This window comes from Cyclopterus lumpus, chromosome 9 (assembly GCF_009769545.1).
Source record: "Cyclopterus lumpus isolate fCycLum1 chromosome 9, fCycLum1.pri, whole genome shotgun sequence".
Classification (NCBI taxonomy): Eukaryota; Metazoa; Chordata; class Actinopteri; order Perciformes; family Cyclopteridae; genus Cyclopterus; species Cyclopterus lumpus.
In genome coordinates, this window is record NC_046974.1 from 1,035,001 (window position 1) to 1,097,500 (window position 62,500).

General features: G+C 46.0%; 3 protein-coding genes across 10 annotated transcripts in view; all 3 read right to left on the reverse strand.

Annotated features, from left to right (window-relative positions):
- LOC117736020 (zinc finger MIZ domain-containing protein 2-like) overlaps positions 1-12,273 on the reverse strand; it is a 17,153-nt gene extending 4,880 nt beyond the window's left edge. The window contains 14 exon segments of the mRNA XM_034541015.1: positions 1,537-1,642; positions 3,641-3,772; positions 3,848-3,926; positions 4,940-5,081; positions 5,174-5,360; positions 5,546-5,638; positions 5,742-5,860; positions 6,227-6,377; positions 6,481-6,795; positions 6,890-7,049; positions 7,308-7,516; positions 7,604-7,718; positions 7,926-8,026; positions 11,861-12,273. Of these exon segments, the coding sequence (XP_034396906.1) occupies positions 1,537-1,642; positions 3,641-3,772; positions 3,848-3,926; positions 4,940-5,081; positions 5,174-5,360; positions 5,546-5,638; positions 5,742-5,860; positions 6,227-6,377; positions 6,481-6,795; positions 6,890-7,049; positions 7,308-7,516; positions 7,604-7,718; positions 7,926-7,975 (1,858 nt within the window). The 5' untranslated portion in view covers positions 7,976-8,026; positions 11,861-12,273.
- A 9,247-nt stretch (positions 12,274-21,520) lies between these two features.
- On the reverse strand, positions 21,521-49,026 carry ogdha (oxoglutarate (alpha-ketoglutarate) dehydrogenase a (lipoamide)). Of its 7 annotated transcripts, XM_034541014.1 has the most exons (24): positions 48,896-49,026; positions 47,285-47,682; positions 40,139-40,315; positions 37,276-37,378; positions 33,091-33,135; positions 30,804-30,919; positions 30,565-30,719; positions 29,545-29,691; positions 29,370-29,460; positions 29,093-29,272; positions 28,899-29,027; positions 28,641-28,820; positions 28,384-28,536; positions 27,784-27,886; positions 26,671-26,799; positions 26,444-26,594; positions 26,236-26,363; positions 25,971-26,149; positions 25,632-25,703; positions 24,816-24,941; positions 24,519-24,591; positions 23,772-23,935; positions 23,533-23,687; positions 21,521-23,457 (listed from the first exon to the last, which is right to left on the reverse strand). In XM_034541014.1, exons 2-24 carry the CDS (start codon positions 47,522-47,524, stop codon positions 23,337-23,339), a joined length of 3,117 nt encoding a protein of 1,038 aa, XP_034396905.1. In that variant the 5' UTR covers positions 47,525-47,682; positions 48,896-49,026; the 3' UTR covers positions 21,521-23,336. The 7 variants fall into 7 exon arrangements, with proteins under 7 accessions (XP_034396905.1, XP_034396899.1, XP_034396900.1 ...); XM_034541008.1 differs by lacking the exon at positions 33,091-33,135; XM_034541009.1 differs by lacking the exons at positions 33,091-33,135; positions 37,276-37,378 and adding an exon at positions 37,709-37,802.
- A 5,193-nt stretch (positions 49,027-54,219) lies between these two features.
- adam9 (ADAM metallopeptidase domain 9) overlaps positions 54,220-62,500 on the reverse strand; it is a 25,440-nt gene continuing 17,159 nt past the window's right edge. Inside the window, exons 13-24 of one of the 2 annotated variants that reach the window (XM_034541022.1) lie at positions 62,154-62,246; positions 61,643-61,747; positions 61,386-61,473; positions 61,194-61,299; positions 60,739-60,922; positions 59,566-59,646; positions 59,382-59,487; positions 58,525-58,672; positions 57,883-57,982; positions 57,658-57,687; positions 56,907-56,965; positions 54,220-56,467 (exon numbers count right to left, since the gene is read on the reverse strand). In XM_034541022.1, coding sequence (XP_034396913.1) covers positions 56,398-56,467; positions 56,907-56,965; positions 57,658-57,687; positions 57,883-57,982; positions 58,525-58,672; positions 59,382-59,487; positions 59,566-59,646; positions 60,739-60,922; positions 61,194-61,299; positions 61,386-61,473; positions 61,643-61,747; positions 62,154-62,246 — 1,170 coding nt within the window. In that variant the 3' untranslated portion in view covers positions 54,220-56,397. The remainder of the gene's footprint in view (positions 56,468-56,906; positions 56,966-57,657; positions 57,688-57,882; positions 57,983-58,524; positions 58,673-59,381; positions 59,488-59,565; positions 59,647-60,738; positions 60,923-61,193; positions 61,300-61,385; positions 61,474-61,642; positions 61,748-62,153; positions 62,247-62,500) is intronic. The other variant, XM_034541023.1, reaches the window with a different exon arrangement.

Genomic DNA, 62,500 nt, shown 5'->3' on the forward strand with positions numbered 1-62,500 from the left:
TGGTATTGATGGTATTGATCGTATCGATGGTATTGATCGTTGTGATGGTATTGATCGTTGTCATGGTATTGATCGTATCGATGGTATTGATCGTTATGATGGTATTGATCGTTATGATGGTATTGATCGTTGTGATGGTATTGATGGTATTGATCGTTATGATGGTATTGATCGTTGTGATGGTATTGATCGTTGTGATGGTATTGATCGTTATGATGGTATTGATCGTTGTGATGGTATTGATCGTTATGATGGTATTGATGGTATTGATCGTTGTGATGGTATTGATCGTTATGATGGTATTGATCGTTGTGATGGTATTGATCGTTGTGATGGTATTGATCGTTGTGATGGTATTGATCGTATCGATGGTATTGATCGTTATGATGGTATTGATCGTTATGATGGTATTGATCGTTGTGATGGTATTGATGGTATTGATCGTTATGATGGTATTGATCGTTATGATGGTATTGATCGTTGTGATGGTATTGATCGTTGTGATGGTATTGATCGTTGTCATGGTATTGATCGTATCGATGGTATTGATCGTATCGATGGTATTGATCGTTGTGATGGTATTGATCGTTGTCATGGTATTGATCGTATCGATGGTATTGATCGTTATGATGGTATTGATGGTATTGATCGTTGTGATGGTATTGATCGTTGTGATGGTATTGATCGTATCGATGGTATTGATCGTTGTGATGGTATTGATCGTTGTCATGGTATTGATCGTATCGATGGTATTGATCGTTATGATGGTATTGATCGTTGTCATGGTATTGATCGTATCGATGGTATTGATCGTTGTGATGGTATTGATCGTTGTGATGGTATTGATCGTTATGATGGTATTGATCGTTATGATGGTATTGATCGTTATGATGGTATTGATCGTTGTGATGGTATTGATCGTTGTGATGGTATGGTATTGATCGTTGTGATGGTATTGATGGTATTGATCGTTATGATGGTATTGATCGTTGTGATGGTATTGATCGTTATGATGGTATTGATCGTTGTGATGGTATTGATCGTTGTGATGGTATTGATCGTATCGATGGTATTGATCGTTGTGATGGTATTGATCGTTGTCATGGTATTGATCGTATCGATGGTATTGATCGTATCGATGGTATTGATCGTTGTGATGGTATTGATCGTTGTCATGGTATTGATCGTATCGATGGTATTGATCGTTATGATGGTATTGATCGTTGTCATGGTATTGATCGTATCGATGGTATTGATCGTTATGATGGTATTGATCGTTATGATGGTATTGATCGTTGTGATGGTATTGATCGTTGTGATGGTATTGATCGTTATGATGGTATTGATCGTTGTCATGGTATTGATCGTATCGATGGTATTGATCGTTATGATGGTATTGATCGTTATGATGGTATTGATCGTTATGATGGTATTGATCGTTGTGATGGTATTGATCGTTGTGATGGTATGGTATTGATCGTTGTGATGGTATTGATCGTTGTCATGGTATTAACGGTATCGATCGGCTCTACTCACTCTTGGTGACGCAGTGCTCGGCCGGCAGCAGCCTCTTCTTCATCAGACCCTGAAGCACCGAGCGGACCGACGGGCGGTGGACCAGCTGGAGGACGAACAGGTGAGACTGTGGAGAGACACACAGGTACGTTAGTGTTAGTGGATGAGTGATGAGTGGATGAGTGATGAGATGTGAGTGGATGAGTGGATGAGTGATGAGTGATGAGATGTGAGTGGATGAGTGATGAGTGGATGAGTGATGAGATGTGAGTGGATGAGTGGATGAGTGATGAGTGATGAGTGATGAGATGTGAGTGGATGAGTGATGAGTGGATGAGTGATGAGATGTGAGTGGATGAGTGGATGAGTGATGAGTGGATGAGTGATGAGATGTGAGTGGATGAGTGATGAGATGTGAGTGGATGAGTGATGAGTGATGAGTGGATGAGTGATGAGATGTGAGTGGATGAGTGATGAGTGATGAGTGGATGAGTGATGAGATGTGAGTGGATGAGTGATGAGTGATGAGTGGATGAGTGATGAGATGTGAGTGGATGAGTGATGAGATGTGAGTGGATGAGTGATGAGTGATGAGATGTGAGTGGATGAGTGATGAGATGTGAGTGGATGAGTGGATGAGTGATGAGTGGATGAGTGATGAGATGTGAGTGGATGAGTGATGAGTGGATGAGTGATGAGTGAATGAGTGATGAGTGGATGAGTGATGAGATGTGAGTGGATGAGTGGATGAGTGATGAGTGATGAGATGTGAGTGGATGAGTGATGAGTGATGAGTGGATGAGATGTGAGTGGATGATTGGATGAGTGATGAGTGATGAGATGTGAGTGGATGAGTGGATGAGTGATGAGTGGATGAGTGATGAGTGGATGAGATGTGAGTGGATGAGTGGATGAGTGATGAGTGATGAGTGGATGAGTGATGAGATGTGAGTGGATGAGTGGATGAGTGGATGAGTGATGAGATGTGAGTGGATGAGTGATGAGTGGATGAGTGATGAGATGTGAGTGGATGAGTGGATGAGTGATGAGTGATGAGATGTGAGTGGATGAGTGATGAGTGGCTGAGTGATGAGTGGATGAATGATGAGTGATGTGTGGATGAGCTGAGTGATGAGTGGATGAGTGGATGATTGATGAGTGGATGAGTGGATGAGTGATGAGTGGATGAATGATGAGTGATGTGTGGATGAGCTGAGTGATGAGTGGATGATTGATGAGTGGATGAGTGATGAGTGGATGAGTGATGAGTGGATGAGTGATGAGTGGATGATTGATGAGAGGTGAGTGGATGAGTGATGAGTGGATGAGATGAGTGGATGAGTGGATGAGTGATGAGTGGATGAGTGATGTGAGTGGATGAGTGGATGAGTGGATGAGTGATGAGTGATGAGCTGAGTGATGAGCTGAGTGATGTGTGGATGAGTGGATGATTGATGAGAGGTGAGTGGATGAGTGGATGAGTGATGAGTGATGAGTGATGAGTGGATGAGTGATGAGATGTGAGTGGATGAGTGGATGAGTGATGAGTGATGAGTGGATGAGTGATGAGATGTGAGTGGATGAGTGATGAGTGGATGAGATGTGAGTGGATGAGTGGATGAGTGATGAGTGGATGAGTGATGAGTGATGAGGGGATGAGTGATGAAATGTGAGTGGATGAGTGGATGAGTGATGAGTGGCTGAGTGATGAGCTGAGTGATGAGTGGATGAATGATGAGAGGTGAGTGGATGAGTGATGAGTGGATGAGATGAGTGGATGATTGATGAGAGGTGAGTGGATGAGTGGATGAGTGATGAGATGAGTGGATGAGTGATGAGTGGATGAGTGATGAGTGGATGATTGATGAGTGGATGATTGATGAGAGGTGAGTGGATGAGTGATGAGTGGATGAGATGAGTGGATGATTGATGAGAGGTGAGTGGATGAGTGGATGAGTGATGAGATGAGTGGATGAGTGATGAGTGGATGAGTGATGAGTGGATGAGTGATGAGTGATGAGTGGATGAGTGATGAGATGAGTGATGAGTGGATGATTGATGAGAGGTGAGTGGATGAGTGGATGAGTGATGAGTGGATGAGTGGATGAGTGGATGAGGTTCTTACGCAGCAGCAGGCGGTGACGGTGATCTGGATGGTGTTCCTGCCCGGCTGGCACACCTGCTTCAGGTACAAGGGCTTGTGGGAAGTCTTGTTGTCGCCTCGTTCGATGGTGAGAGGGGTCGCGTTCACGCTCACCTGAGACAGAGGAGCAGAGGTTTGAGACAAAGGAGACAAAAGGAAAGGAGACAAAGGAGGACATGAAGGTCAGACCTGGACCGAGGCCGGCCAGTTGGTGTTCATCTGCCGATCCTCGTGGTGGTAACACTTAAACTGGAGCTCCAGGTCCGGTCTGAGACACACACACACACACACACACACACACACACACACACACACACACACATTACATTACATGTCATTTAGCTGACGCTTTTATCCAAAGTGACTTACAATCATGTGACATTAACACACCTTAGAACAGCTACAGGGAACAACTCAGGGTTAAGGGTCTTGCTCAAGGACACATCGACTAGGGCGGGGATTGAACCAACAACCCCCTGATTGAAAGACGGACCTGCTAACCACTGACGCATAGTCACCTATTAACTTTGTTAATGTGTGTGTGTGTGAGTGTGTATGTGTGGTGTGTGTGTGTGTATGTGTGGTGTGTGTGTGTGTGTGTGTATGTGTGGTGTGTGTGTGTGTGTGTGTGTGTGTGTGTGTATGTGTGGTGTGTGTGTGTGTGTGTGTGTGTGTGGTGTGTGTGTGTGTGTGGTGTGTGTGTGTGTGTGTGTGTGTATGTGTGGTGTGTGTGTGTGTGTGTGTGTGTATGTATGTGTGTGTGTGTGTGTGTGTGTGTGTGTATGTGTGGTGTGTGTGTGTGTGTGTGTGTATGTGTGGTGTGTGTGTGTGTGTGTATGTGTGGTGTGTGTGTGTGTGTGTGTGTGTATGTATGTGTGTGTGTGTGTGTGTGTGTGTGTGTATGTGTGGTGTGTGTGTGTGTGTGTGTGTATGTGTGGTGTGTGTGTGTGTGTGTATGTGTGGTGTGTGTGTGTGTGTGTGTGTGTGTGTATGTGTGGTGTGTGTGTGTATGTGTGGTGTGTGTGTGTGTGTGTGTGTATGTGTGTGTGTATGTGTGGTGTGTGTGTGTGTGTGTGTGTGTATGTGTGGTGTGTGTGTGTGTGTGTGTGTGTGTGTGTATGTGTGGTGTGTGTGTGTGTGTGTGTGTGTGTGGTGTGTGTGTGTGTATGTGTGGTGTGTGTGTGTGTGTGTGTGTGTATGTGTGTGTGTATGTGTGGTGTGTGTGTGTGTGTGTGTGTGTGTATGTGTGGTGTGTGTGTGTGTGTGTGTGTGTGTGTGTACCTCATGATGAGTGTTTTGTAGACGGAGTCTCTCAGCTGGAAGACGTGGTTGCTGACCGCCAGGTTGTGCTCTAATCTGAAGGGCTCTAGGACCACGCCGTCACGCACCGGGAAGGTCAGCCGCAGGTCGTCACTCGGGTTACCTGTTGACAGGAAGTCAGCACAGGTCAGACACCCGCACACCCACCGTGACGTCACACAGTGTGTGTGTGTGTGTTATCATGAGTGTGTGGACCTGAAGGGGGGGGCGGCAGGCCGGCCATGTTGGGTTTGATGTCAGGCAGGAAGGAAGAGGGCGGCGGCTTCACGTCACTGTTGCCTGGCGACATGTAGGGCGGGGCCATGGAGCTGCTGGGGGTGATGGGGGGGGTCGGGTTACCAGGAACGGGAGAGGAGGGGTAACCTGGCAACCCTCGACCCGGCTGGGGGGGGGGGGGGAATAAACGTCATCTGTTATTATTCATACAGCACCTTAATATGTTTGTTTATTGAATGCAGCAGAACATCAAGATTCCCTGGATGTAAATAACGTTGATGATCAGTATATATATATATATATATATAGGAATAATATTTTAAGTAAAAATGATATCACAGCTCGTCTCACCCCTGACGGCTGGTTGAAGGAGGTGTAGACTCCAGCGGCGCCTCCTGTTGTCATGGCGTTCTGACCTCCCCCCTGACCGTTAAACTGCTCCTGCTGCATTAGCAACAAACAACAACAACAACAACAACACACGTTAATGTTTACCTGCTTTACCTTTTATTACGTGTGGAGACACAACACCCATAAAGCTCCTCACCTTGTAGTACTGCGAGTTGGGGGGTCCTGAGGGGGGGTATTGTGGGAGGGACATCTTATGGGTCTGATAGGAGGGGGAGGAGCCAGAGCGTTGGGGGGCGGGGCCGGGGCCGCTGGGACCTGCAGGTAAACAGACAGGAAAGACCCTCAATAACGGATCATCACACCTGAACCTTCAGGAGATATGCTAACAGTTCACCTTTGCTTCCAGTCTTTGTGCTAAGCTAAGACATAAAACATCTACTTTTGTATATTTTAACTGTTTTTTATCTTTTCACAAATTATTAAGACTCCTGGTTGACCTGCTACCAAAGCCTCTAGTTTTTAATGATTCTTTTTTTATTAACAACTAAACAAACATTCCAACGCGTAAACAATAGAATAACTGTTAAAGTATAAAATATTTAACTTTGGAAAAGAGACCATAAATCTGAACAGATTTAGCTTTAAGCTCATTGTTTCTTTAAGGGTAGAAGGTGATTGTACCTGGATGGTACTGCATGTTGGGGCTGGAGTACGGGCCGTGACCGCCCCCACCTGACCCTGGAATTGAACCGCCGGCACCGCCGGGACCCGACATCACGCTCACGCTGGGCCCGACCTGAACGCTGTACTGCTGCGGCATTCCTGGGAAAGACTGAGGACCACGGAGACGCTAGTTATGTGTGAATAAAGAAGCTTTATGTTCATATCTCATCTGAAATAAAAAGGAACCATTTGAAGCCGGTCCAGACTCTCACCTCAGAGCTGTAGGGCCGTTTCAGGCCCTGCGGGGGCCTCAGGTGGCCCTGCTGAGGTCCGGGGCCATAGTTAGGGTGCTGAGGGTGCTGTGGGTGCTGAGGGTGCTGAGGGTGCTGTTGATGCTGTTGGTGCTGAGGGTGCTGTGGGTGCTGAGGGACCCTCTGGGGCCCCCCCCCAGGTCCATACATTGGGCCCATTGAGGGAGGGCCCCTGGTAGGTCCAGGCCCAGGGCCCATACCTCCGGGGGCCATGCCAGGGGGGCCACGGGAGCCAGAGTGGGCCATGAACTGGTTGTTATAGGCTGGACCTCCCATCTGGCACAACAAACGGATTCCAGATTTAAAAAGAGGTCAAACACCTGAAGTCTCCAGCAGAGGGAGCAGTAACCCAGCGCTCCTCTCTCCTCACCTGTCCATAGTTCATGTCCTGGTTCTGTTTCTCCTGGATGGCGGCGACGGTTGCCGTGGCGGTGGCCGTGGCCGTGGCGGCTGCAGCAGCGACGGCGGCGGCGGCGGCGGCCTGAGAGAAGTCGGCCGAACCTCTGGAGCCGCCAGCGTTCGACGGGTAACTAACAATAACACAAATAAATCAGCCATTAGTTATTAAATACAGTCAAAATAAAATGTTCCTCACAAGTTGTTAGAAAAAGAAAAAAAAAGAAAGTTCCAGAAAACAAGTAATTTTGATCAAATGAGTCTCAAAATATTATTATTTTTTAATTCTCAACTATAATTCACCAGTAAGCAGAAGGACGTGATAATAACTTTCAGAGCGTGTAAAACACATGGTTACTAAACCTGAACCACGCCAGAGGAACCAGACCCACCTGCTCGGGTACCCCCCCGGTCCTCCTCCGTAGCCCCCGCTCGTGCGGCCGTACATGCCCTGGTTCATGTAGCCTTTGCTGGGCTCGCCGTAGCCCTGCTGACCCATGTAGCCTCCGTGCCCGCCGGCCATGCCCGGACCCCCAGGGCCCTGCATCATGGGGCCCCCGCCCGGGTTGGCCCCGGGCCCCATCACCCCTCCACCCATTCCCTGATGGACACACAAACACACACAACAGTTTAACAGAACTTCATGAAGACGTAATCAAGCGCTGCTTCCTGTTTGGTGATGTCATACCTGGCTGGCCGAGGGATTGGTCACCCCCCACACGGTGGTTACCACGGAGAGGGATCCTGTGGGCTGATTGGTGGGCTGCTGCCAGCTGGAGGGGTCGTAGGGGTACGAACCCTCACTGCACACACACACACACACACACACACACACACACACACACACACACACACACACACACACACACGCACGCACACACGCACACACATATGAACGATAAAGACTTCATTAAAAGATCAATTCAATATGGAAGTGTGTGTGTGTGTACCTGTGTGTGTACCTGTGTGTGTGTGTGTGTGTGTACCTGTGTGTGTGTGTGTGTGTGTACCTGTGTGGGTTGTTGCCCAGTCCCGCCTTCATCTGGTTTAGAGGGTTCATGGTGGGGGGGGCTGGTGGCTCGCCGGCGTCCAATCAGACAGAGACAAACTCCTGGAGAGACAGAGGATTAATTGATTATTTCCCATCATGCCTCAAAGTGACGTGTGAGTGACATCATCTGAGAATAATGGTTAATAATTAACTGATGGTTACTTTGATTTTGATCACTGTAAATGTAATAATAATAATTAACTAAATATAGATCTGGTCTCTGCATCTGGAGACTATGTAGTCTTTCTCTACTAACCTTCAAAGCAGAACTGTGGGTTCTTTAACCATTTCACTAGCCACTCAGACTCCTTCACTAGCCACTCGGACTCCTTCACTAGCCACTCGGACTCCTTCACTAGCCACTGACTAGTTGACTCCTTCACTAGCCACTGACTAGTTGACTCCTTCACTAGCCACTCGGACTCCTTCACTAGCCACTGACTAGTTGACTCCTTCACTAGCCACTGACTAGTTGACTCCTTCACTAGCCACTCGGACTCCTTCACTAGCCACTGACTAGTTGACTCCTTCACTAGCCACTGACTAGTTGACTCCTTCACTAGCCACTCGGACTCCTTCACTAGCCACTGACTAGTTGACTCCTTCACTAGCCACTGACTAGTTGACTCCTTCACTAGCCACTGACTAGTTGACTCCTTTACTAGCCACTGACTAGTTGACTCCTTCACTAGCCACTGACTAGTTGACTCCTTTACTAGCCACTGACTAGTTGACTCCTTCACTAGCCACTGACTAGTTGACTCCTTCACTAGCCACTGACTAGTTGACTCCTTTACTAGCCACTGACTAGTTGACTCCTTCACTAGCCACTGACTAGTTGACTCCTTCACTAGCCACTGACTAGTTGACTCCTTCACTAGCCACTGACTAGTTGACTCCTTCACTAGCCACTGACTAGTTGACTCCTTCACTAGCCACTGACTAGTTGACTCCTTCACTAGCCACTGACTAGTTGACTCCTTCACTAGCCACTGACTAGTTGACTCCTTTACTAGCCACTGACTAGTTGACTCCTTCACTAGCCACTGACTAGTTGACTCCTTCACTAGCCACTGACTAGTTGACTCCTTCACTAGCCACTGACTTGTTGACCAACCACAACATGAATAAGTTGCAGCGCATCGAGTCTCGACGACTCCAAACAAACTCAATGAAACGCTTTAGTGTTCGAGTGTGTCGCCCGGACAAGTCACACACACACACACACACACACACACACACACACACACACACACACACACACACACTGAATTGGTCTTTATCGTTCATATGTCACGACACATCAACACTCGTTATTATCTTTATACGCAACTAAATAACAACGTTTTAGTTAACTAAGAATCTGGAATTCACCCCCAATAACTGTTGAACTACCGCTTAGGTATATTGTTCATATATATATATACACATGTACATATATACACACAAACGCCAACGCCAACACAAACACCAACAAACACCATCACCAACAAACACCATCACCAACACAAACACCATCACCAACACCAACAAACACCATCACCAACACAAACACCATCACCAACACCAACACCATCACCATCACAAACGCCAACACCAACACAAACACAAACACCAACACCAACACAAACAAACACCAACACCATCACAAACGCCAACACCAACACAAACACCAACACAAACAAACACCAACACAAACAAACACCATCACCAACACCATCACCAACACCAACGCCAACACAAACACCATCACCATCACAAACGCCAACACCATCACCAACACCAACGCCAACACAAACACCATCACCATCACCAACGCCAACACAAACGCCAACACCATCACCAACACCAACGCCAACACAAACACCATCACCAACACCAACACAAACACAAACACCATCACCATCACAAACGCCATCACCAACACCATCACAAACGCCAACACCAACACAAACACAAACACCAACACAAACAAACACCATCACCAACACCATCACAAACGCCAACACCAACACAAACACAAACACCAACACAAACAAACACCATCACCAACACCATCACCAACACCAACGCCAACACAAACACCATCACCAACACCATCACCATCACAAACGCCAACACCAACACAAACACAAACACCAACGAACACAAACAAACACCAACACCAACACCAACACAAACACAAACGCCAACACCAACACCATCACCAACACCAACACCAACACCAACACAAACACCAACACCAACACAAACGCCATCACCAACACCAACACCAACACCAACACAAACACCAACACCAACACCAACACCAACACCAACACCAACACAAACACCAACACCAACACCAACACCAACACAAACGCCAACACCAACACAAACGCCAACGCCAACGCCAACACCAACACCAACACCAACACAAACGCCATCACCAACACCAACACCAACACCAACACAAACACCAACACCAACACCAACACCAACACCAACACCAACACAAACACCAACACCAACACCAACACCAACACAAACGCCAACACCAACACCATCACCAACACCAACACCAACACCAACACCATCACCAACACCAACACCAACACAAACGCCAACACCAACACCAACACCAACACAAACGCCAACACCAACACCAACACAAACGCCAACACCAACACCAACACAAACGCCAACGCCAACACAAACACTAACACAAACACAAACACCAACACAAACACCAACACCAACGAACACAAACACCAACAAACGCCAACACCAACACAAACACCAACACCAACACCAACACCAACACAAACACAAACACCAACACAAACACCAACACCAACGAACACAAACACCAACAAACGCCAACACCAACACCAACACAAACACCAACGCCAACACAAACACCAACACAAACACAAACACCAACACAAACACCAACACCAACACCAACAAACACCAACAAACACCAACACCAACACAAACACAAACACCAACACCAACACCATCGCCAACGCCAACGCAAACTGCTGATAATAATAATAATAATAATAAAGGTCACATTTAATTACCAGATTTGTGAATGGACTTTGGTCTGAGGGTCAGAGACAGTAAATATTCATGTTTCAGGAACACTTCATTGGTTTGAGCTACAAGCAGCCAGCATACTATTTACTTAGATTAAATAAATATATTTTTATATATATATAGTTATTTATATTACAATACAAATTGTTAAATTAAAATAAATAAAACAACATTATAATAGACGTGTCAAGCTGTTTATTAAGTTAACAAACTAAAATCACTGTCTTCAAACTAAAGACACATTAAAAACATTTATATTTATGTTATAGCTGACGTATACATGATATTAATATAATAATAATAATACAATAATAATATTATAATGAAAATATAATAATAATAATAATAATAATAATGATAATAATAATAATAAGAGCAGCTCGAGTAAGGAGACATTTTGAGATTCCTTCACCAGGTCGAAGCTAATGCTACATGCTAATATGCTAACGAGACGACAACAAGCCGCCGCGTCTAAAAACGTACTAAAACAATAACAATAACAATAATAACACTTTATCTCACGAGGACACGAAGCGAGGACACAACGTCTGATAATACATTTAATATTGATCACGTTTTGTTGATAATATTTGAGTGTTTGACAGCTAGCTAACCGGTTAGCATCGCTAGCTACTGCGGGCTGTGACAATGGAGGCTAACAGTTAGCTTCAGCTAGCTGCTTCCTCTCAGCTCTAAACATGTGGACCCGGACGGGGACCGGTACAGGGACCAGGATCAGGACCGGCACCCGGTCCGGGTTTATGATCGATACATATTAGATGTGGATCTCACGGACCCTTAAAGCAGACCTACCTCCTCTCACTTCCCCGGAGTCCGAGCCCTCCTCCAGGCCTCCGGGCATCAAGGACCCAGAACGGTCCGCTACCAGAACCCAGACCGGTCCGCTACTCAAACCCAGGTTGCTCCACTACCAGAACCCGTTCAAAGATGCCCCACAAGATCCACAAACGTCCCGATTAAATCCTGCACGGAGGCCGAGACTGAGTCGTGTTTTTGAGTCCAGTCTTAATATCCGGGTCCAGATCCAGGAGGAGAACCGGGTCAAGGATCCAGGAAGAAAACTGGGTCCAGGAGCTCCTCTTAAAGTATAAATAAATAGAGTCTCGTGAACGACGGAGCTTCAATGTCTTCTGGACGTTAAACTCCGCGGTGTTTCCTCCGCATCGCTACGGTGGAGAAATCAGACAGACAGGAGGAGGAGGGGGGAGAGAAGGAGGAGGGGGGGGGAGAGAAGGAGGAGGGGGGGGAGGGGGGAGAGGGGAGGAGGGGGGGGGAGAGAAGGAGGAGGGGGGGAGAGGAGGAAAGGGGGGAGAGAAGGAGGAGAGGAGGGGGGGAGGGAGAGAAGGAGGGGGGGAGAGGGAGAGAAGGAGGAGGGGCGGGGGGACAGACAGGAGGAGGGGGGGAGGGGGGGGGAAGAGAAGGAGGAGAGGAGGGGAGGGGGGAGAGAAGGAGGAGGGGGGGGGGAAGAGAAGGAGGAGGGGGGGGGAAGAGAAGGAGGAAGGGAGGGGGGAGAGAAGGAGGAGGGGCGGGGGGGAAAGGAGGAGAAGGAGGGGAGGGGGGAGAAAAGGAGGGGGGCCTCTTATTCTTCAGGATGTTCCTCTTGTTCTTAAAGATGTTCCTCTTGTTCTTCAGGATGTTCCTCTTGTTCTTAAAGATGTTAATCTTGTTCTTCAGGATGTTCCTCTTGTTCTTCAGGATGTTCCCCTTGTTCTTCAGGATGTTCCTCTTGTTCTTCAGGATGTTCCTCTTGTTCTTAAAGATGTTAATCTTGTTCTTCAGGATGTTCCTCTTGTTCTTCAGGATGTTCCCCTTGTTCTTCAGGATGTTCCTCTTGTTCTTCAGGATGTTCCTCTTGTTCTTAAAGATGTTAATCTTGTTCTTCAGGATGTTCCTCTTGTTCTTCAGGATGTTCCCCTTGTTCTTCAGGATGTTCCCCTTGTTCTTCAGGATGTTCCTCTTATTCTTCAGGATGTTCCCCTTGTTCTTCAGGATGTTCCTCTTGTTCTTCAGGATGTTCCTCTTGTTCTTAAAGATGTTAATCTTGTTCTTAAAGATGTTAATCTTGTTCTTCAGGGCGTTCCTCTTGTTCTTCAGGATGTTCCTCTTGTTCTTCAAGATGTTCCCCTTGTTCTTCGGGATGTTCCTCTTGTTCTTCAGGGCGTTCCCCTTGTTCTTCAGGATGTTCCTCTTGTTCTTCAGGGCGTTCCCCTTGTTCTTCAGGATGTTCCTCTTGTTCTTCAGGATGTTCCCCTCGTTCTTCAGGATGTTCCTCTTGTTCTTCAGGATGTTCCTCTTGTTCTTCAGGATGTTCCTCTTGTTCTTCAAGATGTTCCCCTCGTTCTTCGGGATGTTCCTCTTGTTCTTCAGGGCGTTCCCCTTGTTCTTCAGGATGTTCCTCTTGTTCTTCAGGGCGTTCCCCTTGTTCTTCAGGATGTTCCTCTTGTTCTTCAAGATGTTCCCCTTGTTCTTCGGGATGTTCCTCTTGTTTTTCAGGGCGTTCCCCTTGTTCTTCAGGATGTTCCTCTTGTTCTTCAGGGCGTTCCCCTTGTTCTTCAGGATGTTCCTCTTGTTCTTCAAGATGTTCCCCTTGTTCTTCGGGATGTTCCTCTTATTCTTCAGGATGTTCCCCTTGTTCTTCAGGATGTTCCTCTTGTTCTTAAAGATGTTAATCTTGTTCTTAAAGATGTTAATCTTGTTCTTCAGGGCGTTCCTCTTGTTCTTCAGGATGTTCCTCTTGTTCTTCAAGATGTTCCCCTTGTTCTTCGGTATGTTCCTCTTGTTCTTCAGGGCGTGCCCCTTGTTCTTCAGGATGTTCCTCTTGTTCTTCAGGGCGTTCCCCTTGTTCTTCAGGATGTTCCTCTTATTCTTCAGGATGTTCCCCTTGTTCTTCAGGATGTTCCTCTTGTTCTTCAGGATGTTCATCTTGTTCTTCAGGATGTTCCTCTTGTTCTACAGGATGTTCCTCTTATTCTTCAGGATGTTCCTCTTATTCTTCAGGATGTTCCCCTTGTTCTTCAGGATGTTCATCTTGTTCTTCAGGATGTTCCTCTTGTTCTTAAATATGTTCATCTTGTTCTTCAGGATGTTCCTCTTGTTCTTCAGGATGTTCATCTTGTTCTTCAGGATGTTCCTCTTGTTCTTCAGGATGTTCCCCTCGTTCTTCAGGATGTTCCTCTTGTTCTTCAGGATGTTCCTCTTGTTCTTCAGGATGTTCCTCTTGTTCTTCAAGATGTTCCCCTCGTTCTTCGGGATGTTCCTCTTGTTCTTCAGGGCGTTCCCCTTGTTCTTCAGGATGTTCCTCTTGTTCTTCAGGGCGTTCCCCTTGTTCTTCAGGATGTTCCTCTTGTTCTTCAAGATGTTCCCCTTGTTCTTCGGGATGTTCCTCTTGTTTTTCAGGGCGTTCCCCTTGTTCTTCAGGATGTTCCTCTTGTTCTTCAGGGCGTTCCCCTTGTTCTTCAGGATGTTCCTCTTGTTCTTCAAGATGTTCCCCTTGTTCTTCGGGATGTTCCTCTTATTCTTCAGGATGTTCCCCTTGTTCTTCAGGATGTTCCTCTTGTTCTTAAAGATGTTAATCTTGTTCTTAAAGATGTTAATCTTGTTCTTCAGGGCGTTCCTCTTGTTCTTCAGGATGTTCCTCTTGTTCTTCAAGATGTTCCCCTTGTTCTTCGGTATGTTCCTCTTGTTCTTCAGGGCGTGCCCCTTGTTCTTCAGGATGTTCCTCTTGTTCTTCAGGGCGTTCCCCTTGTTCTTCAGGATGTTCCTCTTATTCTTCAGGATGTTCCCCTTGTTCTTCAGGATGTTCCTCTTGTTCTTCAGGATGTTCATCTTGTTCTTCAGGATGTTCCTCTTGTTCTACAGGATGTTCCTCTTATTCTTCAGGATGTTCCTCTTATTCTTCAGGATGTTCCCCTTGTTCTTCAGGATGTTCATCTTGTTCTTCAGGATGTTCCTCTTGTTCTTAAATATGTTCATCTTGTTCTTCAGGATGTTCCTCTTGTTCTTCAGGATGTTCCTCTTATTCTTCAGGATGTTCCCCTTGTTCTTCAGGATGTTCCTCTTGTTCTTCAGGATGTTCCCCTTGTTCTTCAGGATGTTCCTCTTGTTCTTAAAGATGTTAATCTTGTTCTTCAGGATGTTCCTCTTATTCTTCAGGATGTTCCCCTTGTTTTTCAGGATGTTCCTCTTATTCTTCAGGATGTTCCCCTTGTTCTTCAGGATGTTCCTCTTGTTCTTCAGGATGTTCCTCTTGTTCTTAAAGATGTTAATCTTGTTCTTAAAGATGTTAATCTTGTTCTTCAGGGCGTTCCTCTTGTTCTTCAGGAAGTTCCTCTTGTTCTTCAAGATGTTCCCCTTGTTCTTCAGGATGTTCCTCTTGTTCTTCAGGGCGTTCCCCTTGTTCTTCAGGATGTTCCCCTTGTTCTTCAGGATGTTCCTCTTGTTCTTCAGGATGTTCATCTTGTTCTTTAGGATGTTCCTCTTGTTCTACAGGATATTCCTCTTATTCTTCAGGATGTTCCTCTTATTCTTCAGGATGTTCCCCTTGTTCTTCAGGATGTTCATCTTGTTCTTCAGGATGTTCCTCTTGTTCTTAAAGATGTTAATCTTGTTCTTAAAGATGTTAATCTTGTTCTTCAGGGCGTTCCTCTTGTTCTTCAGGATGTTCCTCTTGTTCTTCAAGATGTTCCCCTTGTTCTTCAGGATGTTCCTCTTGTTCTTCAGGGCGTTCCCCTTGTTCTTCAGGATGTTCCTCTTGTTCTTCAGGGCGTTCCCCTTGTTCTTCAGGATTTTCCTCTTGTTCTTCAGGATGTTCCTCTTATTCTTCAGGATGTTCCCCTTGTTCTTCAGGATGTTCATCTTGTTCTACAGGATGTTCCTCTTATTCTTCAGGATGTTCCTCTTATTCTTCAGGATGTTCCCCTTGTTCTTCAGGATGTTCATCTTGTTCTTCAGGATGTTCCTCTTGTTCTTAAAGATGTTCATCTTGTTCTTCAGGATGTTCCTCTTGTTCTTCAGGATGTTCATCTTGTTCTTCAGGATGTTCCTCTTATTCTTCAGGATGTTCCCCTTGTTCTTCAGGATGTTCCTCTTGTTCTTCAGGATGTTCCTCTTGTTCTTAAAGATGTTAATCTTGTTCTTAAAGATGTTAATCTTGTTCTTCAGGGCGTTCCTCTTGTTCTTCAGGATGATCCTCTTGTTCTTCAAGATGTTCCCCTTGTTCTTCAGGATGTTCTTCAGGGCGTTCCCCTTGTTCTTCAGGATGTTCCTCTTATTCTTCAGGATGTTCCCCTTGTTCTTCAGGATGTTCCTCTTATTCTTCAGGATGTTCATCTTGTTCTTCAGGATGTTCCTCTTATTCTTCAGGATTTTCCCCTTGTTCTTCAGGATGTTCCTCTTATTCTTCAGGATGTTCCCCTTGTTCTTCAGGATGTTCTTCTTGTTCTTCAGGATGTTCCTCTTGTTCTTAAAGATGTTAATCTTGTTCTTAAAGATGTTAATCTTGTTCTTCAGGGCGTTCCTCTTGTTCTTCAGGATGTTCCTCTTGTTCTTCAAGATGTTCCCCTTGTTCTTCAGGATGTTCCTCTTATTCTTCAGGATGTTCCCCTTGTTCTTCAGGATGTTCCTTTTGTTCTTCAGGATGTTCCCCTTGTTCTTCAGGATGTTCCTCTTGTTCTTAAATATGTTAATCTTGTTCTTCAGGATGTTCCTCTTATTCTTCAGGATGTTCCCCTTGTTCTTCAGGATGTTCCTCTTATTCTTCAGGATGTTCCTCTTATTCTTCAGGATTTTCCCCTTGTTCTTCAGGATGTTCCTCTTATTCTTCAGGATGTTCCCCTTGTTCTTCAGGATGTTCTTCTTGTTCTTCAGGATGTTCCTCTTGTTCTTAAAGATGTTAATCTTGTTCTTAAAGATGTTAATCTTGTTCTTCAGGGCGTTCCTCTTGTTCTTCAGGATGTTCCTCTTGTTCTTCAAGATGTTCCCCTTGTTCTTCAGGATGTTCCTCTTATTCTTCAGGATGTTCCCCTTGTTCTTCAGGATGTTCCTTTTGTTCTTCAGGATGTTCCCCTTGTTCTTCAGGATGTTCCTCTTGTTCTTAAATATGTTAATCTTGTTCTTCAGGATGTTCCTCTTATTCTTCAGGATGTTCCCCTTGTTCTTCAGGATGTTCCTCTTATTCTTCAGGATGTTCCACTTGTTCTTCAGGATGTTCCTCTTGTTCTTCAGGATGTTCCTCTTGTTCTTAAATATGTTCCTCTTGTTCTTAAATATGTTAATATTGTTCTTAAAGATGTTAATCTTGTTCTTCAGGGCGTTCCTCTTGTTCTTCAGGATGTTCATCTTGTTCTTCAGGATGTTCCTCTTGTTCTACAGGATATTCCTCTTATTCTTCAGGATGTTCCTCTTATTCTTCAGGATGTTCCCCTTGTTCTTCAGGATGTTCATCTTGTTCTTCAGGATGTTCCTCTTGTTCTTAAAGATGTTAATCTTGTTTTTAAAGATGTTAATCTTGTTCTTCAGGGCGTTCCTCTTGTTCTTCAGGATGTTCCTCTTGTTCTTCAAGATGTTCCCCTTGTTCTTCAGGATGTTCCTCTTGTTCTTCAGGGCGTTCCCCTTGTTCTTCAGGATGTTCCTCTTGTTCTTCAGGGCGTTCCCCTTGTTCTTCAGGATTTTCCTCTTGTTCTTCAGGATGTTCCTCTTATTCTTCAGGATGTTCCCCTTGTTCTTCAGGATGTTCATCTTGTTCTACAGGATGTTCCTCTTATTCTTCAGGATGTTCCTCTTATTCTTCAGGATGTTCCCCTTGTTCTTCAGGATGTTCATCTTGTTCTTCAGGATGTTCCTCTTGTTCTTAAAGATGTTCATCTTGTTCTTCAGGATGTTCCTCTTGTTCTTCAGGATGTTCATCTTGTTCTTCAGGATGTTCCTCTTATTCTTCAGGATGTTCCCCTTGTTCTTCAGGATGTTCCTCTTGTTCTTCAGGATGTTCCTCTTGTTCTTAAAGATGTTAATCTTGTTCTTAAAGATGTTAATCTTGTTCTTCAGGGCGTTCCTCTTGTTCTTCAGGATGATCCTCTTGTTCTTCAAGATGTTCCCCTTGTTCTTCAGGATGTTCTTCAGGGCGTTCCCCTTGTTCTTCAGGATGTTCCTCTTATTCTTCAGGATGTTCCCCTTGTTCTTCAGGATGTTCCTCTTATTCTTCAGGATGTTCATCTTGTTCTTCAGGATGTTCCTCTTATTCTTCAGGATGTTCCTCTTGTTCTACAGGATGTTCCACTTGTTCTACAGGATGTTCCTCTTATTCTTCAGGATGTTCCTCTTGTTCTACAGGATGTTCCTCTTATTCTTAAAGATGTTCCCCTTGTTCTTCAGGATGTTCATCTTGTTCTTAAAGATGTTCCTCTTGTTCCTCAGGCTGCTCTACTACTACTGACTCTACTACTACTGACTCTAATACTACTGACTCTACTACTACTGACTCTAATACTACTGACTCTACTACTAACTCTACTGACTCTACTACTATTGACTCTACTACTACTGACTCTACTACTGACTCTAATACTACTGACTCTACTACTATTGACTCTACTACTATTGACTCTAATACTACTGACTCTACTACTACTGACTCTACTACTACTGACTCTACTACTACTGACTCTACTACTATTGACTCTACTACTGACTCTACTACTATTGACTCTACTACTGACTCTAATACTACTGACTCTACTACTACTGACTCTACTACTGTCTCTACTACTATTGACTCTACTACTACTGACTCTACTACTACTGACTCTACTACTGACTCTAATACTACTGACTCTACTACTATTGACTCTACTACTATTGACTCTACTACTACTGACTCTACTACTACTGACTCTACTACTATTGACTCTACTACTGACTCTACTACTACTGACTCTACTACTGACTCTACTACTATTGACTCTACTACTGACTCTACTACTACTGACTCTAATACTATTGACTCTACTACTGACTCTAATACTACTGACTCTACTACTACTGACTCTACTACTGACTCTAATACTATTGACTCTACTACTACTGACTCTAATACTATTGACTCTACTACTGACTCTACTATTGACTCTACTACTACTGACTCTAATACTATTGACTCTAATACTACTGACTCTAATACTACTGACTCTACTACTATTGACTCTACTACTACTGACTCTACTACTACTGACTCTACTACTATTGACTCTAATACTACTGACTCTACTACTACTGACTCTAATACTATTGACTCTACTACTACTGACTCTAATACTATTGACTCTACTACTGACTCTACTATTGACTCTACTACTACTGACTCTAATACTATTGACTCTAATACTACTGACTCTAATACTACTGACTCTACTACTATTGACTCTACTACTACTGACTCTACTACTACTGACTCTACTACTATTGACTCTAATACTACTGACTCTACTACTACTGACTCTACTACTACTGACTCTACTACTGACTCTACTACTACTGACTCTAATACTACTGACTCTAATACTATTGACTCTACTACTGACTCTACTACTACTGACTCTACTACTACTGACTCTAATACTATTGACTCTACTATTGACTCTACTACTACTGACTCTACTACTACTGACTCTACTACTACTGACTCTAATACTATTGACTCTACTACTGACTCTACTACTACTGACTCTACTACTACTGACTCTACTACTATTGACTCTACTACTACTGACTCTACTACTACTGACTCTACTACTGACTCTACTACTACTGACTCTACTACTACTGACTCTAATACTACTGACTCTACTACTGACTCTACTACTACTGACTCTACTGCGGTCTGTGCCCCTGTGTGAACTGGGATGTGATGACTAGAATCTTAGTTTTGGTTTTACTCTGCCACACACAGTGAGGTGGCTACGTGGCTAGTGTAGCAGAGGGGATCCCGAAGGTCATAAAGAAAGGAACACTGAACACGTCAAGTGAAATCAGAGCTATCGGAACACAGCGGCCTTGTCCTGAAACGGGAAGTGAGAGGTGAGGTCCTTCAGAGAGTTCCCCAGGGCCTAGTCACATGTAGGGAGAGGGCTCCTCTGTGTGGTGGCCCAAAAGGAACAAAAGGAACCGCTCATCTCCACACCGCTGGAAGAGAGTTGCAATGGAATCTGAGATTATTACTGCTGGTTTCTAGAGATACTGCAGCTGCCCTCAACAAGTGCACAAGTTATACAAAGACTGAAAACAGTCAGGTCTGGCATTCCAGATGAGCTGGTGAGTGAAAATGGAAGTGCAGAGTTCCAGGAGTGCACATCCAGCCCTCAGCACCCACAGGGCAATGGGCACGGCTCCGATGAGCTATAGGTCCACTCCCTGCTCCACAAGCTTCGGTCCAGCCGAGCTGTCAGAACCACACTCCGACCCAAATGGCCCAGCAGGACAGAGTGACGGGAGGGGAAAGGCTCAACGGGCTCACCACCTCAACCACCGTCATGGAGCCAGGCCCGTACCTGCCCTGCAACCAGGAGATGTTGTGTTCTCCAAGTTGGTCCATAAGTCGTCATCAGCCACCATGGTAGACTGCTCCTGTCAGTCAGAGTGTGGCGACGCCCACAACCCCTCTACCCGGTCAGACTGTGACTGCAGGCAAGGCTTGACCTGTCATTCTCTCTCCTGACCACCAGGGGGCGACTCATATACATATATATATACATACATATATATATATATATACACATATATACATATATATACACATATATACATATATATACACATATATACATACATATACATACACATATATACATATATATATATATACATATATACGTAAATACATACACGTGTATATATATATTTTTATACATACATGTATATACATATATACACATTTTACCACCTTGAACTTTGACCCTTCGTCAGCTGTGCAAAGGATTGTGGGTCAGAATAACGAGAGGTTTCAGAAGGACCAAGAAGTTGCTGTTGATCTGCAGCCCGTTTCCATGGCAACTGAAACCCTCACACACACACAACAAACCTTGTGAGATCCAAGAGGAGACGAAGAAAGGAGGGAGGAAGAGGAGTAAACAAAGGAAAGGAGGGAGGAAGGAGGAGTAAACAAAGGAAAGGAGGGAGGAAGAGGAGTAAACAAAGGAAAGGAGGGAGGAAGGAGGAGTAAACAAAGGAAAGGAGGGAGGAAGAGGAGTAAACAAAGGAAAGGAGGGAGGAAGGAGGAGTAAACAAAGGAAGGAAATATGAGATCATCCTTTATTAGTATGAGAACAAGTACACACCAAATAAGTATGAATCGTAATAAGTATACACCTTAAGTATAACCCCAATGAGGTTATAAATATAACTGTCATTTACATGTTGTGTACATGTTGTTTACATGTTTACATGAAGGAGGCGACGCAGCAGGACTTCTGTAGTTTTCTTTATTGAATGAAGCAAAACAATGAAGAGAAGTTTAATCCTCTTTATGAAAATAAATAAATCATTTTCTTTGTCTCAGAAGAAACAACCTGCAGTTCTTCTTCTGCTGCTTTATTTGTGTTTACAAACAGAGTTCACTTCCTGTTGACAAGAGTTCACTTCCTGTTGACAAAGAGTTCACTTCCTGTTGACAAGAGTTCATTCAGATGAAAACAGAACATGAGACGCTGCGTTGTGGCACGAGATGAACGCTCGCGAGAGAGAAGAGGAGGAGGAGAAGGAGGAGAAGAGGGGGAGGGAGGAGGAGGAGGAGAAGAAGAGGGGGGGAGAGGAGGAGGAGAAGAGGGGGAGGGAGGAGGAGGGAGAGGAGGAGGAGAAGAAGAGGGGGAGGGAGAGGAGGAGAAGGGAAAGGAGGAGGAGGAGAGGAAGGGTGAGGAGAAGAAGAGGAGAGAAAGGGAGAGGAGGAGGAGGAGAAGAGGGGGAGGGAGAGGAGGAGAAGGGAAAGGAGGAGGAGAGGAAGGGAGAGAAGGAGGAGAAGAAGAGGGGGAGGGAGAGGAGGAGAAGGGAAAGGAGGAGGAGGAGAGGAAGGGAGAGGAGGAGAAGAAGAGGGGGAGGGAGAGGAGGAGAAGAGGAGAGAAAGGGAGAGAAGGAGGAGGAGAAGGAGGGAGAGGAAGAGGAGGAGAAGAAGGGGGAGGGAGAGGAGGAGGAGGACGGAGAGAAGGAGGGAGAGGAGGAGGAGAAGAAGAGGGGGAGGGAGAGGAGGAGGAGGACAGAGAGGAAGGGAGAGAAGGAGGAGGGAGAGGAGGAGGAGAAGGAGACAGAAGCCGAGGGGTTAAATCATCACCATGAATGCAGATCGCCATTTTAAATCCCCAAAACGTAAAGAAAAAAATAAAATCTCAATGTGCGAGTTAAGCGTTGCCGTGGTGACTAATTGATTGCAGACCTTTCCGTTAACGAGCCAACACACCTGCTGAAAAACAACAACAACAACCGCCTCCTCCACCTGCTGGTTCCTGCTAGCCGCCCGCCCATTGGTTTACAATGGGCGCGCTAAAGGAAGCTAACAATGCTAACGAGCCTTTATATGAAAAACTAAAAGGGAAAATGTTTCCTGGAACGTTTCAGGTGAAGAAGAGGAGGATGATGAAGATGATGATGCAACACCTCTGGTACACAATACAGCTGGAGTGTGTGTGTGTGTGTGTGTGTGTGTGTGTGTCTCATGTTGCCAGACTCAGCAACCTGGCAACTCGTTGAACAACCTTAAATCCACAAGTTTAAAAACAAGAATATAAAAGAAAAGTATCGGAGTATTTGTAATCTGAGTATCTGAGAGTACTCTGAAAGAATTCTGTGTATTTTACTCCAAGTATCACAGTATTCTAGTAGTATTTATGTATGTACTACTGAACACAGTACACAGTAGTACACAGTGTACTCCAGACTACCAACGCATCTAATACATGAGTATGCATATATTAAGGAGTACACTGATGTACTGGAAGTAGTACTACATACTGATACCATAAAGTACTCAATATTTGGTTTTATTTCAGCAATCTAATCAATAATCAATAATCAGGTGAAAACAGATTTATTGATAGAAACATTTAGATGATTGTATCTAATGAGTTCTGAACAGTACTACAAGTAGTACTACAAGAGCAGTTAGTACTCATGTAGTACTACTTGTAGTTGGGATGAACAGTGTGTACTATGTAGTATTCAGTACTCTGTGTGTAGATGCAGTCTGAAGGGGGGGGGGGAGGGGGTGTTCCAGGTGCTCAGGGGTCAGAGGTCACTGCTGGTCCTTGAACGCGTCCAGGCCAAAGGCGTTGTCAAGGAAACGCTGCAGCTCCATCAGGTGAGCCTTCTTGTTCCCCGTGGCCGGAGCGGCTGCCGGCCCTCGGCCCGCGTACCTGAGACACACAGGGGTCAGAGGTCAGAGGTCACTCAGGGGGAGGGGCAGGGGGAGGAGCAGGGGGAGGAGTTACCAGACGGGCTTGGCCCTCTCGATGGTGGTCCTGATGCGAGGCTTCACGTAGTCATAGTAACCCTGGTTCTTGTGCTCCTCCTGGCACCAGACCAGGTCGGCGTTGGAGAAGCGTTCCGACTCGGCCTTCACCTGGTCGAAGGGGAACGGGGACAGCTGGGGGGAGGGGTCAGAGGTCACACCACGGAGTCAGCGTCCAGACCAGCACTCTGATCAATACCACCATGCGTGTACAAGTACCTGCTCGATGCGGGCGATGGCCACCGTGGCCTCCATGCCCCGGCTCTTCCTCTCCTTGGTCAGCTCGTAGTAGACCTTCCCCGTGCAGAAGACCAGGCGCCTCACCTGCTCAGGGTGCTCCGAGGCCACGCCCCCTTCTGGGATCAGCCTCTGGAAGTGAGTTCCTAGGGTGTACAAGGAATACTGTGTATAATACTACAGTAATACTACTAGAAGTACCAGGTAGCATCTCATCAAAGCTGGATCTATACTAGTACTAATACAAGGAATACTGTGTATAATACTACAGTAATACTACTAGAAGTACCAGGTAACATCTCATCAAAGCTGGATCTATACTAGTACTAATACAAGGAATACTGTGTATAATACTACAGTAATACTACTAGAAGTACCAGGTAGCATCTCATCAAAGCTGGATCTATACTAGTACTAATACAAGGAATACTGTGTATAATACTACAGTAATACTACTAGAAGTACCAGGTAACATCTCATCAAAGCTGGATCTATACTAGTACTAATACAAGGAATACTGTGTATAATACTACAATAATACTACTAGAAGTACCAGGTAGCATCTCATCAAAGCTGGATCTATACTAGTACTAATACAAGGAATACTGTGTATAATACTACAGTAATACTACTAGAAGTACCAGGTAACATCTCATCAAAGCTGGATCTATACTAGTACTAATACAAGGAATACTGTGTATAATACTACAGTAATACTACTAGAAGTACCAGGTAACATCTCATCAAAGCTGGATCTGGCCTCCGGGTGGCGCAGCAGAGATTTGGGAGTGAAGACAATCAGCTGGAGGGACAAACAGGAAGTTCATCATCTCAGGGGTTTCAAAATAAAAGACATTAAACAACAACAACACAAGAATGTTTATCAACAAACTGATCAACATGTGACCTGAGTGTGTGTGTGTGTGTGTGTGTGTGTGTGTGTGTGTGTGTGTGTGTGTGTGTGTGTGTGTGTGTGTGTGTGTGTGTGTGTGTGTGTGTCTGTGTGTGTGTGTGTGTGTGTCTCACAGGCTTCCTGTAGGGCAGCAGGATCTGCCGTCTCAGGACGTGAAAGTAGTTCCCAGGAGACGAGCAGTTGACAACGATCCAGTTGCAGTCGTAGAGCTGCTGCACAGCGAAGTCCTCGGTGAGGCTCTGAGGAGAGGGGAGGAGTCACGGTGACATCACAGAGAGGGGAGGAGTCACGGTGACATCACAGAGAGGGGAGGAGTCACGGTGACATCACAGAGAGGGGAGGAGTCACGGTGACATCACAGAGGGGAGGAGTCACGGTGACATCACAGAGGGGAGGAGTCATGGTGACATCACAGAGAGGGGAGGAGTCACGGTGACATCACAGAGAGGGGAGGAGTCACGGTGACATCACACACACCTCACTGGAGGTCAAAGGTCACCTGGTACACTTACACAGTAAACTCTTTTAATTGATCGACATTTACAGTGAAATTAATCAGAGCATTCATCAGCTCGTTGTCATAGCGACAACTTCCTGTTTCTAGAGTACATACATTCACAAACACAGTATATATAAATACATAATATATATATGGGGAATAAACAATAATTTGGGCAGTTCATTTATTTGTAGTTTCTAAGTTAAGAACTACATCCTCCATCTTTAAACCGTTTCCAGGCCGCGGTTGAAATTCAGCTTTCAACCAGAAATAAAACCTTTTTTATTTTGAAAGACAGACCACAGGAAGTAGCTTCACACTCAGGCCCCGTCAAAATAAAACGAGTCTCTGGCTGTCGTGGCACAAAGTCCAACATCAACCAGCAGGAGACTTTAACTTTGAAAGGTTGGGCGTCAGTTTCCTGTCTTACCGGCATGACGTCGGGGTCGTCGTTGCACATCTGGAGGAACCTCTCTGGACGGGCTGAAGAATGTTCTGGACCCTACACACACACACACACACACACACACACACAAACACACACACACACACACACACACACACACACACACAGTCATCTACCTAATCAATACACTGTAATGATTAGTTATAATGATCAATGTGTACCTAATACAGTGAGCAGAACATACGTTTATTATCATAAGAGCTAATAATAATAATAATGAGGTTAAAGATGAGTGTGTGTATAGATGTGTGTGTGTGTGTGTGTGTGTGTGTGTGTGTGTGTAGGTGCGCTTGTTGTCCTCACCATGCCCTCCATGCCGTGGGGCAGCAGCAGCACGATGCCGTTCTGCCGGACCCACTTGGCCTGCCCGGGGCAGATGAACTGGTCTATGATGCACTGAGCCGTGTTGTGGAAGTCCCCGAACTGAGCTTCCCACAGGATGAGAGCGTTGGGGCTGGCCATGGCGAAGCCCAGCTCGAAGCCTGGGGGTTAGAGGGGTGATATAGAGATTTATATTTATATATATATATATACACATATATATATATATATGAGGGGCTGGACTCACCCAGGACTCCGTACTCGGACAGCGAGCTGTTGCACACGGTGTAGGGCGCCTGGTCTGGGGCGATGTGGTTCATGGGGATGCAGATCCTCTTGTCCACGTTCTGGTCGTGGAGGACGTGGTGACGGTGGCTGCAAGAGGACAATCAGAGCGCCTTTTACTTTCTGCTCCTGAACCAGGACCCGGTCTCAGAAGGAGGTTCCTGGTTTACCTGAAGGTGCCTCGCTCCACGTCCTGCCCCGACAGTCTGATGTGGACCCCCTCCTGCAGCAGCGAGCCGAAGGCCATGTACTCCCCCAAGGCCCAGTCCACGGTGCGCTGACGCACCATCTCGCCTCGGCTCTTCAGGACCCGACTCAGACCTGATGGTCAAACGTGCAAATGAGGCTTCCTTTGAAGCGTGACAGGAGAACTACAGCAGGTCTCTACGTGCCCCACCTCCGTGGATGGTGAAGTCCTCCACGGGGACGGACGAGGCCACGCCTCCGATGTGGTTCAGGTTTTCCTCCGTCAGACCGGTGGAGGGGCAGCTCATGGACTTCGGTTGTCCGTCCAGAGTGAAGAAACCTGCAGAGGACGACAGTTCAACTCGCTGACAGAGAACCAGGACCAGGACCTGAGAACCAGGGTCCTGAGACCAGAGAACCAGGACCAGGACCTGAGAACCAGGGTCCTGAGACCAGAGAACCAGGGTCCTAAGACCAGAAAACCAGGACCAGGACCTGAGAACCAGGGTCCTGAGACCAGAGAACCAGGACCAGGACCTGAGAACCAGGGTCCTGAGACCAGAGAACCAGGGTCCTAAGACCAGAAAACCAGGACCAGGACCTGAGAACCAGGGTCCTGAGACCAGAGAACCAGGACCAGGACCTGAGAACCAGGGTCCTGAGACCAGAGAACCAGGGTCCTAAGACCAGAAAACCAGGACCAGGACCTGAGAACCAGGGTCCTGAGACCAGAGAACCAGGACCAGGACCTGAGAACCAGGGTCCTGAGACCAGAGAACCAGGGTCCTAAGACCAGAAAACCAGGACCAGGACCTGAGAACCAGGGTCCTGAGACCAGAGAACCAGGACCAGGACCTGAGAACCAGGGTCCTGAGACCAGAGAACCAGGGTCCTAAGACCAGAAAACCAGGACCAGGACCTGAGAACCAGGGTCCTGAGACCAGAGAACCAGGACCAGGACCTGAGAACCAGGGTCCTGAGACCAGAGAACCAGGGTCCTAAGACCAGAAAACCAGGACCAGGACCTGAGAACCAGGGTCCTGAGACCAGAGAACCAGGACCAGGACCTGAGAACCAGGGTCCTGAGACCAGAGAACCAGGGTCCTAAGACCAGAAAACCAGGACCAGGACCTGAGAACCAGGGTCCTGAGACCAGAGAACCAGGACCAGGACCTGAGAACCAGGGTCCTGAGACCAGAGCACCAGGTCCTGAGACCAGAGCACCAGGTCCTGAGACCAGAGCACCAGGTCCTGAGACCAGAGCACCAGGTCCTGAGACCAGAGCACCAGGTCCTGAGACTCCAGTACTAGTCTTGAGTCTCACCAGGCCAGGGGGAGTCCAGCCAGTGCTTGATGTGGAGGATCTTCTCGTCTTTGGAGCGGTTGTACGCCTCCTCACAGATCTTATCGTATTTGGCAATTTCCTCCTGAAGAAAGAGACGGAAGATTAATATATTTATTAATGTATAATTATCTAAAAACACTTCACGTATGTGTTTGTGTGTATGTATATATATGTATATATATATATATATATATATATATACACACACACACACACACACACACACACATATATATATTTCACTTCAACAATAATTGATGGTGAACTTCATGAGTTCTCAGTGAATCCAGAACTCTGAAGGTTAAACTGAGAAATTGATCATTTATACAACTTGTTTAATTTATACAAATTATGTAATTTATACAACATATAACTCATATATAACCACAGGTTTGACTAAAAGTCAATCCAGACACCCTAATTGTTAAAAGTTAATAGTTGATTTAATAAAAGAAGTTTGTGTATTGTATAATATCCCCACAAAATATTACAGTTCTCTGATGCATTTCAGTAGTACTAGTACTAGTACTAGTACTACTACTAGTAGTAGTACTAGTACTAGTGAAATACTAGTACTACCTCGTACTCCTGCCGGCTCACGGCTCCCTCTGCGATCAGCTTCTCTGCATATTTCTGCAGAACCGGCTTCTGCTTCTTGATCTGCTTGTACATCAAAGGCTGAGTGAACATCGGCTCGTCCATCTCGTTGTGCCCCATCCGCCTGTAACACACCTGCACACACACACACACACACACACGCACACACACACACACACACACACGGTGAGCTCCCCTCCCACGTGCCCGGGGGCTGAAGGCGCTCGGCGGCCACTGACCAGGTCGACCACCACGTCCTTGTGGAACGTGGCCCTCCACTCGGCCGCCACCTTGCACACGTAGATCACGGCCTCGGGGTCGTCCGCGTTCACGTGGAAGATCGGCGCGTTCACCACGCGCGCCACGTCGGTCGGGTACGGCGAGGAGCGCGCCATGCGGGGGTCTGTGGTGAAGCCGATCTGTGGGGGGAGAGAGAGTCGCCATGGTTACCGCGCCGTCCACCGCCCGCGGCCGGCGCTCGTCGGTGCGTGGGTCACCTGGTTGTTGGCGACGACGTGCACGGTGCCGTGCGTGGTGTAGGACGGCAGGTCGGACAGGTGGAAGGTCTCGTAGACGATCCCCTGACCGGCGAACGCCGCGTCTCCGTGGATCAGGATGGACATCACCTGCAGGCACAGACAGGTGAAGACCTCGTTCAGGTGCGCAGGAGACGAGGACGGGAGACACTCACCCTCTTGCCCTCGTTGTCCCCGCAGTAGAACTGCTCCGCTTTGGTCTTGCCCTGCACCACCGGGTCCACGGCCTCCAGGTGGGACGGGTTGGCCATCAGGGACAACGTGATGTTCCTGTCCGTCACGCGGTTGATGCGACGATGGTACATCCCCAGATGGTACTTCACGTCTCCGGAGCCCTGAGGAGAAACCACACCCTCCAATAACTGTGTGTGCGCGCGTGTGTGTGTGTGTGTGTGTGTGTGTGTGTGTGTGTGTGTACAACAGGTACGTTACCTCATCAGCTGCTTCCAGCTTGGAGTCAAACTGACAGAAGATCTGCTCCAGCTCTTTACGGATCACGTTGGCCAAAACATTCAGACGACCTCTGGAAGAAGAAGGAGGTCAGAGTACAGACAGGAAGCGTGTGTGTGAGTGAGTGTGTGTGTGTACACATACAGGTGTGTGTTACCTGTGAGGCATGCCCATGATGACGTTCTCCACCCCGTTCTCAGAGGATTTATCGATGATGGTTTTCAGAGCCGGAATCAGAGACTCGCAGCCCTCCAGACCGAAGCGCTTCTCTGCAGACCACTTCTTCTGCAGGAACTCCTCAAACCTGCACACAGGTGGAGGTGTGTTTACCTGGTGGAGCGGACCATGTGGGAGGTGTGTTTACCTGGTGGAGCATGTGGGAGGTGTGTTTACCTGGTGGAGCGGACCATGTGGGAGGTGTGTTTACCTGGTGGAGCGGACCATGTGGGAGGTGTGTTTACCTGGTGGAGCGGACCATGTGGGAGGTGTGTTTACCTGGTGGACCATGTGGGAGGTGTGTTTACCTGGTGGACCATGTGGGAGGTGTGTTTACCTGGTGGACCATGTGGGAGGTGTGTTTACCTGGTGGAGCGGACCATGTGGGAGGTGTGTTTACCTGGTGGAGCGGACCATGTGGGAGGTGTGTTTACCTGGTGGACCATGTGGGAGGTGTGTTTACCTGGTGGAGCGGACCATGTGGGCCATGTGGGAGGTGTGTTTACCTGGTGGAGCGGACCATGTGGGAGGTGTGTTTACCTGGTGGAGCGGACCATGTGGGCCATGTGGGAGGTGTGTTTACCTGGTGGACCATGTGGGAGGTGTGTTTACCTGGTGGACCATGTGGGAGGTGTGTTTACCTGGTGGAGCGGACCATGTGGGAGGTGTGTTTACCTGGTGGAGCGGACCATGTGGGAGGTGTGTTTACCTGGTGGAGCGGACCATGTGGGAGGTGTGTTTACCTGGTGGGCCATGTGGGAGGTGTGTTTACCTGGTGGACCATGTGGGAGGTGTGTTTACCTGGTGGAGCGGACCATGTGGGAGGTGTGTTTACCTGGTGGAGCGGACCATGTGGGAGGTGTGTTTACCTGGTGGGCCATGTGGGAGGTGTGTTTACCTGGTGGAGCGGACCATGTGGGAGGTGTGTTTACCTGGTGGACCATGTGGGAGGTGTGTTTACCTGGTGGAGCGGACCATGCGGGCCAGCAGAGTCCTCTTCTCCTCCAGGGTGAACTGCATGACTCCTGGAGTCTCAAACTTCTGTCTGATCCACTGGCACTGGTCCAAGTCATTGATGAACATGAACTCCACACCGATGTGCTGACAGTACGCCATCTAACCAACACAGGGGACACCGGCGTCAGCTGCACCTGCTGCACCAGCTGCACAGGTAACATCTCAACAGGTGTCCGTGTTTACCTCCAGTCGCCGGATGATCTCCTTCAGCGGCAGAGCGCTCTCCGAGCCTCCGATGAAGGTGGTGGTGGGCAGCCGGAACTCCTTGTCCAGGTCTGACTCATCCAGACCGTAGAAGCCTACATGTCCCATGATGCAACGGGAGGGGACAAAGAAGAGGGAAGGAGGTGAAAAAAAGGTTGCCGGGCGGAGACATGAAAACATGAATGAATGGGACACAATATGGAGATAAACATGAACACAGCAGCAGAAACATGTTAAACACATGAGATCATTAGTATCAATGATTAGGTTCACACCTCAACCATGAGATCAATAACTATAATAATAATAATAACAACACGTCAACCTTCTCCTTTATTCATCTGACTGCGTTTAAAAGTAAAGCAATAAAGACGTTGGTTTTCTGAAGCAGGATTAAACTTCTATATCGTTAATGATCCAACTCAAAGTTCCTCTGTGTCATCAATTAAAATATATATTAAACAGACTGAGGTCTCCAGCAGAGCGTGGAGGCCCCGCCCACTTCTGGCGCCTCAACGTGGCGTCAAGAGACATTAAAAAGTAACATTTAGTGATCTGGTCCAGGAACGGGTTTTATTTATATTTTATTTTATATATATTATAAAAGCATAGACTTCTATACAACCAGAGGAGTCGCCCCCTGGTGGTCAGTAGAGAGAATGCAGCTTTAACACATGAAGCATAGACTTCTATACAACCAGAGGAGTCGCCCCCTGGTGGTCAGTAGAGAGAATGCTGCTTTAACACATGAAGCATAGACTTCTATACAACCAGAGGAGTCGCCCCCTGGTGGTCAGGAGAGAGAATGCAGCTTTAACACATGAAGCATAGACTTCTATACAACCAGAGGAGTCGCCCCCTGGTGGTCAGGAGAGAGAATGCAGCTTTAACACATGAAGCATAGACTTCTATACAACCAGAGGAGTCGCCCCCTGGTGGTCAGGAGAGAGAATGCAGCTTTAACACACGAAGCATAGACTTCTATACAACCAGAGGAGTCGCCCCCTGGTGGTCAGGAGCGAGAATGCAGCTTTAACACATGAAGCATAGACTTCTATACAACCAGAGGAGTCGCCCCCTGGTGGTCAGGAGAGAGAATGCAGCTTTAACACATGAAGCATAGACTTCTATACAACCAGAGGAAGTTTCCGTCTGCTTTCAACATCGACAAAGGCAGACCAGATCCATCTGTCAGATGCTTTCATGACAGCGTAATGAACATGAGTGAGTGACAGGTTCGGGGTTATTTGGTAATTATGGAACGTTAGTGGAGGATGTTATAAAGGAGAGAGGACAGGTAGAGAGAGAAAGGAGGCATTTCCAAGTCTTTAACTCGGCCAATCACAGGCCTGAGCTGGGCGGACTGATTCAGCCAATCAGAGAGCCGACACGGCTCACAGAAGAAACATCAAAAATCAATCACACGCTGAATAGCTAAGCCGGCCAATCAAGAAGCAGCGTCTCTCTAAAAGACAGCAGGCGGACGGATCACTGACAGCTCCTTCTTCCCTTTCCTCACTTCCTCTCCTCCACTCTTCTTCAAAAACACATTGATGTCGGATGTTTACCGCTAAACTAAAACTAAACTGTGAAACACAACCATATAGATATATAAAACACACACACAGACGTCGCTAGTGTATATATATACATATATATATATACACACATATATATATATATATACCACGTCTGAAGCTAACACGGCTAACTACAGCAGCCAGAACACACAGGAGACATTCAGAGGTCAGAGCAACATGTAACTGTATATATCTGCATGTTTCCTGTGTATCGAGGCTTTAAGGTGATATTTCACTGAGCTTCACCGTCATCACACAATAATCCATCTGAGAGACGTTATTGGGAGAAGGAATAAATGAACACTAATTAGAAAAGTAACATTGCTAAATAGATCAAATGAAATGTTTAAAATGTACATGATACTTTTGCAGCAGATCATTTTTCAATCCCCGGGCAAGCGATCCGTTTTGATTGGCTGACATGAAATGCATCAGCCGTGACGTTAAACACATCGTCATCTTCTGTGTAACTTGTATTAATGTCAACAATGCCTATTGTCTAGCTTTTAAACGGGACAATGAACTGGGAGCTGTGGCGACATGTTTGATAAAAACAAAGACGGTGAACTGAATGAAATCTTTCCTTTATTTCCCGTTCAGGAAGTCAGGATGTGTTCCTGACTTCCTGTCGGCGTGGCGTGCACTACTGCCCGCTCAGGAGGAACTACCGGCGTCGCTCCTCGTACCTCCTACCGTGAGGATTCTCAGCCTCTCCTTGAACACGGCCACGTCTGGAGGGGCCAGCAGGGGGCAGCAGAGGGAGAGACACCCGGACACCGTTAGTGACCTACAAACCCCACGCCGTCGGCCATTTTAACGCCACCGCCCTCCGGCTACGACGCGCCATCCCGACGTCTCCGCCGCCTTCCTGTCCAGGTGTGGTTGACAAAAGGTTTCAGAGTGAAGAGGTGGAGCACGAGGGGGACAGAACCACACAAGCTCCCAGAGAGGAAGCACGGCCGGGACGCAACCGGTCCCTGACAACCGGTCCCTGACAACCGGTCCCTGACAACCGGTCCCTGACAACCGGTCCCTGACAACCGGCCCCTGACAACCGGTCCCTGACAACCGGTCCCTGACAACCGGTCCCTGACAACCGGTCCCTGACAACCGGCCCCTGACAACCGGCCCCTGACAACCGGTCCCTGACAACCGGTCCCTGACAACCGGCCCCTGACAACCGGTCCCTGAACGCAACACAGACGTCCTCGCCGTGTCTGCCCGGCAGCATTCATCATGGTGCAACAGGCTGGATGCTAAAGCTAATTAGCAGTTAGAGGTCGACCAGGTCACCGCTGAACAACCAATGATTGACTGCAGCAGTTATTCATCTGAGAAGAAAAACTACCCGAATCTCTCCGACATTAAACTGACCAGAGAATAAACGTTTTTTCTGGGTTTTTTTTAGAGCTTTTGAGATTCAAATAAACACAATAAACAAATAACCAATCAGATTTCTGTAGTTGGGATTAGCAACTGGTTCACAGAAATAAGTCTTAATCCTAAGAATCGTTAAGTTAAAGACGGGTCTGGAGCTAACCAGTAAAGTCAAAGAGACTAAGATCTCAGCTCAGATTCCTGCAAACAGGAAAACGACCAGCCAGCGACAACGAGCCAATCAGGACGCAGCGGAGAAGCTAATCAACGACCAGCAGATCACAATGCTAGCACTGTTAGCCACAGGCTAACAGCTCACACGTCTCAAAGGACCGGAGCTTTCCACCACGTCACATGATCTTCCTCAGCAGACGAAGCTCGTTCTTAGCGTATTAAAAATAACAGCCGGATGGAAACAAGCTCTTCTTTTCTCTCCAGAAACCAAAGTGCTTCTTTACGAGCATGAAGCGACCTCGTCACACTTCACATTACATGTCACATTCTTGACCCTCCAGAAGAGTTTTACTCAACTTTATTGCTGTTCTTCAACCTCAAACTCTCAGGAAAGATAAACAGAAAGGAGCCAAAGTGCTGATGAAGAGCCTGTGATTGGAAGCTACTGAAGGGATCATGAAGGATCCACTAACACCTCACTGACTCACAGCTCGACTCGTTCCTCTAACGAGGTGCAAAGGGATTGAACACCAGGGACACATCTATTCCTGAAGTGAATCCAATCAAGAGCTTAGTGGACAACAACAGCACTCGATTTAGGGAGGCTTCAGTTCCTGAAAGGAGCTAGATCACATCGGCAGTTCAAGAAAGAGAGCGTATACGAGAACGTTCCAGGAACATTAGAGCGTATACGAGAACGTTCCAGGAACATTAGAGCGTATACGAGAACGTTCCAGGAACATTAGAGCGTATACGAGAACGTTGCAGGAACATTAGAGCGTATACGAGAACGTTCCAGGAACATTAGAGCGTATACGAGAACGTTCCAGGAACATTAGAGCGTATACGAGAACGTTCCAGGAACATTAGAGCGTATACGAGAACGTTGCAGGAACATTAGAGCGTATACGAGAACGTTCCAGGAACATTAGAGCGTATACGAGAACGTTCCAGGAACATTAGAGCGTATACGAGAACGTTCCAGGAACATTAGAGCGTATACGAGAACGTTCCAGGAACATTAGAGCGTATACGAGAACGTTCCAGGAACATTAGAGCGTATACGAGAACGTTGCAGGAACATTAGAGCGTATACGAGAACGTTCCAGGAACATTAGAGCGTATACGAGAACGTTCCAGGAACATTAGAGCGTATACGAGAACGTTCCAGGAACATTAGAGCGTATACGAGAACGTTGCAGGAACATTAGAGCGTATACGAGAACGTTCCAGGAACATTAGAGCGTATACGAGAACGTTCCAGGAACATTAGAGCGTATACGAGAACGTTCCAGGAACATCAGAACGTATACGAGAACGTTCCAGGAACATTAGAGCGTATACGAGAACGTTCCAGGAACATTAGAACGTATACGAGAACGTTGCAGGAACATTAGAGCGTATACGAGAACGTTCCAGGAACATTAGAGCGTATACGAGAACGTTCCAGGAACATTAGAGCGTATACGAGAACGTTCCAGGAACATTAGAGCGTATACGAGAACGTTCCAGGAACATCAGAACGTATACGAGAACGTTCCAGGAACATTAGAGCGTATACGAGAACGTTCCAGGAACATTAGAACGTATACGAGAACGTTCCAGGAACATTAGAGCGTATACGAGAACGTTCCAGGAACATTAGAGCGTATACGAGAACGTTCCAGGAACATTAGAGCGTATACGAGAACGTTCCAGGAACATTAGAGCGTATATGAGAACGTTCCAGGAACATTGGAACGTATACGAGAACGTTCCAGGAACATTAGAGCGTATACGAGAACGTTGCAGGAACATTAGAGCGTATACGAGAACGTTCCAGGAACATTGGAACGTATACGAGAACGTTCCAGGAACATCAGAACGTATACGAGAACGTTCCAGGAACATTGGAACGTATACGAGAACGTTCCAGGAACATTAGAGCGTATACGAGAACGTTGCAGGAACATTAGAGCGTATACGAGAACGTTCCAGGAACATTAGAGCGTATACGAGAACGTTCCAGGAACATTAGAGCGTATACGAGAACGTTGCAGGAACATTAGAGCGTATACGAGAACGTTCCAGGAACATTAGAGCGTATACGAGAACGTTGCAGGAACATTAGAGCGTATACGAGAACGTTCCAGGAACATCAGAACGTATACGAGAACGTTCCAGGAACATTAGAGCGTATACGAGAACGTTCCAGGAACATTAGAGCGTATACGAGAACGTTCCAGGAACATTAGAGCGTATACGAGAACGTTGCAGGAACATTAGAGCGTATACGAGAACGTTCCAGGAACATTAGAGCGTATACGAGAACGTTCCAGGAACATTAGAGCGTATACGAGAACGTTGCAGGAACATTAGAGCGTATACGAGAACGTTCCAGGAACATTAGAGCGTATACGAGAACGTTCCAGGAACATTAGAGCGTATACGAGAACGTTCCAGGAACATCAGAACGTATACGAGAACGTTCCAGGAACATTAGAGCGTATACGAGAACGTTCCAGGAACATTAGAGCGTATACGAGAACGTTCCAGGAACATTAGAACGTATACGAGAACGTTCCAGGAACATTAGAGCGTATACGAGAACGTTGCAGGAACATTAGAGCGTATACGAGAACGTTCCAGGAACATTGGAACGTATACGAGAACGTTCCAGGAACATTGGAACGTATACGAGAACGTTCCAGGAACATCAGAACGTATACGAGAACGTTCCAGGAACATTGGAACGTATACGAGAACGTTCCAGGAACATTAGAGCGTATACGAGAACGTTTCAGGAACATTGGAACGTATACGAGAACGTTCCAGGAACATTAGAGCGTATACGAGAACGTTCCAGGAACATTGGAACGTATACGAGAACGTTCCAGGAACATCGGAACGTATACGAGAACGTTCCAGGAACATTGGAACGTATACGAGAACGTTCCAGGAACATTAGAGCGTATACGAGAACGTTCCAGGAACATTAGAACGTATACGAGAACGTTCCAGGAACATTAGAACGTATACGAGAACGTTCCAGGAACATAAGGGAGTGTACTAGAACGTTCCAGGAACATAAGGGCGTATACGAGAACGTTCCAGGAACATTAGAACGTGTACTAGAACGTTCCAGGAACATAAGGGCGTGTACTAGAACGTTCCAGGAACATAAGGGCGTGTACTAGAACGTTCCAGGAACATAAGGGCGTGTACTAGAACGTTCCAGGAACATAAGAGCGTGTACTAGAACGTTCCAGGAACATAAGAGCGTGTACTAGAACGTTCCAGGAACATAAGGGCGTGTACTAGAACGTTCCAGGAGTCCTCACCCAGCTTGTCGGAGGACGTGATTATGTCAGTGGGGACACACGAGTCCAGATCGGCGTCCATGATGCCGAGGGGGTCCAACTGTGCCACGTGGTGCCCCCGGATCTACAAGGAGTGACAATAGCACAGAGCCCACCCAGGACAAGTGGAGTGAGGAGGAGGAGGAGGAGGAAGAGGAAGAGGAAGAGGAAGAGGACAGGATGGACCGAAATGAAGGAGAAAGTGAAGAGGAGGAAGCAAGATGTAACGAAATAACCAGAGGAGAAGCAGGTCGAGGATGTGTAAAGTAAATAGACAAAAGATCACCACAACAGGAGTAGAAAGAGAGAGAGAGAGAGAGAGGAGGAAGGAGAGAGGGGGGGGGGGGGGGATGGGTGGGGTGGGGGGATCATTAACACCACGAGCCAGAAGAGTTTCTCAGTTCTGATGTCTCACCGACGTCTTGGAAGCCGGAATTCACCGGAGCATCATCAAAATTCACACAGCTGATTCCCAGAGGATCCAGCCGGGCATTGTGATGCCCCATCACCTACACACACACACACACACACACACACACACACACACACACACACACACACACACACACACACACACACACACACACACACACACACACACACACACACACACACACACACACACACACACACACACACACACACACACACACACACACACACACACACACACACACACACACACACACACACACACACACACACACACACACACACACACACACACACACACACACACACACACACACACACACACACACACACACACACACACACACACCGGGTTATCACAACACTGACTGGTGTCAGGTGACTGGAGGTCTGCACAGGTCCACGTAGCCGAGAGCTGACCCAGGACCAGGGTCTGGATGGGTCGTGAGGAGCGGTGCAACGGGTCCTGTATTTGTATCGTTTAGTTGGTTTGAAGCCTCGTTTAGGACGTCGCCATCTTGTTTGCAACCAGTGAACAGGAAGTGACCGTATCTAGACTGAGAAGGAGCCTGTCAATCACCTCGTAGCCCCGCCCTAAAGCGTACCCTGCTTTATGGTCTGTTTGACAAGTGCACCAGAATAATAAACCCCAGAGGAGTCGCCCCCTGGTGGTCCCTAGAGAACTGGTTTTACCCAGACTAGTTATTTAAGTCTCTTAAGTCCCTCCAGTTGATCCAGAATGCTGCAGCTCGTGTATTCATAAAAACTAAGAAAAGAGATCACATGACTCCTGTATTAGCTGCTCTGCACTGGCTCCCTGTAAAATCAAGAATCACATTTAAAATTCCTCTCCTCACCTACAAAGCCTTGATTGGTGATGCACCATCATATCTTAAGGAGCTTGTAGTACCATATTGCCCCACTAGAGAGCTGCTCACTAAATGCGGGGCTACTTGTGGTTCCTAGAGTCCTAAAAAGTATGATGGGAGCCAGAGCCTTCAGTTATCAAGCTCCTCTTTTATGGAACCAGCTTCCACTTTCAGTCCTGGAGGCAGACACAGTCACCTCATTCAAGAATAGACTTAAGACTTTCCTCTTTGATAGCCCTTATAGTTAGGGCTGAATCAGGTTTGCCCTGGTCCAGCCCCTTGATATGCTGCTATAGGCTTATAGGCTGCTGGGGGATGTTTTAGGATACACTGAGCACCTATCTCCTCTTCTCTCTCTCCTTATGGATGAATTTACATCTCTCCAAAAGATTAAAATAAAATGAAAGAACGAGAGCGACAATCAAACTGATGAATTAATCTAGTGGATAAATAATGTTTATGCATTACACCTTCAGGTTCAGGACCCGTGAAGACCTCCACTCACCAGTCCGGTCCTCAGGCTGCTCAATGAGAGACGTCATTTAAAAACTTAAAAACTACAAACACAGCCGGCTCCACGTTAAATATCACGTTAAATAAAGCAGGAAGCAGTCAGGACCTGAGGATATTAAACATGATTAACAACAGTTATTTACAATCAGCATACTTTATGTTCCAATAAATCACATTTCATTCAACCTCAACACTCAGAACTCATGAACCGTGAAGAAAGAACTTTAATCTATTTTAAAAGGTGACATTTAGAAGAATTTACCAGAAACATTAAAGGACTAAATGAAAACATCACGTCCTTTAAAAAGGATTTATATTAAAGTTCCATATCAATAATTAAAACAAACGTTTATTATGTGTTTACTTCCCGTCTACATCCTCCAAAGCATTGCACACACACACATTATGTCTGCGTGTGTGTATACATGTGTGTGTGTGTGTGCATGTGCATATATGTGTGTGCGCATGTGCATATATGTGTGTGTGTGTGCATAGATGTGTGTGCGTGCATGTGTGTGTGCGTGTGTGCATATATTTGTGTGCATGTGTGTGCACGTGCGTGCACGTGCGTGCGTGTGCACGTGTATGTGTGCATGTATGTGTGTGTGAATGTGTGTGCTTGTGTGTGTGTGTGCCTGTGTATGTGCATGTGTGCACGTGTGTGCATGTGTATGTGCATGTGTGCGCGTGCATGCATACGTGTGCACGTGTGTGTGTGCACATGTATGTGTGTGCATGTGTGTGCGTGTTTGTGTGTGCATGTATGTGTGTGCATGTGCGTGCACGTGTATGTATGTGTGTGTGTGCATGTGTGTGTGCATATGTGTGCATATATTTGTGTGCATGTGTGTGTGTGTGTGCGTGCATGTGTGTGTGCGTGCATGTGTGTGTGTGTGCGTGCATGTGTGTGTGCGTGCATGTGTGTGTGTGCGTGCATGTGTGTGTGTGCGTGCATGTGTGTGCATGTGTGTGCATGTGTGTGTGTGTTCATATGTGTGTGTGTGTGTGTGTGTGTGTCTGTGCATGTGTACCTGGTAGGCCCTGATGAGCGACTGCACCGCCAGGTGGTCCTCCACCAGCTTCTCCGTGTTGGGCTGAGCTCCAACCAGAGAGGAGAGCTGAGGAGCAGCAGACAGACCCAGAGGAGACTGGTAGGCTGCTCCTGGAGGAGCACCGGCGTTAGCGTTCCTGAAGAACACGTCCCACGACTGGGGGGGGGAGGGGGAAGGAGCATAGTGTTAATAATGTCAACAACAACAACATGAAGGCGTCCCGTGTTCTTCTTCTCTGAAAGGTTGAAGATCGTCAGGCAGACGGGTCGGACGGGTTTCACAGAATCAAAGAGCAGCAAACAAAGCGACGCCTTCCTGCACCACAGAAGAAGAACCACGTGATCTCATGAAGGAACGTTCAGATGTAATAGTTCTTGTCCCCGTTATACTAAGGAAGTGAAGTTCTGCTGGTTCTGATGCGTAACAACAGAACCACGTGTGCTTCTGACGACTCGTCAGACAGAAGATCCAACAGGCTTTTATTGTGAAGGAGCAGCAGGAAGTCCAGATATGGATTGATCCTTCCATCGGGTGTAGAGCTGAGTGACCTCACACGGAGAATCACTGCAATAACCACCAGGTCAGAAGGTCAAAGGTATCGAGGGTGAGGTCAAAGGTCAGGTTGTAAAACCCTCTGGAGGGAAGTTGAGATTCTGGGCTTTACAAAATAAACTGAATTGAATATTGTTGCATTAATGTAGGGCAACAATTTACATACTGGAACAACAACAGTCAGTCAGTCAGTCACAACAGTCAAACAATAACAACAGTCAGTAACAACAGTCAAACAATAACAACAGTCAGTCAGTAACAACAGTCACAGTCAGTAACAGTCAAACAATAAGTCAGTCAAACAATAACAGTCAGTCAGTAACAACAGTCACAAACAATAACAGTCAGTCAGCAACAACAGTCACAAACAATAACAACAGTCAGTCAGTAACAACAGTCACATACACTAACAACAGTCAGTCAGTAACAGTCAAAAAATAACAGTCAGTCAAACAATAACAGTCACAAACAATAACAACAGTCAGTCAGTAACAACAGTCACATACAATAACAACAGTCAGTCAGTAACAGTCAAACAATAACAGTCAGTCAGTAACAACAGTCACAAACAATAACAACAGTCAGTCAGTAACAGTCAAACAATAACAGTCAGTCAAAAAATAACAGTCAGTCAGTAACAACAGTCACAAACAATAACAACAGTCAGTCAGTCAGTAACAACAGTCACAAACATTAACAACAGTCAGTCAGTAACAACAGTCACATACACTAACAACAGTCAGTCAGTAACAACAGTCAAAAACAATAACAACAGTCAGTCAGTAACAACAGTCAAAAACAATAACAACAGTCAGTAACAACAGTCACATACACTAACAACAGTCAGTCAGTAACAACAGTCACATACACTAACAACAGTCAGTCAGTAACAACAGTCAAAAACAATAACAACAGTCAGTAACAACAGTCACATACACTAACAACAGTCAGTCAGTAACAACAGTCACATACACTAACAACAGTCAGTCAGTAATAACAGTCACATACACTAACAGTCAAACACTAACAACAGTCAGTCAGTAACAACAGTCACAAACAATAACAACAGTCAGTAACAACAGTCACATACACTAACAACAGTCAGTCAGTAATAACAGTCACACACTAACAGTCAAACACTAACAACAGTCAGTCAGTAACAACAGTCACAAACACTAACAACAGTCAGTCAGTAACAACAGTCAAACAATAACAGTCAGTCAGTAACAACAGTCACATGCACGAACAACTGTCAGTCAGTAACAACAGTCACAGACACTAACAACAGTCAGTCAGTAACAACAGTCACAGACACTAACAACAGTCAGTAACAACAGTCACATACACTAACAACAGTCAGTCAGTAACACCAGTCACAGACACTAACAACAGTCAGTAACAACAGTCACAGACACTAACAACAGTCAGTCAGTAACAACAGTCACAGACACTAACAACAGTCAGTCAGTAACAACAGTCACAGACACTAACAACAGTCAGAGACACTAAAAACAGTCAGTCAGTAACACTAGTCACAGACACTAACAACAGTCAGTCAGTAACACCAGTCACAGACACTAACAACAGTCAGTAACAACAGTCACATACACTAAAAACAGTCAGTCAGTAACACCAGTCACAGACACTAACAACAGTCAGTCAGTAACACCAGTCACAGACACTAACAACAGTCACTAACAACAGTCACACACTAACAACAGTGACAAACACTAACAGTCACATACACTAACAACAGTCAGTCAGTAACAACAGTCACATACACTAACAACAGTCAGTAACAACAGTCACAGACACTAACAACAGTCAGTCAGTAACACCAGTCACAGACACTAACAACAGTCAGTCAGTAACACCAGTCACAGACACTAACAACAGTCAGTCAGTAACACCAGTCACAGATACTAACAACAGTCACTAACAACAGTCACATACACTAACAACAGTCACACACACTAACAACAGTCACAAACACTAACAGTCACAACAGTCACTAACAACAGACACTAACAGTCAAACACCAACAGTCAGTCAGTAACAACAGTCACAAACACTAGCGTCAGTAACAACAACAGTCACAGACACTAACAACAGTCAGTCAGTAACACCAGTCACAGACACTAACAACAGTCTAACACCAGTCACAGGCACTAACAGTCACAACAGTCACTAACAACAGATACTAACAACAGTCAAACACCAACAGTCAGTCGTAACAACAGTCACAGACACTAGCGTCAGTAACAACAACAGTCAGACACTAACAGTTAATCAGTAACACCAGTCACATACACTAACAAAAGTCACTAACAACAGTCACAAACACTAACAACAGTCACATACTAACAACAGTCACAAACACTAACAACAGTCAGTCAGTAACACCAGTCACAGACACTAACACCAGTCACAAACACTAACAGTCACAACAGTCAGACACTAACAACAGACACTAACAACAGTCACAAACACTAACAACAGTCAGTCAGTAACACCAGTCACAGACACTAACAACAGTCAGTAACACCAGTCACAGACACTAACAACAGTCACACACTAACAACAGTCACAAACACTAACAACAGTCAGACACTAACAACAGTCACAAACACTAACAACAGTCAGTCAGTAACACCAGTCACAGACACTAACAACAGTCAGTAACAACAGTCACACACTAACAACAGTCACAAACACTAACAACAGTCAGACACTAACAACAGTCACAAACACTAACAACAGTCAGACACTAACAACAGTCACAAACACTAACAACAGTCAGTCAGTAACACCAGTCACAGACACTAACAACAGTCAGTCAGTAACACCAGTCACAGACACTAACAACAGTCACTAACAACAGTCACAGACACTAACAACAGTCACAGACACTAACAACAGTCAGTCAGTAACACCAGTCACAGACACTAACAGTCAGTCAGTAACACCAGTCACAGACACTAACAGTCAGTCAGTAACACCAGTCACAGACACTAACAGTCAGTCAGTAACACCAGTCACAGACACTAACAACAGTCACTAACAACAGTCACAGACACTAACAACAGTCACACACTAACAAGTCACAAACACTAACAGTCACAATAGTCACTAACAACAGACACTAACAACAGTCAAACACCAACAGTCAGTCAGTAACAACAGTCACAGACACTGGCGTCAGTAACAACAACAGTCACGGACAGTAACAACAGTCACAAACACTAGCGTCAGTAACAACAACAGTCACAGACACTAACAACAGTCACGGACAGTAACAACAACAACAACCAGACAGTAATAACAGTCACAGTCAGTAACAGTCAGACAGTAACGAGTCATAGAGACGGTCAACAGAAACTTGATAATCTGTTTTGGTGGAGCCGAAGCGTAAACAGGACGCTGCCGTCTCCTTCTTAAATACCCAGTTTACTCCCAGTTTACTCCCAGTACATCTTCACCTCATCATATTCCTGTTCTAACTATATTCATATGACGGTGTTGCTATAAGTGAGACTGGGTAAGACTTTGTCCCACAAGGGTACGATCTGTTCATATAGACCGGATCAATAAGTATGTACAGAAACACCTTCAATGGGAGCAAATCAATACAGTTATTGATGATGTTATGGAGAGTTTGACTTTGAGAGTATTTATGGTAAAGTTTCTAACAATAAATAACTTTGTTTGTGGAGGCGTTATATTGATCTGTGTGTCTCTGTGTGTGTGTATCTGTGTGGTTGTGTGTCTGTATCTCTGTGTGTGTCTGTGTGTGTGTCTGTAAATCTGTGTGTGTGTGTCTGTGTGTGTGTGTGTGTGTCTCTGTGTGTGTGTGTGTGTGTGTGTGTGTGTGTGTCTGTGTGTGTGTGTGTGTCTCTGCGTGTGTGTCTCTGCGTGTGTCTCTGCGTGTGTGTGTCGCTGTGTGTGTCTCTGTGTGTGTGTGTCTGTCTCTGTGAATCTGTGTGTCTCTGTGTGTGTCTGTGAGTGTGTCTGTGAGTGTGTGTCTGTGAGTGTGTCTCTGTGTGTGTGTCTCTGTCTCTGTGAATCTGTGTCTCTGTGTGTGTGTGTCTGTGTGTGTCTCTGTGTGTGTGTGTGTCTCTGTGTGTGTGTCTCTGCGTGTGTCTCTGCGTGTGTGTGTCGCTGTGTGTGTCTCTGTGTGTGTGTCTCTGTGTGTGTGTGTCTGTCTCTGTGAATCTGTGTGTCTCTGTGAGTGTGTCTGTGAGTGTGTCTGTGTGTGTGTCTCTGTGTGTGTGTCTCTGTGTGTGTGTCTCTGTCTCTGTGAATCTGTGTGTGTGTCTGTGTGTGTGTCTCTGCGTGTGTCTCTGTGTGTGTGTCTCTGTCTCTGTGTGTGTGTCTCTGTGTGTGTGTCTCTGCGTGTGTGTGTCTCTGTGTGTGTGTCTCTGTCTGTGTGTGTGTCTCTGTGTGTGTGTCTCTGTGTGTGTGTCTCTGTGTGTGTCTCTGCGTGTGTGTGTGTGTCTCTGTGTGTGTGTCTCTGTCTCTGTGTGTGTCTCTGTGTGTGTGTCTCTGCGTGTGTGTGTCTCTGTGTGTGTGTCTCTGTCTGTGTGTGTGTCTCTGTGTGTGTGTCTCTGTCTCTGTGTGTGTGTCTGTGTGTGTCTCTGCGTGTGTGTGTGTCTCTGTGTGTGTGTCTCTGTCTCTGTGAATCTGTGTCTCTGTGTGTGTGTCTCTGCGTGTGTGTGTCTCTGTGTGTGTGTCTCTGTCTCTGTGTCTGTGAATCTGTGTGTCTCTGTGTGTGTCTCTGTGTGTGTGTCTCTGTGTGTGTGTCTCTGTATGTGTGTGTGTTTTCCCTCAACTCTTTAATAACGTGCATGTTGTGCAGTGGGTTCCTTAAAGCTCTTAAATCAGAATCAAACCCCCGGGTCCAACAAGCCGCTGTTGTCTCATCCACCAGCTGGTCATGTGACCTTCAAGCAGCTATTCTTAGTCCTGTCGGGACTATCAATGTCCCCCTGGCCTCATTCCGCCCCCAGGGGGCGCTGTCTGCTGAAACTGGGACGTATCGATCACCCTCATCGTATCAATCACCCTCATCGTATCGATCACCCTCATCGTATCAATCACCCTCATCGTATCGATCACCCTCATCGATCACCCTCATCGTATCAATCACCCTCATCGTATCGATCACCCTCATCGTATCGTATCAATCACCGTCATTGTATCAATCACCCTCATCGTATCGTATCAATCACCGTCATTGTATCAATCACCCTCATCGTATCGTATCGATCACCCTCATCGTATCGTATCGATCACCCTCATCGTATCAATCACCCTCATCGTATCGTATCAATCACCCTCATCGTATCGATCACCCTCATCGTATCGATCACCCTCATCGTATCGATCACCCTCATCGATCACCCTCATCGATCACCCTCATCGTATCAATCACCCTCATCGTATCGTATCGATCACCCTCATCGTATCAATCACCCTCATCGTATCGATCACCCTCATCGATCACCCTCATCGTATCAATCACCCTCATCGTATCGATCACCCTCATCGATCACCCTCATCGTATCAATCACCCTCATCGTATCGATCACCCTCATCGATCACCCTCATCGTATCAATCACCCTCATCGTATCGATCACCCTCATCGTATCGATCACCCTCATCGTATCGTATCGATCACCCTCATCGTATCGATCACCCTCATCGTATCAATCACCCTCATCGTATCGTATCGATCACCCTCATCGTATCGATCACCCTCATCGTATCGATCACCCTCATCGTATCGATCACCCTCATCGATCACCCTCATCGTATCGATCACCCTCATCGATCACCCTCATCGTATCAATCACCCTCATCGTATCGTATCGATCACCCTCATCGTATCGATCACCCTCATCGATCACCCTCATCGATCACCCTCATCGTATCGATCACCCTCATCGATCACCCTCATCGTATCAATCACCCTCATCGTATCGTATCGATCACCGTCATCGTATCAATCACCCTCATCGTATCGTATCGATCACCCTCATCGTATCAATCACCCTCATCGTATCGATCACCCTCATCGTATCGATCACCCTCATCGTATCGATCACCCTCATCGTATCGATCACCCTCATTGTATCAATCACCCTCATCGTATCGATCACCCTCATCGTATCGATCACCCTCATCGTATCAATCACCCTCATCGTATCGTATCGATCACCCTCATCGTATCAATCACCCTCATCGTATCGATCACCCTCATCGTATCGATCACCCTCATTGTATCAATCACCCTCATCGTATCGATCACCCTCATCGTATCGATCACCCTCATCGTATCGTATTGATCACCCTCATCGTATCGTATCGATCACCCTCATCGTATCAGAATTTAGACTAGTACTAGTTCTTTTGTCTTAAAGATTAAACTCTTTGCAGCTGTGATTATGAGTTTGAACAAGTTATAGTCCTTTATTCCTGAACCTTTGGGGATCCGACTTCATGTCTATGGGGCCCAGTAGACCACCACGATGTGGTCCTCCTCCAGACCAGCAGGGGGCTCCACTGCTCCTCACCTTGTGAACGCTCTTGGGGTCCTCCAGCCAGGCGAAGTACATCTCCTCCACGTAGTTGGAGCTTGTCCCGTTGAGGAACGGCTCCGAGGCCACGGGCGCAATGTAGCACCTGATTGGCTGAAACGTCCTGGCGCCCCCCGTGAAGGCGGCTGTCATTGGCCGCTGGGGGCCAACAGTCTGAGCCCCCTGCGAGGCGGTGAGCGGACGCAACCGCGCCGCACAAGTCCTTAAGCGATGCATCGGAAGTCCTTAAAAGCGTCACGCGGCGGTGGCGTCGTTGGCCGATGGGCCGCACGTCCTCAACCTCAGAACCACAGGGGGGGGGAAGAGTCGCTCCACCGGGGTTTAGGCCCAAGACTGAGAGGGATGAATGAAGCGTCCACTGGTCCGTTTGTCCACTGAGACACAGACAGAGAGACGGTTAGAGTCCGTTACCGACAAGAGTTATAAACCAGTTATAAACATGATGACGATGCACTGATGAAGATATATATATATATATTATTATTTTATTTTTTTTACTTCAGTAAGGTTTTGAACGCAGGACTTTTACTTGAGTGGAGTATTTTCACAGTGCATCGTAGTACTTTTACTGCAGTAAAGGACCTGAGTACTTCCTGCTTTTCCAAAAGTTAATAAAACCCTTCAGAAGACAGAAATGTTATGTTTTTATATAATAACAGGGTATTCTCCCCTTAAAGCAAAATCAGAGAACATGAAAGGTGTGTTTTGTGTTTAAATGCCTCCATATTTCAAACATCAGCAGCAAAGATCTGTGAAAAAAGTTTTTTCTCTGAATGTTTTAGCTTAAAACACTAAAATAACACTCATGTTGTTGATTCATCTTGTTGAGATTCTGCACAAAGAATCACCACTTTAAATATTGCGTTTAACCAAAGATGAGCTCATATTGGAAAAAGTAATGGAGCTTTAAAAAGGAGTGAATAAACCAAAACACAGAGGGAGCAGCTTTACATAATAATAGAGTAGACGTCACCCGAAGTACAGGAAGTGAACCAAGTACACTAGTTGTTGAGCTGTGGCTCCTTAAGGAAGGAAGGTTACAGCAGAAGGACACTCACGTTAAGTGTAAAGTTAACCTCCTCTCCGGCTCCATGTTTTGACCTTGTTGGGGCTCCATGTTCCTTCCCTCACCCTGGCGGGGCCCCGCCCCCCGCCTGGCGATTGGCGGAAACTGAACTCCTAAGCCGTTCCCTATTGGCTAACACCAGCTGTCCGTCATTTTGTCCTTCCGCGAGTCATGACTTCCCGAAAAAGCGATTTCTTGGATGAAAAACCTCGTGAAATGACGTCATTTACGGTTAAAACTCAGTACCGGAAGCTACCGAGGTATGTTTTATAACTCTACGCGATAAAGTAGTCACGTGACTTATGAGCTAACGTGCACGGGGCCGTTACTGTGCGTGTGTGTGTGTGTGTGTATGAACATATGTGTGTGTGTGTTAGCACGCGGCTAGCAGGTTTCGTCTCGGGACGGACTGTACTTCCATTAAACGGGACCCGGGTCCGTCTCTGTGAGTGAAGACCGGACCCGGTAACCTCCCCGGTGACTCCCGGACCCCCCTGAAGCCTCGAGTCCCGGTTACTCACCTCGAGAAACGCGTTGCGGTGGCTCCCCTTTCGGCCGTTATCCCGGATGCCCTTCGCCTTCTCCCGGTGAAATGATGACAGCTCGGGAGGGGGCGCGCGGAGGAGGCGTGGCATCGCCGTGCGTCGTGACGTCATGCGGCTCGAACGTCTCCACGCACGGGAGCCTGGCGTCAAAAATACAAATAGGATAAATATATATATAATATATTTACTTAAACAAGGTAAAACGATATCATATATAATAAATAATATATATATATAATATAATAAATAATATAATATATATACTTAAACAAGATAAAACTATATAATATATAATAAATAATATGATATATATACTTAAACAAGGTAAAACTATATAATATATAATACATAATATATATAATAAATAATATGATATATATACTTAAACATGGTCAAACTATATAATATATAATAAATAATATAATATATATATATATACTTAAACAAGGTAAAACATTATGTAAAAAGCATAAATGATGTTTAGTTTTGAAAACCTGTGCAATATAAATACAGTAATAATTATCATAGGTATTCTGTCTGCATATATAATATTTCAGTTATTGTAATAGTTATGTTTCTGTCTGCATGTATACTGATTACCTCTCTGCATATATACTGATTACCTTTCTGCATGTATACCGATCACCTTTCTATATATATACTGATCACCTTTCTATATACGTATATACTGATTACCTTTCTATATACGTATATACTGATTACCTTTCTATATATATACTGATCACCTTTCTATATACGTATATACTGATTACCTTTCTATATATATATTGATCACCTTTCTATATACTGATTACCTTTCTATATACGTATATACTGATTACCTTTCTATATACGTATATACTGATCACCTTTCTATATACGTATATACTGATTACCTTTCTATATATATACTGATCACCTTTCTATATACGTATATACTGATTACCTTTCTATATACGTATATACTGATTACCTTTCTATATACGTATATACTGATCACCTTTCTATATACATATATACTGATTACCTTTCTATATATATATATATATATATATACTGATTACCTTTCTATATACGTATATACTGATTACCTTTCTATATATATACTGATCACCTTTCTATATACGTATATACTGATTACCTTTCTATATACGTATATACTGATCACCTTTCTATATACGTATATACTGATCACCTTTCTATATACGTATATACTGATTACCTTTCTATATATATACTGATCACCTTTCTATATACGTATATACTGATTACCTTTCTATATACGTATATACTGATCACCTTTCTATATACGTATATACTGATTACCTTTCTATATATATATATATATATATATATATACTGATTACCTTTCTATATATATACTGATTACCTTTCTGCATGTATACTGATTACCTTTCTGCATGTATACTGATTACCTTTCTGCATGTATACTGATTACCTTTCTGCATGTATACTGATTACCTTTCTATATATATATATACTGATTACCTTTCTGCATGTATACTGATTACCTTTCTATATATATATATATACTGATTACCTTTCTGCATGTATACTGATTACCTTTCTGCATGTATACTAATTACCTTTCTGTATGTATACTGATTACCTTTCTATATATATATATATATATATACTGATTACCTTTCTGCATGTATACTGATTACCTTTCTGCATGTATACTGATTACCTTTCTGCATGTATACTGATTACCTTTCTGCATGTATACTGATTACCTTTCTATATATATACTGATTACCTTTCTGCATGTATACTGATTACCTTTCTATATATATACTGATTACCTTTCTGCATGTATACTGATTACCTTTCTATATATATACTGATTACCTTTCTGCATGTATACTGATTACCTTTCTGCATGTATACTGATTACCTTTCTATATATACACTGATTACCTTTCTATATATCTATATAGAAAGGTATAGAAAGGCTCCTCCTATGAATCGCCACCTTAACGTGGTGGAGGAGTTTGAGTGGCTCATTGATCCTGGGAGCTATGTTGTCCAATGTTTGCCCAACCAGTTTACATGTGCTTGCCCGATCTGAACCCGAATAGTGTTTTGTTGTTGGACTTCTGTGCTAGCCACAGTTTGTCCATAACGAACACCATGTTCGAACATAAGGTGGCTCATAAGTGTACCTGGTACCAGAACACCTTAGGCCGGAGATCAATGATCGACTTTGTAATCGTATCATCTGATCTGTGGCCGTATGTCTTGGACACTCGGGTGAAGAGAGGAGCAGAGCTGTCAACTGATCACCACCTGGTGGTGAGTTGGATCAGATGGCGGGGGACTCGGCTAGAGAGACCTGGCAAGCCCAAACGTGTAGTGAGGGTGAACTGGGAACGTCTGGCAGAGGATCCTGTCCGGGAGGTCTTCAACTCCCACCTCCGGAAGAACTTCTCACAAACCCCAAGGGAGGCTGGGGACATGGAATCCGAGTGGACCTTGTTCAAAGCCTCTATTGTGGACGCGGCTGCTCGGGGCTGTGGCTGGAAGGTCATCGGTGCCTGTCGTGGCGGCAACCCTAGAACCCGGTGGTGGACACCGGGGGTGAGGGTAGCCGTCAAACTGAAGGAGGCCTTTCGGGCCTGGCTGGCCCAGGGGTCTCCTGAAGCAGCTGACGGGTACCGGCGGGCCAAAAGGGCTGCAGCGACGATGGCCGCGGAGGCTAAAACTCGGGCATGGGAGGAGTTCGGGGAGGCCATGGAGAAGGACTTTCGGTTGGCCTCAAGGAAGTTCTAGCAAACCATCCGACGGCTCAGGAAGGGAAAGCAGGGTCTACCCCAGGCTGTTCTCAGCAGGGGGGGGGAACTGCTGACCCGGACTGGGGACATCGTCGGGCGGTGGAAAGAGCACTTTGAGGAACTCCTAAACCTGGCCAACATGTCCCCCGGAGAGGGGGCAGCGCCGGAAGACTTTGGGGTGGATTCACCCATATCCCTGGCAGAGGTCGCTAAGGTAGTCAAAAAGCTCCTTGGTGGCAAGGCGCCAGGGGTGGATGAGATCCGCCCTGAGATGCTGAAAGCGCTGGACATTGTTGGGCTGTCTTCGTTGACACGCCTTTTCAGTGTCGCATGGGGGTCGGGAACAGTGCCCATGGACTGGCAGACCGGGGTGGTGGTTCCCATCTTCAAGAAGGGGGACCGGAGAGTGTGCTCGAACTATCGTGGTATCACACTGCTCAGCCTCCCGGGAAAAGCTTATGCCAGGGTGCTGGAGAGGAGGCTCCGACCGCTTGTCGAACCTCAGATTCAAGACGAACAGTGCGGATTCCGTCCCGGTCGTGGAACAGTGGACCAGCTCTTTACCCTCGCAAGATTACTGGAGGGGTCCTGGGAGTTTGCCCAACCAGTTTACATGTGCTTTGTAGACCTGGAGAAGGCTTTCGACCGAGTCCCTCAGGGGTTTTTGTGGGGGGTGCTGCGGGAGTATGGGGTGCCGGACCCGTTGGCATGGGCCATCCGGTCTCTGTACGCCTGCAGTAGGAGCTGTGTTCGTCTCCTCGGTAGTAAGTCAGACACGTTCCCGGTGGGTGTTGGCCTCCGCCAGGGCTGCCCTTTATCACCGGTCCTGTTCGTGACCTTCATGGACAGGATATCTAGGCGCAGCCAGGGGGCGGAGAGGATCCGGTTCGGGAGTCTCGGGATCGCCTCTCTGCTGTTTGCGGATGATGTGGTCCTGTTTGCCTCCTCGGACCGTGACCTCCAGCATTCACTGGGGCGTTTTGCAGCCGAGTGTGAAGCGGCAGGGATGAGAGTTAGCACCTCCAAATCTGAGGCCATGGTGCTCTGCCGGAAACCGGCGGATTGCTCCCTCCAGGTGGGGGCAAACTGCCTACCCCAAGCGAAGGAGTTCAAGTATCTCGGGGTCTTGTTCACGAGTGAGGGTAAGGTGGAGCGGGAGATCGATAGGCGGATCGGTGCGGCTGCAGCAGTAAAACAGGCGCTGTACCGGTCCGTCTTAGTGAAGAGGGAGCTGAGCCGGAAGGCAAAGCTCTCCATTTACTGGTCGGTCTACGTTCCAACCCTCACCTATGGTCACGAACTCTGGGTCGTGACCGAAAGAACGAGATCTCGGATACAAGCGGCCGAAATGAGCTTCCTCCGTAGGGTGGCCGGGCTCAGCCTTAGAGATAGGGTAAGGAGCTCGGACATCAGGGGGGAGCTCGGAGTCGAGTCGCTGCTCCTTCGTGTCCAAAGGAGTCAGCTGAGGTGGTTCATCTAGTCAGGATGCCTCCTGGACGCCTCCCATTAGATGTTTTCCGGGCACGTCCAACTGGTAGGAGGCCCCGGGGAAGACCGAGGACACGCTGGAGGGATTATATCTCCCGGCTGGCCTTGGAACGCCTCGGGATCCCCCAGAATGAGCTGGAAATGAGCCTGCTGAACCTGCTGCCACCCTGACCCGACCCCGGATAAGCGGGTGATAATGGATGGATGGATGGATGGATATCTATATATACACTGATTACCTTTCTATATAAATACAATGATTACCTTTCTATATATATATACTGATTACCTTTCTATATATCTATATATACACTGATTACCTTTCTATATATATACACTGATTACCTTTCTGCATGTATACTGATTACCTTTCTATATATATATATATATATACTGATTACCTTTCTGCATGTATACTGATTACCTTTCTATATATATATACTGATTACCTTTCTGCATGTATACTGATTACCTTTCTATATATATACTGATTACCTTTCTGCATGTATACTGATTACCTTTCTATATATATACTGATTACCTCTCTGCATGTATACTGATTACCTTTCTATATATATACTGATTACCTCTCTGCATGTATACTGATTACCTTTCTATATATATATATATATATATATATACACTGATTACCTTTCTATATATATACTGATTACCTTTCTGCATGTATACTGATTACCTTTCTATATATATATATACTGATTACCTTTCTGCATGTATACTGATTACCTTTCTATATATATATATATATATACACTGATTACCTTTCTATATATATATACTGATTACCTCTCTGCATGTATACTGATTACCTTTCTATATATATATACTGATTACCTCTCTGCATGTATACTGATTACCTTTCTATATATATATATATATATATATATATATATATATATATATATATATATATATATATACACTGATTACCTTTCTATATATATACTGATTACCTTTCTGCATGTATGACCTGTTGAGTCACTAATACGACCGCGAGACATTTCCACACCCTTTTATTTAAATGTTTATTGATAAATACGAGTGTCCGCTGATGGAATCGTGTATTAAACCCTCACATGAAGCAAACAGCTCCAGTTACGATCCTGAGGTCTGATCCCAGGTCAGAGTTAACACACAAATCAATCACGTGACACAGCAACATCATACATGAAAGTGATTACCACGGATAACAAGAAATCATAAAATAATTTGTTATAACAGAAACAGATGATGAGGATCTCAGCACGTCACCTGTCGACCAATCAGACTTCAGGGTTCACGCAGCTTTAGGAATAGGGAGCTGAAGCCCTGAGTCCCGCCTCTCAGCCTGCATACACCCGACTTCTGATCTCTAAGTCGGTCACCAGTAGGCGTGAAACCGACGTCTGACTTCCTCGCTGAGGCTCATCGACTGACGACGTAAATCCTTAAAAACAAAAAAGGTTCAATGTGAGCTCAGAAACTAAACCTTGATGAATCAATCAGGACATCAGGTGTGTGTATTTGACGATGACCATTTTTTTCCATTTAATCTGACATTTTATAGACAAAACAGTTAATTTATAAATACGGAACATTAATTGATAAAAATAAATCACTGCAGTCCTGACAGGAAATTCCTATTAACTTAATTATCATTTCAACGAAATCAGTTTGTTCGTTGATTCCTATTACGATGTCAAAATGACAATAAAGTAATTAAACCTTTATAAAACTGGTATTATGTATTTTTATATAAGAGGAAAAAGTGACTTTGTTGGGGACTATTTTCAGCGGCGGAAGGATCCCCATGTTTGTTTGTGTGATTGAGGGTTCAGTCAAGAGCAGAAACACCGGCTGCTGCTTTGAGTCTGAACACCAAGAAACCGTGTTTTCACTCGGCAGCGACCCTGTGACCTTGGGACCATCTGGGGTTCAGGGTTCAGGGTTTCTTCCCTGCAGGAAGTCTCAAACATCAACGTACCATTGAGATCCAGACAGGAAGTGAAAACCCAGAGCAGCTCTGCACTCAGCACGCTGTTGCATATTGTGATTTTTACAATTGTGGACAAGGAGAGAACCGGGTGGTGGAAACCAAGCGCACCCGCAGGCAGGGGTGCGTTACATTCTGATGACAGCGCTTCATTCAGAGGCAGAAAACAGAGAGATGTGTTCAAGTGTAGGCTCCGCCCCTAGTGGCCTCTAAGTCTTCAAACCAGCCAATCAGAGTGAAGCACCTCAGTTTTAGCAATAAAATACGCGTTTTTTTCGTGCGCTGAATATAGTGGTTACATTTTCACATTGCACAGTGCAGAGTAATAATATCGCTAGTACACAAAGCTGCAGAGACGACGTGTCTATGAAGGTCAACGGGAAGTTAGCATGTTAGCATCGCCCCGGTTCCCTCCACAAACAGAATAATCTCTGTGGCAAACAAACGTCTTGTTCATCAAGATTATCTTTAAGTGAAAAACACTTTTATGATTCTTGAAGCGCGAATACAATCAGAAGAAGTAAAAAAAGCTAACGTTTAGCTAGCTACACGGTAGAATGCCTCCATCTTTCTGAAATCCGGGACGTGAAACAAATGAGCTCATGAACTAGAATCCTGAGCTTTAAAATTAAACTGCTAGCTAAACATGTCGACGGTGAGGAAGCGTGCTTAGCTTAGCTTAGCTATCAAAACGGCTAGCTGACTGCAGATATTTGGTAATGCTAGCAGTGAAACATTGCAGCTAACTAGCATTAGCTATGACCTTATGACCCAAAATGTAAGCTAGCTACTGTTTGTCAGCTGGCCAGCATGCTAAATCAAGTAAATATAATTATTAGCTTTCTGGCAGACGATGTCATGGAACGATTGGCTGTGAGATGTGTCTGTTATGGACATGTGATTGGCTGGTTTGGTGACAGAGCCGTCCCCCGATTGGCTGAGCTTTGTCTCCAGACTGAACTAGATATAAAGAAAGAAAGTCTGTACAACAGCAGCTGCTTCTGTTCAGTTCTGGTAAATTCCCAGTCCGTTCTGACTGGGTCCAGTATTCTGGTGGAGCGGTCCAGTTTTCGTACGGTAGTCCAGGACCAACTGTCGGACATCTTGAGCTCCAGAATCCGTTCCTGGCGGTTGAAGATGATGAGGAGGAGAAGAGGAGAAAGGGTGTCATCCAGGTGTGGTGGGCGGGGCCCGCTGATTGGTTAAACAGGTGGAGCGGGGGCGGGTCTTTGAGGCACAAGAGGCTGAGATGCACCAGAAAGTTTCGGTTTTCTGAGAGAAGTGAAAAAGTCGACAATCATAAGTTTGACTTTTCTACTTATTTACATTTTAACAAAAACATTCAACGTGATATTTAAACAGATTGATGCTATTAGTGGTTTAGCTTTAGCTTCTGGGTCCAGTTAGCTTAGAGTTAGCTTTAGCTTCTGGTTCCAGTTAGCTTAGAGTTAGCTTTTAACTTATGGGTACAGTTAACTTTAGCTTTTGGGTGCAGTTAGCTTAGAGTTAGCTTTAGCTTCTGGTTCCAGTTAGCGTAGAGTTAGCCTTTAGCTTATGGGTACAGTTAGCTTTAGCTTCTGGATCCAGTTAGCTCATAGTTAGCTCCTGGGACCAGTTACATCCCATGAAGCCAGACAGTGAGAATCAGTTGGACTCTGAAGGAGGAGCTTGAGTTGAGCTGATCAGTGAAATGTAAAGTTATTGATCTTACAGAGGAGGAGGCGGCGGCCTCAGCGCGTAGGAGGAAGCCGTCCTGCTGGTCTCCACCACCTGACAGGGAACAGTCTCGTTAGTTTAAATGCGCTCATATATATATATATATATATATATATATATATATATATATATAAATAACTTTAGTTACTTTACAGGGTCAGACTGTTAACACTAAATATAATCAACTCATACATGATAGTAAAGGTATTATTATAGATATGTACTTTACCAGCTGCAACTGTCACACATCAATAAATATAATACATTAATATTACATATATTATTCTGCACTTTTACTACTTTAAGTATATTTTGAAGCTGATACTCCAGAGACTACTGTAGTAGTATCACAGATGACAGCAGTAGTATTACTGTAGTAGTATCACAGATGACAGCAGTAGTACTACTGTAGTAGTATCACAGATGACAGCAGTAGTACTACTGTAGTAGTATCACAGATGACAGCAGTAGTACTACTGTAGTAGTATCACAGATGACAGCAGTAGTATTACTGTAGTAGTATCACAGATGACAGCAGTAGTACTACTGTAGTAGTATCACAGATGACAGCAGTAGTATTACTGTAGTAGTATCACAGATGACAGCAGTAGTACTACTGTAGTAGTATCACAGATGACAGCAGTAGTATTACTGTAGTAGTATCACAGATGACAGCAGTAGTACTACTGTAGTAGTATCACAGATGACAGCAGTAGTATTACAGTATTACAGAGTGAGTATTTTACCTGCTGTGGCGGCAGCAGCTGAGTGGTGTGCTTCAGGAAGAGAGAGATGTTAATAACACACACACACATATATACACACACACACACACATATACACACACACATATATATATACGCACACACACAAACATACATATATACACACATACATATATACACACACACACATATATACGCACACACGCACACGCGCACATAAACACACACAGACACACACCCACTCACCCAATCTTTGACGAAGTTGTTGCCGTTGCCGCGGGTGACAGGAGGAGGCTGCGCTCTGGGCGGTCCTCTGCTGGGATTGGCTGAAGCCCCGCCGTCAGCCCTGAACACAGGAAGTGACATCACAAGCAGGTCAGTTAAAACCAGAGTGTCTTTGACACAGCTCAGAGGTCAGTTAAGAGCAGTTGTCAGATTGTCTTTGAATGCAGCACAGAGGTCAGTTAAGAGCAGTTGTCAGAGTGTCTTTGAATGCAGCACAGAGGGCAGTTAAGAGCAGTTGTCAGAGTGTCTTTGAATGCAGCACAGAGGGCAGTTAAGAGCAGTTGTCAGATTGTCTTTGAATGCAGCACAGAGGTCAGTTAAGAGCAGTTGTCAGAGTGTCTTTGAATGCAGCTCAGAGGTCAGTTAAGAGCAGTTGTCAGAGTGTCTTTGAATGCAGCACAGAGGTCAGTTAAGAACTGTTATGAGAGTGTCTTTGAATGCAGCACAGAGGTCAGTTAAGAAATGTTATGAGAGTGTCTTTGAATGCAGCACAGAGGTCAGTTAAGAACTGTTGAAACCTTCAGGCAGTGTCCGCATGGGGACAGGAAGTGATGTCACTGGCTTCTGTTAGACTGTTCAACTATTATTGATCCTGGGACTCACTGGTTTCCCTGAGACCTTTTCCTACGGCTCAGCCCGACTCGACGCAGCAGCTCGTTCCTGCGCAGGAAAACAAACGCACCCAGAGCGAGAAGAGGAAGGACGAGGAAGAAGAAGACCAGCACACCGTCTCTGACGGACGTGTCTTTATCTGACGGACAACAGAGAACTCATTATAGTCTAAATATGGAGCTTTTATTGTGATACATATGCATTAATTAATCAGAATGTTAGCTTGAATGAGTTAGCATGAATACGTTAGCATGTATGAGTTCACCTTAATAAGTTAGCATGTATGAGTTAACCTTAATGAGTTAGCATGTACGAGTTAACCTTAATAAGTTAGCATGTATGAGTTAGCATGTATGAGTTAACCTTAATAAGTTAGCATGTATGAGTTAACCTTAATAAGTTAGCATGTACGAGTTAGCATGTATGAGTTAACCTTAATAAGTTAGCATGTACGAGTTAGCATGTATGAGTTAACCTTAATAAGTTAGCATGTACGAGTTAACCTTAATAAGTTAGCATGTATGAGTTAGCATGTATGAGTTAACCTTAATAAGTTAGCATGTATGAGTTAACCTTAATAAGTTAGCATGTACGAGTTAGCGTGTATGAGTTAACCTTAATAAGTTAGCATGTATGAGTTAGCGTGTATGAGTTAACCTTAATAAGTTAGCATGTATGAGTTAACCTTAATAAGTTAGCATGTATGAGTTAACCTTAATAAGTTAGCATGTACGAGTTAGCATGTATGAGTTAACCTTAATAAGTTAGCATGTATGAGTTAGCCTTAATAAGTTAGCATGTATGAGTTAGCATGAATAAGATAGCATTTGTTCGTTAATTCCAGGTACCGTTCCAGGTGGGTCCGCTGTCCACACTGCCTCCGTAACCTTTGACCTCACAGAAAGGTGCAGCCCAGCCTTCTTCACAGTGACAGTTCCTGTTACTGTTACACACCTGAGAGACAGACAGGTAGACAGACAGGTTAGTGTGTGATACACCTGAGAAACAGACAGACAGGTGGACGTGTCTCACCCCGTGTCCGTGACACTTCTTCTCTACGTCACAGTCGTAGTTCAGGACGTTGACGCTGCTGCACTCAAAGTTCATGCAGACCTGAAAACCACAGAAGAAGAAAAGAACATAAAAACCCCGCCCCCTGTTCACCTCCCCCTCGTTGACCTCCTCCTCACCTTGTCCCCCCCACACCTGCTCCCCTCGTTGACCTCCTCCTCACCTTGTCCCCCCCACACCTGCTCCCCTCGTTGACCTCCTCCTCACCTTGTCCCCCCCACACCTGCTCCCCTCGTTGACCTCCTCCTCACCTTGTCCCCCCCGCACCTGCTCCCCTCGTTGACCTCCTCCTCACCTTGTCCCCCCCACACCTGCTCCCCTCGTTGACCTCCTCCTCACCTTGTCCCCCCCACACCTGCTCCCCTCGTTGACCTCCTCCTCACCTTGTCCCCCCCGCACCTGCTCCTCTCGTTGACCTCCTCCTCACCTTGTCCCCCCCGCACCTGCTCCCCTCGTTGACCTCCTCCTCACCTTGTCCCCCCCTCACCTGCTCCCCTCGTTGACCTCCTCCTCACCTTGTCCCCCCCGCACCTGCTCCCCTCGTTGACCTCCTCCTCACCTTGTCCCCCCCGCACCTGCTCCCCTCGTTGACCTCCTCCTCACCTTGTCCCCCCCACACCTGCTCCCCTCGTTGACCTCCTCCTCACCTTGTCCCCCCCCACACCTGCTCCCCTCGTTGACCTCCTCCTCACCTTGTCCCCCCCACACCTGCTCCCCTCGTTGACCTCCTCCTCACCTTGTCCCCCCCGCACCTGCTCCCCTCGTTGACCTCCTCCTCACCTTGTCCCCCCCACACCTGCTCCCCTCGTTGACCTCCTCCTCACCTTGTCCCCCCCCACACCTGCTCCCCTCGTTGACCTCCTCCTCACCTTGTCCCCCCCGCACCTGCTCCCCTCGTTGACCTCCTCCTCACCTTGTCCCCCCCCACACCTGCTCCCCTCGTTGACCTCCTCCTCACCTTGTCCCCCCCACACCTGCTCCCCTCGTTGACCTCCTCCTCACCTTGTCCCCCCCACACCTGCTCCCCTCGTTGACCTCCTCCTCACCTTGTCCCCCCCACACCTGCTCCCCTCGTTGACCTCCTCCTCACCTTGTCCCCCCCACACCTGCTCCCCTCGTTGACCTCCTCCTCACCTTGTCCCCCCCACACCTGCTCCCCTCGTTGACCATGCCCGGGTCGGTGACGTCTGAGCCGAGCATGAAGTCGACTCCGTAACACGTGGCTCCTCCTATCGGCGTGCTGATGATCGCCGGTTTGATGCCGAACACCGTGGCCATCTGAACGTTGGAGCACTGAAGCTTCCCGCACAGCGCGTTTCTAAGGAGACGATATTCAAACGTAATGAAATGTCAGACAGGATCCTGTGTGACCGCAATGCATTCTGGGATATCATTCAAGTGAGTTCCAAAAGGATCCTGATAAAAACAGACAGAGTGAGACCTCTACTGAACCTGTTGATGTGGAGAAGTCTCACTCTGCACCCAAATGTTGGGTCTGGACTTTACGACTACACTGTCCCTTTAACAGGTGTGTGTGTGTGTGTGTGTGTGTGTGTGTGTGAGAGTGAGTGTGTGTGTGAGTGTGTTACCTGCTCTCACACTTCTTGTGGCCGTAGTTGTGGTAGCCACAGTTGCCAAAGCGATCTCCTTTACTGTTGACCTCTTTGAAACAGATTTCAGGAGCTGCTTTCGCCTCTGAGGAAGAGGAGGAGGAGGAAGAGGAGGAGGATCAATAACAGATAACAGGTCAATAACATATCAATAACATATCAATAACCTACTGGATCCAAAGATGGCCTGACACTGTCCATCATAATGTTGACATTTCCCGTTATAACAGACGGCCTGAAGGCTGCAGGGATGACCGTTCTGAAACAAGAGGACAGTGAGACAGGTGTGAGGGGACAGAGAGACAGACAGGTGTGAGGGGACAGAGAGACAGACAGGTGTGAGGGGACAGAGAGACAGACAGGTGTGAGGGGACAGAGAGACAGACAGGTGTGAGGGGACAGAGACAGACAGGTAAAAGTTGTCTCACCTGGATGAAGACGTCACTCTGACAGAGAGACGAGGATCCGTTACAGAACTCAGGTAGATCACATTCATCAGAGCTGGAGCGACACACGGAGCCACCTGGGAGGTACTACACACACACACACACACACACACACACATATGAACACATGTAAACACACACATGAAAACACACACACACACGAACACACACACACACACACACATATGAACACATGTAAACACACACATGAAAACACACACACACACGAACACACACACACACATGAACACACACACACGAACACATGAACACACACACACACACGAACACATGTACACACACACACACACATGAACACATGTACACATACACACGAACATGTACACACACGAACATGTACACACACACACATATGTGTACAGATTGTAAAGCCCTCTGAGGCAAATTTGTAATTTGTGATATTGGGCTATACAAAATAAACTGAATTGAATGAACACACACACACGAACACACATGACCCGTCTCCTCTCACCTGACAGTTGTAGCAGCACTCTCCAGAAGCACACTGAGCTCCTGACTTCAGTCTACAGGTGTGATACTCACAGCAGGGGTCCTCCTCACACTCCTGGCGAGCACACACACACACACACACACACACTTTGAGTTGCGATATCTTAAATCAGACCTGTTCCAGGTGCCGTCTGGAGGTTATATTACGGATATAATCTGCACATTTTGAGTGATTAGTCCCAATAGTGTGGAAGTTATGAGCATTGAAAAACAAGCCACGCCCCTAAGAGGTTCATTGGTCCATATCTCTTTAACACAAAGAGATATCAAAAGCTTTTAAGAAGCGTAGATGATGCAACTCCAATGATG

Bases quoted from the DNA above. Each gene is read 5' to 3' on its own strand.
- ogdha (XM_034541014.1), bottom strand. From the start codon at position 47,524: ATGCATCGCTTAAGGACTTGTGCGGCGCGGTTGCGTCCGCTCACCGCC. The intron at 26,364-26,443 runs GTAAACCAGGAA...GTCCTCTTGCAG, and splicing joins GTGGAGCGAGGCACCTTCAG to CCACCGTCACCACGTCCTCC. The intron at 25,704-25,970 runs GTGAGGACAACA...GTGTGTGTGTAG, and splicing joins CCCACGGCATGGAGGGCATG to GGTCCAGAACATTCTTCAGC.